General features: G+C 42.8%; 2 protein-coding genes across 2 annotated transcripts; one reads left to right on the plus strand and one right to left on the minus strand.

The window, feature by feature from the left end:
• Positions 1-15,916: 15,916 nt before the first annotated feature.
• LOC106568197 (scavenger receptor class F member 2-like) lies at positions 15,917-26,079 on the minus strand. The gene is made up of 11 exons (XM_014138324.2): positions 25,753-26,079; positions 25,282-25,331; positions 25,038-25,139; positions 23,952-24,471; positions 23,308-23,526; positions 22,710-22,838; positions 22,510-22,613; positions 22,210-22,324; positions 21,965-22,068; positions 21,533-21,679; positions 15,917-18,779 (listed from the first exon to the last, which is right to left on the minus strand). The coding sequence occupies exons 1-11, from the start codon at positions 25,857-25,859 to the stop codon at positions 17,695-17,697; spliced, it is 2,682 nt and encodes an 893-aa protein (XP_013993799.2). The 5' UTR covers positions 25,860-26,079; the 3' UTR covers positions 15,917-17,694.
• Positions 26,080-26,644: 565 nt separating this feature from the next.
• Positions 26,645-43,708, plus strand: LOC106568196 (proline dehydrogenase 1, mitochondrial-like). The gene is made up of 14 exons (XM_014138323.2): positions 26,645-27,109; positions 27,540-27,748; positions 30,052-30,086; positions 32,422-32,571; positions 32,858-32,922; positions 33,054-33,170; positions 33,743-33,822; positions 33,942-34,023; positions 34,282-34,374; positions 36,548-36,694; positions 41,491-41,666; positions 41,925-42,023; positions 42,417-42,505; positions 42,922-43,708. Exons 1-14 carry the CDS (start codon positions 26,765-26,767, stop codon positions 43,110-43,112), a joined length of 1,878 nt encoding a protein of 625 aa, XP_013993798.1. The 5' UTR covers positions 26,645-26,764; the 3' UTR covers positions 43,113-43,708.
• Positions 43,709-72,089: the final 28,381 nt, after the last annotated feature.

Genomic DNA, 72,089 nt, shown 5'->3' on the forward strand with positions numbered 1-72,089 from the left:
TGACAAAACAGATGGCACTGTGATAGACTGCATCCAGCTTGTTGAGTAGGGTATTGCAGGCTATTTTGTAAATGACATCGTCGAGGATTTGTAGGATGGTCAGTTTTACGAGGGTATGTTTGGCAGCATGAGTGAAGGATGCTTTGTTGCGAAATAGGAAGCCAATTCTAGATTTAACTTTGGATTGGAGATGATTGATGTGAGTCTGGAAGGAGAGTTTACAGTCTAACCAGACACCTGGGTATTTGTTGTTGTCCACAAATTCTAAGTCAGAACCGTCCAGAGAAGTGATGCTGGACAGGCGGGCAGGTGCAGGCAGCGATCGGTTGAAGAGCATGCATTTAGTTTTACTTGTATTTAGGAGCAGTTGGAGACCACGGAAGGAGAGTTGTATGGCATTGAAGCTCGTCTGGAGGGTTGTTAACACAGTGTCCAAAGAAGGGCCAGAAGTATACAGAATGGTGTCGTCTGCTTAGAGGTGGATCAGAGATTCAACAGCAGCAAGAGCGACATCATTGATGTATACAGAGAAAAGAGTTGGCCCAAGAATTGAACCCTGTGGTACCCCCATTGAGACTGCCAGAGGTCCGGACAGCAGGCCCTCCGATTTGACACACTGAACTCTATCAGAGAAGTAGTTGGTGAACCAGGCAACGCAATCGTTTGAGAAACCAAGGCTACTGAGTCTGCCGATGAGGATGTAGTGATTAACAGAGTCAAAAGCTTTGGCCAGGTCAATGAATACGGCAGCACAGTATTGTTTCTTATCGATGGCGGTTATGATGTCGTTTAGGACCTTGAGCGTGGCTGTGGTGCACCCATGACCAGCTCTGAAACCAGATTGCATAGCGGAAAGGGTGCGGTGGGATTCGAAATGGTCGGTAATCTGTTTAACTTGTTGTATAACAAGTATAACTTGTTGACAACAACTCAAACTTCAAAAATGGCACCAATCCACAAGTATCAATGCTCAATCTAATACAGTTGATATCAAAAGTGGGCACTGCCCTTCAGTCAGTCCCAGTAAGAACCAAAAGTTTTCTACCAGAATACGCAATACAAGCTATCAGTTCACAAGGCATTGCTGTCCAACGTTCCCCTCACTGGGAGAAGTGGTCAATGGCAGGGAGGAAGAGACGAGAGGGTTCACTCATCAATCTGACCACGATTAGCAGACCGCCTGCCTTCCTGCCATTGGGACTACAACTCCCATTGTTGGGGCGGAGATAAGACCATCTCGCCATTATATACAGTATCAATTCAAAGGGCTTTATTGGCATGGGAAACCTGTTTACATTGCCAAAGCATGTGAAATAGATAAACAAAAATGAATAGTAAACATTACACTCACAAGTGTCACAGGAATAGAGACATTTCAAACGTCATACATTGTCTTATGTACAATGTTATAACGATGTGCAAATAGTTAAAGTACTAAAGGAGAAAATAAATGTAAATATAGGTTGTATTTACAATGTTTGTTCTTCACTGGTTGCCCTTTTCTTGTGGCAACAGGTTACAAATCTTGCCGCTCTGATGGCACACTGGTATTTCACCCAATAGATATGGGAGTTTATCAAAATTTGACTGTAATCTGAGGGATTGTATCTCTGGTTTGATGCCACGTTCAAAACAACTGGGAAAATACGAGGTCATATCATGACGTCAGAGCTCTAGAAAGAGGTCTGAGTTGGAATATCGAGTTGGAGAACATGTTCAAATCGATTTTTCCAGTAGGAGCTCATTTTTTCCCAGTTTTGAAAGTGTCATTAATGTCTGGTCACAAGTGTGACAACCAGGTCCTGCTCTATGTTGGGAACACAAGATGGAGCCATTTCCTCTGTATGGAGAGTCCATCCAGCATCATTCTATCCATGTCCTGGTATGTAATACTTTATATCCCACATCCAAGGTCGGCAGTAGCGGTGCGTGGGTAAAATCACCGGGAAAGCAAGCAAGCCCCCCACCCTAAAAAAAGCAATATTACAAAATATGTGTCAATTGCATTGTTTTTTCTGTAACCTGTTAGTTCATATGCTTTGGCACCAGGCTCTGTTTTAAGATGAGGCAGGATTCTTTTTTTTGTCTCATGAGCATTGCCTTATTTCTATTACAGCATATTGGATGACTGTCATTCATATTCCATTTACCCAGTTCAATGTAACATCAATAGGTTTAGGGTACTACATGATACTCATATTTTCCCTATACCCATCAAGCCCATCAACCTAGCCTATGAATGTAGGTTTATCATGTAGGTGCACACAGGTCAAGAGAAATTTGACAGTGACACATTCAATACCCCCTTGCGCGTACTTGCCTGCATCTAGCTGATCTAGGGTGTAATCATTAGTCCAACAGTTGCAAATGACAGTTTCTATTGGACAAATCCAGGTATGCTTATCCCTGTTCCGTTTAATTCTGTTTAATAAATGTTTTACAACATTCCTGTACAAAAGACTGAAGACAGCCTTTTAACAAAGTGACTTTTTAACATTTTACATTTTAGTCATTTAGCAGACGCTCTTATCCCGATTGACTTACAGTAGTGAATGCATACATTTCATACATTTTTTCCCCCCGTACTGGTCCCCTGTGGGAATCGAACCCACAACACCATGCTCTACCAACTGAGCCACACGGGACTATGTTTTCCATGTCTTAAAAATGTTTTACTTTTGTTAAATCATTTATACACATTTTAAATGGCTTTAACAGAATTTGATGTTTTACATAAAAAAGTAATTTTATTTCTGGTTGTTTTTATTGGTTTTAAAAACATGTATTTTTAACACACTTTTTTGCAATACTGAAATGCTGTGTTTTATGCTTTTATGCCGTTTTTATGTGTATAAAATGATGTGCAAAAATATATGAGCTGTTTTAAAGGAAATGTAACAATAAAACTTAAAAAAAATAAAAATAAATAACATCTGTCCTGTGAAATCCACAAAACATATTGCATGTAACACAGTTACATGTAACACAGGCTTCCGAGTGGCGCAGCGGTCATATCCCTGCATCTCAATGCTTGAGGAATCACTACAAACACCCTGGTTCAAATCCAGGCTGTATCACAACCAGCTGTGATTGAGAGTCCTATAGGGCGGCGCACAATTTGCCCAGGTATGGCCGGTGTAGGCCATCATTGTAAATAAGAATTTGTTCTTAACTGACTTGCCTAGTTAAATAAAGGTTAAAAATGACCTACAGCATGGTCAAGCAAGGTAATGTTTCAGACTACTAAACAACTATTGATTTAGAACCATGGAGAGTTACAGCAAGTCACAAAGAAAACAGGAGCTGCCTTCACTATTCCAGCACCATTCAACATTTCAACATCATCTAATCACCTATGTTTAGTCTAATACAGCGACAAATAAAAGATACCAAAAACGATTTAGTCCAATCAACGTAAGCTAACTATGATGTGTCTGTCCATGGTACTGATTTGTGTGTAGAAAAAACATGTTGACTCACCCTACTTGTAAAGAAACACCAATGCCAACTTCCTCATTCATGTTGCCTAAACGGTCTATAACTCTGTCATCAGTACACAATTGTAGTTTTTGTTGTCCTAGGCAACTTGCTAAAATGCTTGCTTGCTAGGCTAACTTCCTTTCATGGGCAATGATGCACCAGGCGAGCTAGTTAACGTTAGCATGCTACATCTGGTTACATATTGAACTTCCATCCTCTCTGGCCATGGGCACAGTGTATTAATTTATGGTTGGATTAGAATTGTCATTATAATCATTGGCCAGTAACGAGAATTAAGTAAAACCTCATGTCCAAATCCCTATCTCCATCCATGGCTAATTTAGGAAAGGGATAATTTTAGCTAGCTAGTTAGCCACCGGAGAACAACAACACAACAAGATGCAACAATTCAAGTTTTTTTCTGTCAATAACGTTTGGCTTCTGATCTGATGTGATTGGTCTGAAGCCAAATCCAAACAGGCTTCCCTTGACACTTTTTGGTGCGCCAGGACCATTCACAGCTGAGCTCACCCCCTTAAGATCAATGTCTAATTTCTGACACAAAGAAAAGCAACAGTTGGAGAGAAAAAAATGCAGGTGGATGATGGCGGTGCTTAGGGTAACACAAAAAGGAAAATAAATGGCTACAGTTGACAGAGTTTTAGTTATTTAATACAATACATCTTTTAGGACAGGGGCATTTTGCCAAGCTAAAATGTGTGTGTAATCGGGGGATGATACTTAGCCCAGTAGAAGATTATACCATAGGATTTCACAGAAGTGTCCCTATTTTTTATCTCACTTGAACATAAATTCTCCTTCTTCTTTGACCTTTTCCTTACTCTCCATTATGTACAGTTAAACTAAACTCATAGTCTTTAAAATGAAATTCAAGAGCAAATGGTTTTCAATAGTTTGTAATAATTAGATTTTTTGGAAGAAATTCATTGGAATATATCTGATTAAATATCGATTACACACACACACACAGATACACACACACACACGCACATTAAACATTTCATAAGAATAACTTAACACAATGGCATTTTCCCAGATTTTTTATTGACACAGAGGTCGCAAATTAATCCCACCCCAGTTAAATTTGAGCATAGCTCGTGAGCCCACCTGACACTGCTCGCTCTGTATTCAGTCCCCACTGGTAACAGAGAGGAGCCCTTTACAGAACAAGCATTCTGCATCCCCTTCTTTTAGGGTGTTTGTTGTGGTTTTTGAACCTGGAGGAACCTTTTTTTAGTGTCACAGATTTCTTCAGCGTTACAGGTTTCTTTCTCCCTTTGCTTTCTTCTTTCTCTAGTAGTTTTTTTTTACTTGTCCTCTTGTGGGGTGAAGCTGTCAGGACTGTAGCCGGCTCAACCTTTCTTTTCCTCGCCTCGTATATCCTTGACAACCCCAATATGACCCCTGTTTGTTGTTGTAGAACTGGTACTTTAAACAAAAACAAATAAACAACAACAATAACTCATGAGTATTGGTTCAATAAACACATTTATAATCACTCTATATGCTACTATATATTTCCTAAAATGTGTGCTGACGTTTCTTTTTCTTACCAACATTTGGAGAAAGGTCACTGGAGACCTGTGGGTGTTGGGTAGGCTGTGGGGTGGAAGTTGTGGCGGAGGTTGATTCACCAGGTCACATTCGAAAGAGCCGGTGAAGACTGGTAATCCACCCAAATGGCTGTGGCCTGGGGTGTTGACCTGCTTGTCTCGATGGCGCCTCTGGGTTTTGGGTGGCACTTTAAAAGCAGGGGCAGCTGCCTTAATGCCCTACCCATTTTCAATAATATTCAGGGAACCACTAAGCGCCTCTTCGCCATAGCCACCACAATCAGATCATTTCTTGAAAACTCACATCTGAAAAGAAAGTATTTTAGGAATGGTGGAGAACTGAACCCTAATCCAACACCTATTCTGACCCTAACCTAATCCTAACCCCTATTCTGACCCTAACCTTCTGATACTAACCTAACCCTAACCCCTATTCTGACCATAACCCTAACCCCTATTCTAACTGACCCCTAATTCTAACCCTGCAAACTGGGGGTTAGCTAGCTATGCTAGCAGACATTAGCTTATGCTGACTAGCTGGCTAGCATTTATTTCAACTCAGACTTTCTGTTATTGAGGTTGTCAGCTAGCTAACTGGGGGCTAGCTAGCTATGCTAACTAGCTGGCTAGCATTTATTTATCTTCAGACTTTCTCCTAGTGAGGTTGCTAGGTAGCTAACTGGGCTAGCCAGTGCCTAAATTGTATATAGATTTTTCTATTGTGTTATTTGACTGTGTGTTTGTTTATCCCATGTGTAACTCTGTGTTGTTTGTGTCGTATTGCTTTGCTTTATCTTTGCCAGGTCACAGTTGAAAAGGAGAACTTGTTCTCAACTGGCCTACCTTGTTAAATAAAGGTGAAATTAAAATATTAAAAATTACAGCTAGAAACATGATCAACCATAAAGGGGCCCCATTGGAGGGGGGGCATCTTGCCCTCAACATACTAACCTAACATAGAACTACTTTACTCAAAAACAATAAAAAATGTTTCTTTCTAATCTAGTGGATGATTTATCTTAAGGCTTCCCTATATATATATATATATATATATATATATATATATATATATATATATACAGTTGAAGTCGGAAGTTTACATATACCTTTACATTTAAACTCAGTTTTTCATAATTCCTGACATTGATCTACTGGTAAAAATTCCCTGTCTTAGGTCAGTTAGGATCACCACTTTATTTTAGGAATGTGAAATGTCAGAATAATAGTAGAGAGAATGATTTATTTCAGCTTTTATTACTTTCATCACATTCCCAGTGGGTCAGAAGTTTACATACACTCAATTAGTATTTGATAGCATTGCCTTTAAATTGTTTAACTTGGGGTAGCCTTCCACAAGCTTCCCACAATAAGTTAGGTGAATTTTGGCCCATTCCTCCTGACAGAGCTGGTGTAATGAAGTCAGGCTTGTAAGCCTCCTTGCTCGCACATGCTTTTTCAGTTCTGCCCACAAATTTTCTATGGGATTGAGATTAGGTCTTTGTGATGGCCACTCCAATACCTTGACTTTGTTGTCCTTAAGCCATTTTGCCACAACTTTGGAAGTATGCTTGGGGTCATTGTTCATTTGGAAGACCCATTTGCGACCAAGCTTTAACTTCCTGACTGATGTCTTGAGATGTTGCTTCAATATATCCACATAATATTCCTGCCTCATGACGCCATCTATTTTGTTAAGTGCACCAGTCCCTCTTGCATCAAAGCACCCCCACAACATGATGCTGCCACCCCCGTGCTTCACGGTTGGGATGGTGTTCTTCGGCTTGCAAGCCTCCCCCTTTTTCCTCCAAACATAATGATGGTCATTATGGCCAAACAGTTCTATTTTTGTTTCATTAGACCAGAGCACATTTCTCCAAAAAGTACGATCTTTGTCCCCTGTGCAGTTGCAAACCGTAGTCTGGCTTTTGTGGTGGTTTTGGAGCAGTGGCTTCTTCCTTGCTGAGCGGCCTTTCAGGTTATTTCGATATAGGACTCGTTTTACTGTGAATATAATAGATACATTTGTACTTGCTTCCTCCAGCATCTTCACAAGGTCCTTTGCTGTTGTTCTGGGATTGATTTTCACTTTTCGCACCAAAGTACGTTCATCTCTAGGAGACAGAACGCGTCTCCTTCCTGAGCGATATGATGGCCGCGTGGTCCCATGGTGTTTATACTTGTGTACTATTGTTTTTACAGATGAATGTGGTACCTTCAGGCATTTGGAAATTGCTCCCAAGGATGAACCAGACTTGTGGAGGTCTACATTTATCTCTAGGTTTCTTCCTAGGTTTTGGCCTTTCTAGAGAGTTTTTCCTAGCCACCGTGCTTCTACACCTGCATTGCTTGCTGTTTGGGGTTTTAGGCTGGGTTTCTGTACAGCACTTTGAGATATCAGCTGATGTAAGAAGGGCTATATAAATAAATTTGATTTGATTTGAAATTTGAATTAGCCTATCAGAAGCTTCTAAAGCCATGACATAATTTTCTGGAATTTTCCAAGCTGTTAAAAGGCACAGTCAACTTAGTGTATGTAAACTTCTGACCCACTGGAATTGTGATACAGTGAATTATAAGTGAAATAATCTTTCTGTAAACAATTGTTGGAAAAATTACTTGTGTCATGCACAAAGTAGATGTCCTAACTGACTTGCCAAAACTATAGTTTGTTAACAAGAAATTTGTGGAGTGGTTGAAAAACACATTTTAATGACTCCAACCTAAGTGTATGCAAACAGTACCAGTCCAAAGTTTGGACACCTAATCATTCAAGGGTTTTTCTATATTTTTACTATTTTCTACATTGCAGAATAATATTGAAGACATCAAAACATGTAATAACACATATGGAATCACGTAGTAACCTAAAATACTATACTATTGTAAAGTGGTTGTTCCACTGGATATCATAAGGTGAATGCACCAATTTGTAAGTCGCTCTGGATAAGAGCGTCTGCTAAATGACTTAAATGTAAAATGTAAATGTAAAAAACATTATACAAATCAAAATATATTATATATTTGAGATTATTCAAAGTAGCCACCCTTGCCTTTGTTACGTTCTGACCATAGTAAGATGTTATTTTCTATGGTAGAGTAGGTCAGGGCGTGACAGGGGGTGTTTTGTGTTTTTTTTCTCTCTCTATGTTTTCTATATCTATGTTAAGTTCTAGTTTTCTATTTCTGTTTTATTTTTGGGGGTTGATCTCCAATTGGAGGCAGCTGGTCCTCGTTGTCTCTAATTGGAGATCATATTTAAGTAGGGGTTTTTCTTCCTGGGTTTTGTGGGTTATTATATTTTGAGTAGTGTTTGTTACTCTCTGCGACACGGTATGTTCTTTTGTCAATTCAGTTATATTTATGTATTGCAAAGTTTCACGGATTAAATAAAATGTGGAACTACAACCACGCTGCACTTTGGTCTGCTCCTTTCGACAGCCGTGACAGCCTTGATGACAGCTTTGCACAGTTGACATTCTCTCAAACAGCTTCATGAGGTAGTCACCTGGAATGCATTTCAATTAACAGGTGTGCATTAGAAGGAAAGAAATTCCACAAATTAATGTGTTTGAGCCAATCAGTTGTGTTGTGACAAGGTAGGCGTGGTATACAGAAGATAGCCCTATTTGGTAAAAGACCCAGACTTAACCAGCATGGCTACCACAGCATTCTGCAGCGATATGCTATGTCCCATCTGGTTTGCACTTAGTGGGACTATCATTTGTTTTTCAACAGGACAGTGACCCAACACACCTCCAGGCTGTGTAAGAGCTATTTTACCAAGAAGGAGAGTGATGGATTGCTGCATCAGATGACCTGGCCTCCACAATCACCTGACCTCAACCCAATTGAGATGGTTTGGGATGAGTTGGACTGCAGAGTGAAGGAAAAGCAGCCAGCAAGTGCTCAGCATATGTGGGAACTCCTTCAAGACTGTTGGAAAAACATTCCAGGTGAAGCTGGTTGAGAGAATGCAACACTGTCATCAAGACAAAAGGTGTCTACTTAGAAGAATCTGAAATATACACTTGTCATCGTCGTGTGTGTAGGTGGCAAGGAAGTCAGGGGCAGGAGACACCAAGTTGGTATAACTGGAGTAGTTTAATAAATAAACAAACATGAACTCCAAAAACCAACGTACATAAAATAACATGGGTAAAAATACCCTGAGCTTACCAATACAAAAAAATACACGAAAATCAATAACAAAAACTACACGAAAATCAATAACAAACAATCTCAGACAAGGACATGAGGGAAAACAGAGGGTTAAATACACAACATGTAATGAATGGGATTGGAAACAGGTGTGTAGGAAAACAAGACAAAACCAATTGAACATGAAAAAGGGATCAGTGATGGCTAGAAGTCCGGTGACGTCGATGCCGAGCACCACCCGAACAAGGAGGGGCATCGACTTCGGAAGAAGTCATGACAGTACCCCCCCTCCCCCTGACGTCGACCTCGGGGACGACGAGGTGCAGGGTGATCCGGATGGAGACGATGGAACTCTCGCAGCAGGGAAGGATCTAACACATCCTCCACCGGAACCCAGCATCTCTCCTCCGGACTGTACCCCTCCCAGTCCACGAGGTACTGAAGGCCCCTCGCCCGACGTCTCGAATCCAGGATGGATCGAACGGAGTACGCCGGGGCCCCCTCAATGTCCAGAGGGGGCGGAGGAACCTCCCGCACCTCAGCCTCCTGGAGCGGGCCAGCCACCACTGGCCTGAGGAGAGACATATAGAACGAGGGGTTAATGCAGTAATGTGGGGGAAGCTTTAACCTATAACATACCTCGTTCACTCTCCTCAGTACTTTAAACGGCCCCACAAACCGCGGATTCAGCTTCCGGCAGGGCAGGTTTCTGGTCGAGAGCCAGACCCTGTCCCCTGGTGCGAACACCGGGGCCTCACTGCGGTGACGGTCTGCGCCAACTTTCTGGCGTCGTACGGCGCGCTGAAGGTGGACGTGAGCGGCGTCCCAGGTCTCTTCCGCGCGCCGGAACCAGTGGTCCACCGCAGGAGCCTCGGTCTGACTCTGATGCCAAGGGGCCAGAACCGGTTGATACCCCAACACGTACTGAAAAGGAGAGAGGTTAGTGGAGGAGTGGCGGAGCGAGTGCCCAGGGCACGAACGCCGCCCACTCCCCCGGCCGGTTCTGGCAATAAGACCTCAGAAACCTTCCCACATCCTGGTTAACTCTCTCCACCTGCCCGTCACTCTCAGGGTGAAAACCCGAGGTAAGGCTGACCGAGACTCCCAGACGCTCCATGAACGCCTTCCAGACCCTTGACGTGAACTGGGGACCCCGATCAGACACTATATCCTCAGGCACCCTGTACTGCCGAAAGACGTGTGTAAACAGAGCCTCTGCAGTTTGTAGGGCCGTAGGGAGACTGGGCAAAGGGAGGAGATGACAGGACTTAGAAAAACGATCCACAACGACCAGGATAGTGGTGTTACCTTGTGAAGGTGGAAGATCGGTTATGATATCCACCGACAAGTGCGACCACGGCCATTGTGGAACGGGTAAGGGTTGTAACTTACCTCTGGGTAGGTGTCTAGGAGCCTTGCACTGGGCACACACCGAGCAGGAGGAAACAAAAACCCTCACGTCCTTAGCTAAGGTGGGCCACCAGTACCTCCCACTAAGACAGCGCATCGTCCGACCAATCCCAGGATGACCAGAGGAGGGTAACGTGTGAGCCCAGTAGATCAGTCGGTCGCAGACAGCAGACGGAACGTACAGACGCCCAGCTGGACACTGAGGGGGAACGGGCTCTGCACGTGACGCCCGCTCAATGTCCGCGTTCAGCTCCCACACTACCGGTGCCACCAAACAAGAGGCTGGGATTATGGGAGTGGGATCCATGGACCGCTCCTCTGTGTCATACAGCCGGGACAGTGCGTCTGCCTTAACGTTCTGGGAACCTGGTCTGTAAGAGAGGGTAAACACAAAACAGGTGAGAAACATGGCTCACCTTGCCTGGCGAGGATTCAGTCTCCTCGCCTCCCAGATGTACTCCAAATTGCGGTGGTCAGTCCAGATGAGAAAAGGGTGTTTAGCCCCCTCAAGCCAATGTCTCCACACCTTCAAAGCCTTGACGACAGCCAACTCCCGGTCCCCCACATCATAATTTTGCTCCGCCGGGCTGAGCTTCTTAGAGAAGAAGGCACAGGGGCGGAGCTTAGGTGGCGTACCCGAGCGCTGATAGAGCACAGCTCCTATCCCAGCCTCAGACGCGTCCACCTCCACTATGAATTGCAAAGACGGATCCGGATGAGCCAACACAGGAACCGAGGTAAACAGAGCCTTCAGTTTCCTAAAAGCCCTGTCCGCCCCAGTCGACCACTGCAAGCGCACCGGACCCCCCTTCAGCAGTGAGGTAATGGGAGCAGCTACCTGACCAAAACCCCGGATAAACCTCCGGTAGTAATTGGCAAACCCTAAGAATCGCTGCAACTCCTTTACCGTGGTGGGAGTCAGCCAATTACGCACGGATGCAATGCGGTCACTCTCCATCTCCACTCCTGACGTGGATTGGCGATACCCTAAGAAGGAGACGGACTGTTGAAATAACAGGCATTTCTCAGCCTTGACATACAGGCGACCAAGCACTCTGCGCACCAGGGACACATGCTCGGCGCATGTAGAGGAGTAGATCAGAATGTCATCGATATACACCACTACACCCTGCCCGTGCAGGTCCCTGAAAATCTCATCTACAAAAGACTGGAAGACTGATGGAGCATTCTTCAACCCGTATGGCATGACGAGGTACTCATAATGCCCTGAGGTGGTACTAAATGCTGTCTTCCACTCGTCTCCTCTCGGATACGCACCAGGTTGTACGCACTCCTGAGATCCAGTTTAGTGAAGAAGTGTGCCCCGGTCTGTGGCGATCAGAGGTAGCGGGTAACTGTACCCCACCGTAATTTTATTGAGACCTCGATAATCAATGCACGGGCGCAGACCTCCATCCTTCTTCACAAAAAAAACTTGAGGAGACGGGTGAAAAGGAGGGCTGAATGTACCCCTGACGCAGGGATTCAGAGACATATGTCTCCATAGCCACCGTCTCCGCTTGGGATAGGGGATACACGTGACTCCTGGGAAGTGCAGCGTCTACCATGAGATTTATCGCACAATCCCCCTGTCGATGGGGTGGTAATTGAGTCGCCTTCTTTTTACAGCCAAATCGACATATTCGGGGGGAATGCGCACGGTGGAGACCTGGTCTGGACTTTCCACCGTAGTAGCACCAACGGAAACCCCTACACACCTACCTGAACACTCTCGCGACCACCCCGTGAGAGCCCTCTGTGGCCAAGAAAATGTGGGGTTATGACAAATTAACCAAGGTAGACCCAGCACCACGGGATACGCAGGAGTGTCCATAATTTAAAGACATATTGTTTTCTTGTGACCCCCCTGCATCACCATACTCAAAGGAGCTGTGGCCTTCCTGATTAACCCTGACCCTAATGGTCGACTATCTAAGGTGTGAACGGGGAAAGGCACATCCACGGGTACAATGGGGATCCCTAAACTATGAGCAAATGCTTGATCAATGAAATTCCCAGCCGCGCCTGAATCTACTAGCGCCTTATGCTGTGAACGCGGGAAAAAAATAATAATAATCAGGAAAAGTAACAGACAAACATAAGTGCAACAGAGGGCTCTGTATGAGAATGGTGCCTACTCACCTGGGGTGGCGCCAGAGCGCCCTGCCTGTTACCTCGATTCCCAGAGGAACCTACCCGGCACCGACCAGTGTGACCTCTGCGGCCACAGATGGTGCGCGAGCGGGAACCCCCTCCGGTCTCCCTGTGCACCCCCTCTCCCAGTTCCCTAGGTATAGGAGAGGGAGTGCGGGAGGATGGAACCACCAGACCTCGATCTGGACGTCCGCGAGCAGCCAGCAGGTTGTCCATCCGGATGGACAGATCCACCAGCTGGTCGAAGGTGAGGGTGGTGTCTCTGCAGGCCAGCTCCCGACGGACGTCCTCACGCAGACTACAACGGTAATGGTCGATCAGGGCCCTGTGATTCCATCCCGCACCGGCTGCCAGGGTCCTAAACTCCAGGGCAAAATCCTGGACGCTCCTCGTCAACTGCCTCAGATGGTAGAGGCGCTCACCCACCGCTCTGCCCTCGGGTGGATGGTCAAAGACTGCCTGAAAACGGCAGGTGAACTCCTCATAATGGTCCAACGCCGCATCATCTCCTCCACACACAGCGCTGGCCCACTCCAGGGCTTTCCCGGTGAGGCACGAGACGAGGGCGAAACTCTTCTCACGGTCAGATGGAACTGGGTGGACCGTGGCCAGGAAAAGGTCTAATTGTAGTAGGAAACCCCAGCAGGTGGCAGCACTTCCGTCGTACCCCTGAGGCATGGATAGACGGATGCCACCGAGTTCAGGTTGAGAAGGGGCGCTCAGGATAGACCCCGGTTGCGCTGGTGGAGGCGCTGGAAAATCTCTGTCTCTCCCAGCGGTCCATATTCTGGACAACGCGATCCATAGCGGCGCATAGATGGTGAAGCTTCTCCTCATTCTCCTGGATGCGCTCCTCCACCTCCATGTCCGGGGTACCCTCTCCTGCTGACTTCATATTTTGGCCTGAGATTCTGTCATTGTCGTGTGTGTAGGTGGCAAGGAAGTCAGGCACAGGAGAAACCAATTTGGTATAACTGGAGTAGTTTAATAAATAATAAACTAACATGAACTCCAAAAACCAATGTACATGAAATAACATGGGTAAAAAAAAAACTTAGCTCACCAATACAAAAAATACACAAAAATCAATAACTAGCAAAACAATCTCAGACAAGGAGATGAGGGAAAACAGAGGGTTAAATACACAACATGTAATGAATGGGATTGGAAACAGGTGTGTAGGAAAACAAGACAAAACCAATGGAACATGAAAAATGGATCAGTGATGGCTAGAAGACCGGTGACGTCGATCGCCGAGCACCACCCGAACAAGGAGGGGCATCGACTTCGGAAGAAGTTGTGACAACACTACTGTTCAAAAGTTTGGGGTCACTTAGAAATGTTCTTGTTTTCCATGAAAATATACATGAAATGAGTTGCAAAATGAATAGGAAATATAGTCAAGATGTTGACAAGGTTATAGATAATTTAAATAATAATGATTGTGTCCTTCAAACTTTGCTTTCGTCAAAGAATCCTCCATTTGCAGCAATTACAGCCTTGCAGACCTTTGGCATTCTAGTTGTCAATTTATTGAGGTAATCTGAAGAGATTTCACCCCATGCTTTCTGAAGCAGCTCCCACAAATTGGATTGGCTTGATGGGCATTTCGGTGACTGTGCTGGGCATTCCATTATAGACAGAATACCAGCTGACTGCTTCTTCCCTAAATAGTTATTGCATAGTTTGGAGCTGTGCTTTGGGTCATTGTCCTGTTGTAGGAGGAAATTGGCTACAATTAAGCGCCGTCCACAGGGTATGGCAAGGCATTGCAAAATGGAGTGATTGGCTTCCTTCTTCAAGATCCCTTTTACCCTGTACAAATCTCCCACTTTACCACTACCAAATCACCCCCAGACCATCACATTGCCTCCACCATGGTTGACAGATGGCGTCAAGCACTCTTCTAGCATCTTTTAATTTTTTCTGTGTCTTTTCGAATGTTCTTCTTTGTGATCCGAACACCTCAAACTTAGATTTGTCTGTCCATAACACTTTTTTTTCCAATCTTCCTCTGTCCAGTGTCTGTGTTCTTTTGCCCATCTTAATCTTTTCTTTTTATTAGCTGGTTTGAGATATGGCTTTTTCTTTGCAACTCTGCCTAGAAGGCCAGCACCCCGGAGTCGCCTCTTCACTGTTGACGTTAAGACTGGTGTTTTGCGGGTACTATTTAATGAAGCTGCCAGTTGAGGACTTGTGAGGCGTCTGTTTCTCAATCTAGACACTCTAATGTACTTGTCCTCTTTCTTGCTCAGTTCTGTACCGGGGCCTCCCACTCCTCTTTCTATTCTGGTTAGAGACAGTTTGCGCTGTTCTGTGAAGGGAGTAGTACACAGCGTTGTATGAGATCTTCAGTTTCTTGGCAATTTCTCGCATGGAATAGCCTTCATTTCTCAGAACAAGAATAGATTGACGAGTTTCAGAAGAAAGTTCTTTGTTTCTGGCCATTTTGAGCCTGTAATTGAACCCACAAATGCTGATGCTCCAGATACTCAACTACTATAAAGAAGGCCAGTTTTATTGCTTCTTTAATAAGCACACAGTTTTCAGCTGTGCTAACATAATTGCAAAAGGGTTTTCTAATGATCAATTAGCCTTTTAAAATAATAAACTTGGATTAGCTAACACAACGTGCCATTGGAACACAGGAGCGATGGTTGCTGATAATTAGCCTCTGCATGCCTATGTAGATATTCCATTAAAAAATCAGCCTTTTCCAGCTCCAATAGTCATTTAGAACATTAACAATGTCTACACTGTATTTCTGATCAATTTGATGTTATTTTAATGGACAATTCTTTTTGCTTTTATTTTAAAAAGAAGGACATTTCTAAGTGACCACAAACTTTTGAACGGTAGTGTATTTTGATTTGTTTAACACCTTTTTGGTGTGTTATTGTTGTGTGTTATTTCATAGTTTTGATGTCTTCACTATTATTCTACAATGTAGAAAATAGTAAAGATTAGAAAAACCCTTGAATGAGTAGGTGTGTACAAACTTTTGACTGGTACTGTATGTATGTGTGTGTGTGTGTGTGTGTGTGTGTGTGTGTGTGTTAAAAATAGATATAATTTAATTGGATTATATCTACAGCTGTTTCTAAATGATAAAGTTTTTTCATAAATTTACCTCAAAATTGTTTTGATGGAATTACTTTTTATCAAGATTAGTAGCAGCCAGAGGAACTGTTTAAAAAGAATGGAATCAAGAGGGAATAAGCATGATTTCCAGGATCCTACAATCAGGATTTTTTGAAAACCTGGGAATTTGGGGAAAGTTACCAAATTTTTGAAACCCTAGTTACATCATAAAACTCTGATCCTGTCTGTTCATTCTGGGTCGTTGTATGGCTGTGTTTGTTTCCAATCATGAAATTTCATGATGTCTGCATTTTCCATTCCTGTTTCAGCAAACAGTAAATGAAAAGAACATGTTGTAGCTTACACAGAAGGTCCACAATGTCCCATTCATATCACAGTGAGTATAGACTAGACACTTATAAACAGGTAATCATGCCCATAGAAAAGTCCTGCCAATTGCTTGCGGTGTGATATACAGTCCTTTTGGAGCCATGGCCCATATCCAAAGAATATTCATTTATGCTAAATTTCAGAAAAATACAATTATCAATGAATGATCCTATACCGTCTTGGCATTCAAAATACATTAAGACAACAATTTCAACCATATTTAGGTAACAACTTATGTTTGTTACTGTGGTCTAGTTTTCCAATTAGGCCATTCTGACATTTAGGTGTTTTTTCACTCTAGGTTTTCTGCTTTGCTTAACTCCAGCGATGTAATGGCTACCAGATGTTAATGCTTTCATATGGTGTCTCTATGGTAGCCACTGTCTCCCAATAGTATTCTGGGACATGGTTGAGTTGGCAGTTGCTTCTCAATGCTTGGCATTACGTTATAGACCAAGCTCCAGGGAGATGTTTAAACAGGCAGTCAAAACATAATTCTAGTCCTCATCCCACCACTAGGCCCCATACCTTTTCCACAGTAAAACTTCTAGAATTAAATAATGATGCAATAGCGCCTATGCATGCAGCCATGTCTTCATGTCTTGAAAGCATCAATGTGTTCAATATGATCTACCTTTCACAATAAGGCAGCTGGTCATCTGCCAATCTTACTGTGTGACTTATGTTAAATAACTTATTTTCAGGACCTTGTTGCTCTTAAATGGGTCTTTGCTTTGTCTGAGAGTCCTGAGAGCAAATGAGAGATGTTCCTGTCTAAGCAGGTCACAGCATGGATTCAGGATGACCGGCACCAACAGTCTGTAATCAATTAAACACCATATGATCTTCTGTAGCCTTTACAGCTGCATCAAAGTCTACCATTCCCCCCAGAAACTGCACACACAACTGCAGCACATGTGTCAGACAGCCCCAGGGTCCTCAACACAGACCCCAAACTGTTCTACCATCAACACAACACACCTCTTGTTTGTCTGAGGCCCTGATGTGGCTTCACAGTTCTGGGCAGTGGGATCGGCTTTCCAACTTAAAACATTTAGGAGATACAAAATCCAGGTTTTTGGGGTGTTTGGCTTATTCAATATGAACAAATTAGAAAATGTTGGGTACAATAATGACGATTGATCAAGGTAAATAAGTATTCAGACCTCGTAGCACTCACTGTTATACAATACATTGATTTGAGAATAGCTATGGTGAAGGAAAATAAAAAGTTAAAATATAAAGAATACTGCACTATATCATAACATTTCTCAAGATGAAAAACACCCACAGAAGGGAAAATATTCCATCGACATTCGATTTGGTGCTAAACAAAATGAAACAAATGTGTCCCAAAATATATTTCAGACATCTCAACATGTGTGTTGTTTTCTCAGAATTTAAAATCATCAACACTGACCACACTTACTTGCAGCCTGAGGTGGCGTCACTGCAACCTTGGAGTAATAGTCTTTGTTTTTGCGTCTATATTTCCTTCCTTGTTTTTTTTTCGAGGAGGCTTTGTCATTGGGGCCTTCTTTACTGTGGAGTCTCCCTTCTCTGAACTGCTTTCAGAGTGGGTAGAGTCCTGTTTCTCTGGGATTTTGGCTTCTTTAGATGGCGTATCTGGCAGAGGCTTCTGTGAACTAGCGGATGTGGGAAGCAGAGCCTTTGCTCCAGGCTGGGTGCCCGTGGTCTTTTGGGGCGAGGTGGGCTTCTTTCTATGGGCCTGGAGGTGAGACAGGCTCTCCTCACAGCAGCCGGTCTCACTCCTGTTCAGGCTCTGAGTCTTCTCCTTCAGCTGAGCAGCTAAGAGAGAGGCTGCCTCCGAGTGTATGTTCAGTTGGTTAACTTCCCTGTTTAGGGATAAACTGGGGCTGTTCTCTGCGGACTCTCTGGGGATTTCAGGCTTCCGGTCAGCATGGAAGTTGCCCATTTTCCTGAGGACACTCTGCACTGCCCCGTTGATGTGCTCTATCTGCAACATACCTGATCTGTTTTTAGTTGGCTTCTTCTCCCCTTGGAAGCCAGCCCCATCTGTACATGCAGACTCTGCGGCATCGGGAGCTTGCTGCTTGCTGGCTTTCTTCCTGGAACTCATTTTCTCCTCAGCCACAGTCTTTTCCTGACTTATATTATTCTGTTTCGGCCCAGGAGATGCATGGACCCAGGATAGCTTTGGCTTTGTGGAGGGGTCTGGTGGTCGAGGTTTAACCCTCTCAGCAGCTATAGGCTTTCCATTATCTTTGACGGTGTTTGACCCTACACTGTTCTCCTTGCTGGACTGCTGGGGTGGCTGCGGAGCATGGGCCCGGAGGCGGATGCTGCTGGCTGACTCTGTGCCACTGCAGGAGCCCTCATTCTCTGAGGACCTGTGGAGTGGCAGCTCACTGGTGTTAACTGAGACCTGCATAGTCATGTCCATGTTCTCCGGCAATGTGTCTACCTCAGAGATATCATCATAATCAGCCAGTACTCTAGTCTCTGTTGTGTTGATTCTGTTCCCTTTATTTTTGTTCTGTTCTCCAGGTTCTAGAGAGGGAAGAGAGAGAGTTAAAACGACAATCATGTTATTTTCAAATAAATAAACGATAAGCAGAATCAGACTCCCCTTTCAAACCTGAGATGTTGAGGAAATAAATAGTAATGCTCTGGTAAGTGCTGTATTTCCTGTTGATGTTTTAATTGGATGACATGGTAGCAGATTAGTAAGTGTATTTGGGGTAGATCAGCTTTAATAGTGCTGATAGATTGTGGCTTCCATCAATGTAATTGTCTGTATCATTTCCAATCCCCCTTATATATATATTTTGAAATACATATACACACACATACATACATATATACACATATATACACACAGTACCAGTCAAATGTTTGGACACACCTACTCATTGAAGAGTTTTTCTTTATTTGAACTATTTTCTAATATTGTAGAATAATAGTGAAGACATCTCAACTATGAAATAACACATATGGAATCATGTATGAACCCCCAAAAAAGTGTTAAACAAATCAAAATATATTTTATATTTGAGATTCTTCAAAGTAGCCACACCTTGCCTTGATGACAGCTTTGTACACGCTTGGCATTCTCTCAACCAGCTTCATGAGGAATGCTTTTCCAAAGTCTTGAAGGAGTTCCCACATATGCTGAGCACTTGTTGGCTGCTTTTCCTTCACTCTGCGGACCAACTCATCCCAAACCATTGGGTTGAGGTCGGGTGATTGTGGAGGCCAGGTCATCTGATCCAGCACCGTCACTCTCCTTCTTGGTCAAATAGCACTTACACAGCCTGGAGGTGTGTTTTGAGTCACTGTCCTGTTGAAAAACAAATGATAGTCCCACTAAGTGCAAACCAGATGGGATGGTGTCCCACCGCCATGCTGGTGCCTTGAATTCTAAATAAATGTCAAACAGTGTCACCAGCAAAGCACCCCTACACCTCCTCCTCCATGCTTCACGGTGGGAACCCCACATGCAGAGATCATACGTTCACCTACTCTGTGTCTCACAAAGACACGGCGGATGGAACCAAAATGTATTTTGCTCATGTTTCTTGTCCCAAGCAAGTCTCTTCTTCTTATTGGTGTCCTTTAGCAGTGGTTTCTTCGCAGCAATTCAACCATGAATGTCACGCCCTGACCATAGAAAGCCCTCGGGTTCTCTATGGTCTAATAGGTCAGAGCGTGACTAGGGGGGTTTCTAGATAGTATATTTCTATGTTGGTGTATGTGTATGGTTCCCAATTGGAGGCAGCTGATAATCGTTGCCTCTAATTGGGGATTACACTTAGTGTGTTCCTTTTCCCACCTGCGATGTGGGATATTGTTTTGTATGTGTGCGCCACGTATTTCACATCGTTATATCTTTGTTGTCTTCAGAGGTTTCACTATTATTAAAATGTGGAACTCTACTCACGCTGCGCCTTGGTCCAATTATTTATATGACGATCGTGACAGAATATCCCACCATTACAGGACCAAGCAACGTGCCCAGGAGGTGAAGGAGAGTTGGACATGGGAAGAGATACTGGGTGGATGCGAGACCCTTCCTTGGCGGGAGTCGCCGAGGAGTAAAGGAGGACAGCAACGACGCCGGGGTCCGCGGCCACAAATAGCCCAAGGGCAACCCCAAGTTTTTTTTGGGGGGGGGCACAAGGGGCGGTCGGCCGAGCCGAGGAGAGAGCCAGAGACCGTCTGGGAGTCGAAGTAGTTTGAGGAGGGATATCGGAGAGAGATGTTGGCTAGGAGTATGCTGCAGCGCAGGCGTTTTGAGGAGCGTGTCATCAGTCCGGTGCAAACTGTGCCGGCTCCACACACCACGTCTACAGTGTGCCTCCCCAGCCCGGTACGTCCTGTGCCGGCTCCCCGCTCTCGCCCTGAGAGCGTGTCATCAGTCCAGTGCAACCTGTGCCGGCTCCACGCACCAGACTTCCAGTGCGCCTTCCCAGCCCGGTAAGTCCTGTGCCGGCTCCCTGCACTCGTCCACCAGTGCGTGTGTACAGTCCGGAGTCTCCAGTGACGGTCTACAGCCCGGAACCTCCAGTGACGGTTCACAGTCCAGAGCTTCCAGTGACGGTCCACAGTCCGGAGCCTCCAGTGACGGTCCACTGCCCGGAGCCTCCAGTGAAGGTCCACGGCTCGGAGCTTCCTGTGCCAGTGCCATGGCCAGAGCCTTCCACTGTGCCGGTGTCCAGTCCCGCTCCATGGCCGGAGCCTTCCTCTGCGCCGGTGCTCAGTCCAGGCACGGCGTCCAGTCCCGCTCCATGGCCGGAGCCTTCCTCTGCGCCGGTGCTCAGTCCAGGCACGGCGTCCAGTCCCGCTCCATGGCCGGAGCCTTCCTCTGCGCCGGTGCTCAGTCCAGGCACGGCGTCCAGTCCCGCTCCATGGCCTGAGCCTTCCTCTGCGCCGGTGCCCAGTCCATGGCCGGATCCACGGTCTGAGCGGGTGCTACGTCCCGCACCAGAGCCGCCACCGATGCTAGTTGCCCACCCTTTTTTGGTTACTACATGATTCCTACATGATTCTATTTTGTAGTAAAAGTAGTAGTACTACTTGCACAAACTCATTTGCTAGTAGAAAATAGTAAAAATAAAGAAAAACCCTTAAATGAGTAGGTGTGTCCAAACTTTTGACTGGTACTGTATATATTATTATTTTCTCCTAACCCTACCACCACTCCCCTAATTGGAGTAAACTAATGGACAACAACAGAGGGGGTTTTAATGCAGCATGCAGTATCATCCAAGAGTGACAGGGAAGATTTAGTTTGTGACACTGACCGTCAGGGACAGCATAGACATGTCCATCCCCTGTGGTCTCTACGGAAGAGGAGGCTCGGGACGACCCGCAGGTGGTGGGTTGCTCTACAGCGGAGGGGGGCTCGATGAAACTACAGTTGAAAGTATTCTCAGGGTCATGGTGGGACACTGTGGAGAACAGAAACAGAGCTTCTAACCTTTAGAACCTACATTCACTAAAGATTTGAACTTATCTGTTGACAATGATAAGACACTGAGTTCACTGTCACAGCCATTCAGAGAGAAAGCAAAGCAAAATACCAAGGATAAAGGATGCTACTTTTAATATATTGGAATTTGGCTGGTTTATCATCAGTCGTGAGAACCCGGTGAAAACACACATTAACATGGATGTTAAACATTGAACAACAAGTATGACAGAAATGCAAATGAGTTTGTGCAAGTAGTACGTACCATCAACTTTGGGTAGCTTCTGCCGTCTCAGTGGGATGCAAGGAAGCTTAGAGCTGATTCGTGTAAACCCTCCACAGAGTCTTCTTTTGGATTTTTTCTCAGGGCTAAAAGCAAACACCAGACAAACAAAACAAGCAGTAAAGTCTGAGTTTAAATCCAACCAATCTGACAATATCTCATGATGTACTGTTCCCAATACAAACAACAATGAATCTGTGTTTTCATTTTCCATCCACTTGACTTACTCGTTCTGTTTGTTCTGTCTACAGATACAGCAGCAACACAACAAGGAGAGGAGCAGGAGGAGGAGACAGGTGACCAGCACCCCTGCTGCCATCACACCCATCCTCTGGTTAGGCTCTGTTCAAAGAGCAGAGGTCACTAATCTGTCACCATTGCCACAGAATAAACATATTTTCAAAAATAAATATTGTCCCTAAGTGTTTTTATGGCGGATACATACGTTACCAATAAGCTTTCTGGAAAAAGCATAGATGTATATTACTCATCACATAAGATACGTATGTTTTAGGAAAGGTTCTTACGTAGGTTACATGCTCCAGTCACTGTGTTGCAGTTGTTGTCATGGCAGGAACAGATCTGGGCACAGTTAACCCCATACTGACCCTCTGAACAGCTCACATTACAGCTGCATAGGGAAGAAAGGCAAACGACATGGCTGAAAACTTTGTTGGGCAATATGCTCTTTGCATTATTTTTGCATGTTGAAATGTTTTGCACTCACTAGGCACCAGAGAAGCCAGGGTCACAGAGACACTCTCCTGTAGCGAAGTGACACATCCCATTGAAGCAGCTGTTGCAGTTACTGACACAGTTCTCTCCATAGGTTCCATTCAGGCACTTGAGCTCACATCTGTAAAGACAAAAATGGTTGAAAAAACTCAGAGGTGATATAATTCCCTTCTCATAATTTCTCTACAATCATCTACATTTGATTATTCAAATCAAATCAAATGTTATTGGTCACATACACATGGTTAGTAGATGTTATTGCGAGTGTAGCGAAATGCTTGTGCTTCTAGTTCCGACAGTGCAGTAATATCTAACAACTAATCTAACAATTACACAACAACTACCTAATACACACAAATCTAAGTAAATGGATTGAATAACAATACATACATATAAATATATGGATGAGCAATGACAGAGTGGCACACTTGTAGGCAAAGTGCAATAGATGGTATAAAAATACAGTATATACATATGAGATGAGTAATGCAACGAATGTAAACATTATTAATGTGGCATTATTAAAGTGACTAGTGATCTATTTATTAAAGATGTTGAATGTGACAGGAAGCTCATAATCATATTCCTACCGATCACCCATCCAACCAGGGTTGCAGTGGGGACAATAGCCGTCGATGCGGTTGCAGAAGTGTCCATCTTTGCAGGGTGAGCACACGTCCTCGCAGTTTTCACCAAAGAACCCAGGAGCACACATCTGGTCACACCTGGTGCCATTCCAACCACGTTCACATGCAACGCAACGTCCCTCTGCCACCTTGCAGGGCTGTTGGCCTTTACAGTGACCACACCTGGAAGAACAGTAAGACCAAGTCCTCAGTAACATTATAAACAACATGAATAGCATGGACCAACTTAATTCATAACAGTCATACTCATGCTAAACTAGTGTTTCCAAATGGTTGGTTCCCTTATAGCATCTGCCACAGGCTTTCAGCCAAGGCTAGTTCCTTTGTTGCTAGAAACTGGATTGCGGCTATAGGTATTGGTTTTGGTTGCCAACAGCTTTAGGTGGCCAAAAAACTGTAGGTGGGTCACAGCTCAAAACAGTTTGTCAATCACATTCAATTTGACAGCTTCACCACATGTCTACCACAATAGGCACAGTACAGCAGACTGAACGAGAAAAGAGAAAAGACATGTTTGTCGTATCCAGCTAATTAACCTCTGTGGTTCCAACTAAGTTATCTTTGTCCAACACAGCTGTGTCACAAACCTGTTTCTGCAATTCTGTCCGTAGAACCCAGCTGGACACGGCTCCCTGCAAAACTTCCCTCTAAATCCTGGCCTGCAGGTGCACGATCCATCCGCCTGGTTACAGCGTCCATGGATACACTGGCACATGCGCTCGCAATGAGTACCCCACAAACGCTGTCGACACTTGCAGCGCCCGGTGAGCTGGTCACACGGAGAACCGTTGCAGGCACACTGAGCAGCACAGTTCCTCTCATACCAGCCGGGGTTGCAGTGGCACTGGCCCGTTCCCACATCACACACAGAGTTGATGCTGCAGTGACAGTTGTTGGAGCACTGGGAGCCCCAGAAGCCTGCGTAGCACGTACAAGCGCCTGTCTCCTGGTTGCATTGGCCCTTCTGGCAATCGCAGGCTCTCTCACAGTTTGGCCCCCAGCGATTAGGGTTACAGGTGCAGGCCCCAGTGACATCCTCGCAACTCCCGTTGGGATGGCAGTCACACTTACCCCTACAGTCAGGTCCCCAGAACTGGGACGGACATTCTACAGGGAGGATGAAAGGCAAATATGTGTCAATAATGAGATCATTTGTGTACTAAGTTCTCTCTGGACGTAGGCTATGTAGTTCTGAGTAGTAGGCTACCTGGACTGGCTGTATGTGAAAATGACTAGTGTTAACACATTAACACTACCTTTCACAGGAATTGATGCTTTAAATAAATGTCAAAATTACATTTAAAAGGGGCAATCTGCAGTTGCTACATCCATTTTTGGACTTACAAATTAATGACATGTACCCATTGATTCTTGAAGAATATAACTTATTAATGCCTCAGGAGCTTAGTTCAGCTGTTGTACCCCATCAGAACCCAAAATATAAGCTTGTTTTACTTCAATGTTTGTAAACAGAGTAAATGTAAACAAACATTATATAGCCTCAAAACCAGGTTAAAATGTTACTTTTTGGATTGTCAGTCCATGTATCCATAGCTCTGTCTATGAATTGGAGTGTTCACATTTCTCCAGCCCCATCCCTAAGCTTTTTGTTATTGTTTCAACTACTGATTACCGCTTTAATGATAGCTGTGAGGTAGTAACAGGATACTTACTCGTGTCACAAGTGGCTCCAAAATAACCAGAACGACAGCGGCATTCGTTGGGTCGCACACAAACTTCATTCTCTTTGCAGGTGAAGTTACTCTCACAAATTGCTGAAAGAAAACCATTGGGCGAGTTAGTTCACATTAAATGGTTATGCTTTTAGAAATGAAAGAGGAAATGGTTGTGAAGTCTACTCCCAATGATCTGATTCAGGTTTGTTAATTCCTATAAAAGAGGCGTTCAACTACTCACGTATTAAGCACTCATCTCCTTGCTGTGCGAAGCCACTACAGCATTGGAGCCTGTCGGATATGGGAGGGAGAAACAAGTTATCTGTATTTGATTCATATAACCTAACGTCATTTAACTATTTCTATCCAAACTAATATTATGATCACATTGCAATCATGACAGATAGTCTAATAAATCTAAATATTAAACATGATCCTAATCACGTTGAGATGCAAATCGGACACAGCATTCAAAGTGCAGGGAATTACTGGCACAAAGAAAAAATGAGGCATTTGACCAAATAAGCAGTGATCTGAGGAAGGTTACAGTATCTGTGTGTAGAAAGGGCTTGAGTATTCAGAAAATCTCAAACTATATCTAAAAAAAATGTGAAGCATGTTTATCTACCGTCACTGACTTGAATCAGGCCGCTGTAATAGTTTTGTCCATCAATGTCAAGCCTAAAACTTATTTAACATAATAATCACTTACCCAGCTTCGCATACATTTCTACCTCTGGGATTTAGTTCTTGGCTGTAAATTCCCCAAAATATGAAATTTAGAAGCACAATTACAAAGACATTTCTCGTTGTTTCCATGTCGTGACGAACACCATCCCTCCAATGGCTTTCCCGTGGAAATATGTCTGACTTTCTTCCAAAAAGCACTGAAACGTTTTTTCTATGTTGTCCAAAAAGTTACCCATCCAGAGGGTGGCGGTATGCTCTAGTAAATGAAGTAGCCTACCGGTAGGCTGTTAGCCCAAAGTCTGTGCTTCAATGACAATTTGCAAATTCGGTATGAAGAAGTAATGGGAAAAAGTTGTAAACCTCTCTGGGACCTCCCCAATGCAACTACATCACCAACTCCCCACCCTCCAGTAAAACAGACTACCATATGAAAACCTGGGAAGTTACAGAGTAGATTCAGTACTTAGTCAATGGCTCTCTCTGTTGTTGAAAATAGGAAGTAGCACATTCTCACAGTACACATACACTATGTCTATGGTCGGATTCATGACAACTAGTTCCGCATTTCTTTCCGCCTTGTCGGCATATGTATTGACTTGGGTGAAATGTTATCTCAAACAAAAACCTTTATGACAGAATGGTTGCACAAATCTGGCTCCCAGGCAGTATTGAATTGTAGGATAAATAAACCCATTGATTGCTGTACTTTCTTTCAGGCAGGCGATACCATTAAGTCAAACACACTAGCACACCTTGCCAACAATTGTTTACACAACAACGGTGGGAACTGGGGAGGGGGCAAGGGGAAACGGGTTTTACTGAAGTGGGCTTTCCTCACGACGCGGGGTTCCTGCCAGATGCGTCAGAGTAGGCGTGCCTACTAAAATACGTAACTTGGGTTATAAACGCTGTGCAGCAACTAATTCTGGCTTTCAGTCTAGCCAGGAACGAGAAGTGGTGGATCCACGCGCCCTTAAACGCAATAAAACTAGTTTTAACTAATTTAAAAATTAAAGTAAATAACATTTAAAAAAATGTTCAATAAAGTAGTACCAGCTCTAGTCAAGTCAAGTTCCGACAAGATCAAGAGAATATGCTTGTCTCAGGGGAGATTTCGCTCCACGGTCGCATCCACGCAAGGTGATGAGGTTGAAGGAGGGAAAGAGAAGCAAGTTGATGAGTGCACTGTGGTGAAAGCTGTTCAAGCGGACATCATCATCCAATCAAAAAATACCACCGATGCTCAAACACAGAAGATCGAAATCGACTTTGACAATACTCATGAAGCTTACAAAAGCAAAGATAACATTGAGCTGCTTAGAAGTCTGTTGGTCTTCAAGCTTTGCACATTCGACTTCCTCGTTGACAAGAACAAGATGGTAGGGACATTATTTTGATGAGATTGTTTTTGCTACATTCCTTTGATTCGTTTTTACAGGTGTGGTTAGTAGGCTAACTGTCATATATCAGATAACGTAATGGACATTTCTGACTATCAAAAGGGCTATTATTCAACATACTTGCAGAAGAACAGCTTACATTAATTTCACAGCCTAACATTTCCAGGTGCACAAGTAGTTTAGGCCTATTATCATTAGCCTGGCTGACTGTCTGCACAGCCGCTGTGACTGAGGCAGGTGTTAACAAAACTATCTTATCATACCATTTGTATTGAATCTTGTGACTGAAATGAAAGTCGAAGGTGGTGGTTTTCGTAGATCAGCTCCTGGGTAGAACAAATTATAAGGAACACTACTCTAACTGGCGAGTTTTGGGTCTAACTCAGTTGTTTATTTGCTCTGTCCATAGTTGATGGACCTTAGCAAGAAGGTATTTGGCCAGTGGTTGTTTGAGAGGCTGATGAAGATGACGTTCTATGGACAGTTTGTGGCCGGGGAGGACCACAACTCAATCAAGCCTCTGATCCATAAGAACCAGGCCTTTGGCGTGGGGTCAGTCCTGGATTACAGTGTGGAGGAGGACCTGACCCAGGAGGAGGCAGAGAAGAAGGAGATGGAGTAAGTCGTCTCTGCCATCCTAGTCTGCTGTAGTAGTCTGTATCTCATTAGTCACAACCCCAGCTACAGTAACTCTAATAGAGGATATAGCACTCTTTCAGTATCCACACACTACAAATACAAGCTTTCACATTTTATAGATTCATAACTTATTATGAATCATTGATTATTTGTAGCAATGTGATATAGCGTGAGATGCCTATACTTTTACCTCAGTAGTCACAATGTAAACATTTTCTGCAATTGACCTATGGCAAAAGGCTACAGTCAAAATAATACTAGGTGATCCAATACTATTGGGGAACAAGTCATATGGTCAGTTCCATATGTTGCACTTTTCTCAGATTGTAGGCTCTGCTCTCCCTGTTATGTCTGTATCTCCCCTATCAAACACACTCTCTCCCTCTAAAACACACAGGCCTACTTATGTTTCATATTCATAAAAACCTGTGTTTACAACTTCTCAGCATAAAACATGCCCATCCCATTTTTCATGGTCTCAAATGGATTGTAAACAATGCATCACTTTCAGCATCTGACATTTCCCAGCACTACCTGGCCACAATTGGTTAGTTTAGACATACCCCTCGAGGCTCTCTCCTGATTTGTTAGCTGAAGAAGCATGTTTATTCCAGTCCCTTTGAGAATGCAGTCACATGCGGTGGATTGTGACAAGCCAGCCCTGTTGTTACTTGATGCACCCTTTCAAAAGAGGCCCAGGGCGTGTTATGTTTTCATGTGTTTTGAGAAACAGCCTTCCCTTGTTTGGTTAGGGATTTTCTTATAGCCTGACTATGCACACATTCAAGCTGAACTAATAGGCTGAATAATGAAGAGGGTGGGGTGGTAGATGGGAATGATAGTGAAAAGGTTAGTGACACCATTAAAGACCAACTTGCTAACAGTCTGACCCTACCTCATTTCTGTGGAACTCTCCACACCAGGAGATGAGACTAATTAGGACTTTTGGAGCCAGCCTACATTGGTGGAGTAACACACAACATCCTCTTCTCTCTTGTTAATAATTGGATGTACCAGAGAGGAAGAGGACTCATTGTGAATTAATCATTGTGAGAGTGTACCAGAGTTGAAATCAACCTTTTATTTTTTAATCAAGGTTGGCAAAGTACATGCTTTAAATGAGTTTCTGAATTCTATTACTTTCATACTTCTAGACTCAACTAACTGATGTTAAAACTTTCTTGCAAATTGTGCAGTTAGCCTGTGCAAATATGTTCCCCTTGATAACATTAAGCCATGGCAATCACTGAAACAACCAACAGCACGGAAAGATGCCAGCAGCATACCACCCTGTATCTCACTGCTAGCTTGCCTCTGAAGTTAAGCAGGGTTCATCATGGTCAGTCCCTGGATGGGAGACCAAATGCTGCTTGAGGTGGTGTTGTAGGGCCAGCAGAAGGCACTCTTTTCTCTGGTCTAAAAAAATATGCCATTTCCCCAGGGCTGTGATTTGGGACATTGCCCGGTGTAAGGTTCTGTCTTAAACAGGTGCCCTGGCTCTCTGTGGTCACTGAAGATCCCATTGCGCTTGTCGTGAGTGTATGGGGTGTTAGCCCCGGTGTCCTTCCCAATCTGGCCCTCCAACCATCATGGCCAGCTAATCATCCCCAGCTTTTAATTGGCTCATTCATCCCCCCTCCTCTCCAATGTAACTATTTCCCTGGTTGTTGCTGTGAATGAGAATGTGTTCTCAGTCAACGTAACTGGTAAAATAAGGGTAATAAAAAAAAAATACAGAAATGCGCTAATGAGAGATCAATTTCCTTCATGTTATTCAAGCTTCTGTATTAGGTTCGGTTCTGGAATGGATCTTTCTGGATTAACCTAGGCTACTGTATGTGGGATGCACTGAGGTTTTGAAACAGTCAACAGTCTCAGTGATCAGAAGTCCACGACGGCACAAGAGATCAACTAGCAGGACATCTGCACTTCTACATAATGTTAACACCCTCCCCCCAATCCCGCTGTCGTGCGTACTATATATATATATATATATATATATCTATAGTACAGTCAACATACTGGCACACACTCTGTGGTTGTGAAACGCTGAGCTGGAACTGATTTTAACAGCTTCTGGGGGGGCTGCTGCCACAAATTGTGATAATCTTTAGTGCATGACCTTGATTTATGAAATGATGAGTCATAATCCAGTTCATTACTGGGACCCCATCTACTTACTTCAACATTATTTCCAATGTCTTATTTGGTACTAAACACCTGAACACTTGATATAAGTATCTCTCAATTGTTATGTTATTTCGATGTTTCCTCTCTTTCAGTGCCTGTGTGTCTGAAGCTGAGAAAGAAAGTCCAGGTGTGTATTTGTTGACTGAAACGGATTAACAATTCAAAATGAGTTTTCAGTTTGATTTACAATTAATTTATTTGGTTATGATTGTGAGTTTTGTTGTAATTGATTGGTTATTTATGCACTTCATAATTTATTGCAGTGCCAGCTACAGAATTCTTTGTAACGCAGGAGCATGACCACAGTAATGTTACATCAGTAATGAAACATTTATGTAAAGTATCAGGCCATCTGGTTGGTGGAGGTGGGGGGCGGAACCCCTTTCATACGGGGCACATAACCGTGCGTGTGGAAGCAGTGGGGGCGCATTGCCAAAATATCTGTCGGTTCAGCAATGTTCCTGAATGCTAACTTTCTGGGTCTATGCCAGCGGTCATTTAAGGGTTAATATAGAGCTCTTACATGATGTTTGTTACGTGAGACTGCATGGTTGAGGGAGCAGGTTCGATCTGGATTTAGTCTGGAGGGGTTAATGAGGGCAAGTATGTAGGGTTGGTTGGTATCCAGATTTTCATACTCATACTGTTTTTGTACCATACTGGGGTATACAGTATTACTTAATGTGCTCACCAGGGGTGCGTGCGTGTGCGTGCGTGTGCCTGCGCCAGTCAAAGGTTTGGAAACACCTACTCATTCCAGGGCTTTTCTTTATTTGTACTGTTTTCTACATTGTAGAATAATAGTGAGGACAACAAAACTATGAAATAACACACATGGAATCATGTACTAACCAAAAAAGTGTTAAACAAATGAAAATATATTTTATATTTGAGGTTCTTCAAAGTAGCCACTCTTTGCCTTGATGACAGCTTTGCACACTCTTGGCATTCTCTCAACCAGCTTCATAAGGTAGTCACCTGGAATGCATTTCAATTAACAGGTGAGCCTTGTTAAAAGTTAATTTGTGGAATTTCTTTCCTTAATGCATTTGAGCCAATCAATTGTGTTGTGACAAGGTAGGGGTAGTATACAGAATATAGCCCTATTTGGTAAAATACCAAATCCATATTATGCAAGAACAGCTCAAATAAGCAAAGAGAAACGACAGTCCATCATTACTTTAAGACATGAAGGTCAGTCAATCTGGAAAATTTCAAGAACTTTGAAAGTTTCTTCAAGTACAGTCGCAAAAACCATCAAGCGTTAGGATGAAACTGCCGCTTATGAGGACCGCCACAGGAAAGGAAGACCCAGAGTTACCTCTGCTGCAGAGGATAAGTTCATTAGAGTTAACTGCACCTCAGATTGCAGCCCAAATAAATGCTTCACAGAGTTCAAGTAACAGACACATCTCAACATCAACTGTTCAGAGGAGACTGCGTGAATCAGGCCTTCATGGTCGAGTTGCTGCAAAGAAACCACTACTAAAGGACACCAATATGAAGAAGAGACTTGCTTGGGACAAGAAACATGAGCAATGGACATTAGGCTGGTGGAAATCTGTCCTTTGGTCTGATTAGTCCGAATTTTAGATTTTTGGTTCCAAACGCTGTGTCTTTGTGAGACACATAGTGGGTGAACGGATGATCTCCGCATATGTGGTTCCCACCGTGAAGGATGGAGGTGTGATGGTGCTTCGCTGGTGTCACTGTCTGTGGTTTATTTAGAATTCAAGGCGCACTTAACCTGCATGGCTACCACAGCATTCTGCAGCGATATGCCATCCCATCTGGTTTGGGACTATCATTTGTTTTTCAACAGGACAATGACCCAACACACCTCCAGGCTGTGTAAGAGCTATTTGACCAAGAAGGAGTGTGATGGATTGCTGCATCAGATGACCTGGCCTCCACAATCACCTGACCTCAACCCAATTGAGATGGTTTGGGAATGCCAAGAGTGTGCAATTTTGTCATCAAGGCAAAGGGTGGCTACGTAAACAAATAGAAAAATCCCCAAAATATTTATAACACTTTTTTGGTTACTACATGATTCCATATGTGTTATTTCTTAGTTGATGTCTTCGCTATTATTCTACAATGTAGAAAATAGTTAAAATTAAGAAAAACCCTTGAGTGAGCAGGTGTGTCCAAACTTTATATGTGTATATATATATATATTGGTCTGCAGATGTGTTGTCTTACCAAGAGGCGCATGCCTGTGTAATATATTTGGTACACGTAGAAGTATTCTGCTGTCACAATTGTTCATTTTATGAAAAACAGATCTCCAGGTATCTATGCCAATTTAGATCTAGATTGTTTAGGTGATGGTGGTGAGGGTCATTCCTTTGGGAAGGCTTCTCTTGTCTTTCCCTCCCAGTGTTCTGTGTGGGTATACTCGAGTCTAGAGGATAGTCTTGTTACATTAGACAACGTCTCATGTTGTTTTCTGACTTTAGGTGTTGATCACCGTGAGAAGAAGTACAAGGCCCACCGTCAGTTTGGGGACCGTCGTGGGGGCGTGGTCAGTGCCAGGACATACTTCTATGCTGATGAGGCCAAGTGTGACAACCAGATGGAGACCTTCCTCAACTGCATAAAAGCCTCAGGTGAGAACACAATCAAATGCAGTGAGTTCAATGAATTACGTTTGTCCCCCCAATTTTTTTTGGGAGATGTTATATTATTGTAATGAAACAGGCAGGGGCCTGTAAACTTGAAACCCGAAGTCCGGCACGCTATCGACTGTGCCGCAAAAGCATGCTCAAGCGGCAGAGTCGATTTCCGCGCTTATAAACCCAGGGTCGTCACATTATGCTTGATATGATTATTATGATACATTTATCAATTGTGTTATTGCTGCACTAAATGTTATGTTGTATCTCTGACTCTCAGGGGGGGCCTCTGTAGATGGATTTTCTGCCATTAAGATGACTGCCCTGGGCCGCCCACAGTTCCTGGTGAGTTAGACACCCTCTGTCTGTTAGACTCTCTCTTTTAGCCCTTGATTTAACATTGGTAGTGATCGTGACAGAGTGCAGCTTTTTTAGATTGTTTGTTGGTGTTATGACCGGTTTCCTCCCCTCTCCAGCTCCAGTTCTCAGAGGTGCTGGTGAAATGGAGGAGGTTCTTCAACCTGCTGGCAGCACAGCAGGGGAAGTCTGGCATGGATGCACTGGAGCAGAAACTGGAACTGGAACAGCTGAAGGTGCGTGTCACCTAGAGCAACACTCAATGTGGAGATGTGACCGAGTTCAAGCAGTTTCCCAGCTAAAAATCACCCAAACCGGCTCTCTGCTACTAAGAAGACTCCCTAGATCTAACATATTTCATATCTGTGAGAGCCTTATGGTTCCTTTAAGAAAAAAACACCTGTGAAAACACCATACCAAAATGATGAAACATTTATTAATTGTTTTTCCTCATACTAATTTCCTTGATCTATCTATAATGTTTCATCATTAATAGTTATTGATATTCATTAAAAAAAATCCTATTTTGGTCTTTTATTAGGATCCCCATTTATCTGTTGCGCAAGCAGCAGCTACTCTTCCTGGGGTTCACACAAAACATGAACCATGACATAATACAGAATATTAAAAGACAAAAACAGCTCAAGGACAGAACTACATATTGTACATTTTTAATGCTGTTAGGTCAGTGCTGTTAGGTGTTGCTTTATCTATTTTTTTCAACCAGGTTTGCTGTTCATTTGAGCATATGATATGGGAGTTCCATCAATAATGGCTCTATATAATACTGTACTTCTGTTTGCTACAGGAGAGTTTGACTAAGCTGGGGGTTGGAAATAAAGATGACATTGAGAACTGGTTTACTGGAGAGAAACTGGGCTCATCAGGGTAAGAGGCTGAACCTGGAATGCATCATGAGCACACAAACAATCAACTATTCAATAGATAGGATGTGCGTACAGGACTGGATTTGACTTTGAATATGTCATTTACATCATGTCCCCCAGAACGATAGACCTTCTGGACTGGAACAGCTTGATTAATGACAGAACATCGATCTCAAACCTGCTTGTCATTCCCAATGTTGAGGTGAGCTAGCCACATATTACACATGCACACGCACACACATAAATTGACATATCCTTGTAATATTTAACATACAGGTATAGTACTGTAGGATATCTACCTGAATGTGTTTGTACACAGAAACTCATGAAGTGCATTATGTACCTGCACAAATCCATCCATCCATGCAGTGTACATACAGTATATGCATACATACATAAATGCATTTTGTAGTTTAGGTCAGGGTTGACTCTAAATGAAATGTGTCTTCTGATTTTCTAGACTGGTCAGCTGGAGCCTCTGTTGAGGAAGTTCACTGTTGAAGAGGAGAAACAGATGAAGAGGATGCTGCAGAGAGTGGATGTTCTGGCCAAGGTAGGGGGATATTTCGAGTGCAACATAGGCACTGTTAACTAGCATGGCTTTAAAATTTAACAACAGTATATTAACCCAGCTATTCACATATTCATTTTTATTTAAAAAAATAATTTCACCTTTATTTAACCAGGTAGGCCAGTTGAGAACAAGTTCTCATTTACAACTGCAACCTGGCCAAGATAAAGCAAAGCAAAGTGACAAAAAACAACAACACAGAGTTACACGTGGGATAAACAAAAGTACAGTCAATAACACAATAGAAAAATCTATATACAGTGTGTGCAAATGGAGTAAGGAGGTAAGGCAATAAATAGGCCATAGTAGCGAAGTAATTACAATTTAGCAAATTAACACTGGAGTGATAGATGTGCAGATGATGATGTGCAAGTAGAAATACTGGTGTGCAAAATTAGCAAAAATAAATAAAAACAATATGGTGATGAGGTAGGTGGTTGGATGTGCTATTTACAGATGGGCTGTGTACAGCTGCAGCGATTGGTAAGCTGCTCAGATAGCTGATGCTTAAAGTTAGTGAGTGAGATATGTCTCCAACTTCAGCGATTTTTGCAATTCGTTCCAGTCATTGGCAGCAGAGAACTGGAAGGAAAGGCGGCCAGAGGAAGTGTTGGCTTTGGGGATGACCAATACCTGCTGGAGCTCGTGCTATGGGTGGGTGTTGCTATGGTGACCAGTGAGCTGAGATAAGGCGGCGCTTTATCTAGCAAAGGCTTATAGATGACCTGGAGCCAGTGGTTTGGCGACGAATATGTAGCGAGGGCCAGCCGACGAGAACATACAGGTCGTAGTGGTAGGTGGTATATGGGGCTTTGGTGACAAAACGGATGGCACTGTGATAGCCTGCATCCAGTTTGCTGAGTAGAGTGTTGGAGGCAATTTTGTAAATGACATCTCCGAAGTCGAGGATCGGTAAAATAGTCATTTTTACGAGGGTATGTTTGGCAGCATGAGTGAAGGAGGCTTTGTTGCGAAATAGGAAGTCGATTCTAGATTTTATTTTGGATTGGAGATGCTTAATGTGCTTCTTCTTGAGCCACTCCTTTGTTGCCTTGGCCGTGTGTTTTGGGTCATTGTCATGCTGGAATACCCATCTACGACCCATTTTCAATGCCCTGGCTGAGGGAAGGAGGTTCTCACCCAAGATTTGCAATTTGAGTCCTAAGTCAATGGATACTGTAATGGCATTCAATAGAAAACTACAAAAATTAAAGAATCCCATTTCCTGGATGGATTTTTCTCAGGTTTTCGCCTGCCATATCAGTTCTGTTATACTCACAGACATTATTTGAAGTGTTTTCTATCCAAATCTACCAATTATTTGCATATCCTAGCTTCTGGGCCTGAGTAGCAGGCAGATTACTTTGGGCATGCTTTTCATCCAGCGATGAAAATAGTGCCCCCTACCCTAATGAAGTTAATGTGTCCGGAAGGAGAGTTTACAGTCTAGCCAGACCCCTAGGTATTTGTCGTTGTCCACATATTCACATATTCATATTCTAATTGAATCATGGGATGTAGTATATATCAGATTTTGCAAGAATCTTCTCTTACTCTCAGCCCTGCCTCAGTGAGCAGGCCATATGGGAGTTTATTGGAAATTAACCTTTTGGCAATAGTTTTGTTTGTTCTTATTACAAATGTTCTCATTTACTACAGCAGTGTGTCATCATTTTTTGGGAAAGGTTGTGTTTGAATTGAAGTTGCACTGCTCCAACAGGACCAAGAGTCTACTATGACGTGTTGAATCCAAAGTCTAGTTGCTCTTAAGTGAGTCTCTATAGATACAAGTAATACCTTGGTCCCTTGAGATTGCATTAGCATGGGTGGACTACATGGCAACACAAGATTGCCAAAGACCTCAACATGCTATGACTGTGATATGTGTTGTCTCACCTAGCTATCTTAAGATGAATGCAGTAATTGTAAGTTGCTCTGGAAAGCACAGTCTGCTAAATGACTAAAATGTCAAATTTAACATGCTCTTAAATAGAAGACTTAGACTCATACATTTCTATAGCCTAGGTAGGAGCAAGATCACTGAAGGGTTTCAGATGATCAACAACATTTTCTGCTCACTTTTCTGGAGCTGACCGGGTGTTGATGCTAACTGACAAAAGTTAACAAAAAGCTTTTGTCCTTCCCTCTATCCCAGCATGCGGTGGAGAACGGGGTGAGGCTGATGGTGGATGCTGAGCAGACGTACTTCCAGCCGGCCATCAGCAGACTGACCCTGGAGATGCAGAGGATCTTCAACAGAGAGAAGCCCATCATCTTCAACACCTACCAGTGCTATCTTAAGGTGAGGCCAACCGTATTATCTTCCAAGAAAACTCTCCTCGGTTATCGTCACAGCCGTGTATATCCCCCCCGCAAGCGGATACCAAGACAGCCATCAAGGAACTTCACTGGACGTTATGCAAACTTGAAATCATATATCCTGAGGCTGCATTTATTGTAGCTGGGGATTTTAACAAAGCTAATCTGAGAACAAGGCTACCTAAATTCTATCAGCATATTGATTGCAGGGTAGCCTCAGACAATAACATTGACGTATACGCTGTATAGGAGATGTTGTACCCACTGTGACTATAAAAACCTTCCCTAACCAGAAACCGTGGATTGATGGCAGCATTCGCGCAAAACTGAAAGCACGTATCACCGCATTTAATCATGGCAATGTGACTGGAAACATGACCCAATACAAAGTGTAGTTATCCCCTCCGTAAGGTGATCAAACAAGCAAAGCGTCAGTATAGAGACAAAGTGGAGCCGCAATTCAACGGCTCAAACACAAGACGTATGTGGCAGGGTTGACGGACAATCAGTCAAACCAGCCCCATCGTTGACATCGAAGTCTTGATCCCAGACAAATTAAACAACTTCTTTGCGCGCTTTGAGGACAATACGGTGCCACCGACACGGCCGTGGCCGACGTGAGTAAAACATTTAAACGTGTTAACCCTCACAGGGCTGCCGGTCCAGACCGCATCCCTAGCCGTGTCCTCAGAGCATGCGCTGACCAGCTGGCTGGTGTGTTTACGGACATATTCAATCAATCCCTATCCCAGTCTGCTGTCCCCACATGCTTCATCTACATTAATATATTGACCCCTTATTCGTGCTGCCCCTTTCCCAGATGGCCACCATTGTTCCTGTTCCCAAGAAAGCTACGGTAACTGAACTAAATGACTATTGCCCCGTAGCACTCACTTCTGTCATCATGAAGTGCTTTGAGAGACTAGTCAAGGATCATATCACCTCCACCCTACCTGACTCCCTAGACCCACTCCAATTTGCTTACCGCCCCAATATGTCCACAGACGATGCAATCGCCATCACACTGCACACTGCTCTATCCCATCTAGACAAGAGGAATACCTATGTAAGAATGCTGTTCATTGAATACAGCTCAGCATTCAGTACCTCCAAACTCATCATTAAGCTTGAGACCCTGGGTCTCGACCCTGCTCTGTGCAACTGGGTCCTGGACTTCCTGACGGGACGCCCCCAGGTGGTGAAGGTGATCCACAACACTGGGGCCCCACAGGGGTGCATGCTCAGCCCCCTCCTGTACTCCCTGTTCACCCATGACTGCGTAGCCATGCACATCTCCAACTCAATGATCAAGTTTGCAGACGACACTACAGTGGTAGGCTTGATTACCAACAATGACAAGACAGCCTACTGTGAGAAGGTGAGGGCCCTCGGAGTGTGGTGTCAGGAGAATAACCTCTCACTCAATGTCAGCAAACAAAAGTCATGATCGTGGACTTCAGGAAACAGCAAAGGGAGCACCCCCATATCCACGTCGACAGGACAGCTGTCCCGGCGTGAAGGTGGAAAGTTAAGTTCCTCGGTGTACATATCACCGACAAAATTAAATCGTCCATGCACACAGACAGTGTGGTGAAGAAGGCGCAATAGCGCAAATGCACTGCCCACAACCGCAGGGCTCTCCAAATGGTGGCGCGGTCTGCACAATCCATCACTGGGGGCAAATTCCTTCCCTCCAGGACACCTACAACATCCGATGTCACAGGAAGGCAAAAAAGATCATAAAAGACAATAACCAGAGAGGCGGCTGCCTACCTACAGACTTGATATCATTGGCCACTTTAATAAATGGAACACTACCGTAATTTCCTGACTATTAAGCGCACCTGAATATAAGCCGCACCCACTGAATTAAAACATTTTTTTTTATTTTGAACATAAATAAGCCGCACATGTCTATAAGCCGCAGGTGCCTACCGGTACATTGAAACAATTGAAATTTACACAGGCTTTAACGAAACACGGCTTGTAACAAAAATAAATAGGCTTTAACGAAACACGGCTTGTAACAAAAATAAAAAATTAGCAGTAAGCTTTAGTTGTCTTTTTTGCACTGAGTCAATTCCTCACGCTGCTGTTTCCAACGTCTTATCATCGACTCATTAAGACCAAGCTCCCGTGCAGCAGCTCTATTTCCTTTTCCAACAGCCTGATCAATCGCCTTCAACTTGAAAGCTGCATCATATGCATTTATCCGTGTCTTTGCCATAATGAGGGTGACAAAATGACTACCGTAATCAGAATGATGGGAAGTTTGAGAGCGCTCGATTTAATCTAAACAGTAAACAAAAAAGTTGTTTGACCTTAACCCGTTCAGGAATTTCATTGGCCTTATGAAAGCTTCATGCCGCCAAAAAACTGAGCACATCACAGAACAAACTGAGCACGTCACAGAATGTGTTTTTTTGGAATAAAAAAATTGAAAGCGGGAAAAATCCATATATTAGCCGCGTCATTGTTTAAGCCGCGATGTTCAAAGCGTGGGAAAAAAGTTGCGGCTTATAGTCCGGAATTTACGGTAGTCACTTAATAATGCCACTTTAAGAATGTTTTCATATCTCACATTACTCATCTCATATGTGTATACTGTATCCTTCCCTATCTATTGCATCTTAGTCGCTCTGTCACTGCTCATCCATATATTTTATACTTATATATTCTCATTCCTTTACTAGATTGTGTGTATTAGGTTTTGTTGTGGAATTGTTAGATATTACCTGTTAGATACTGCTGCACTGTCGGATCTACAGTGGGGGAAAAAAGTATTTGATCCCCTGCTGATTTTGTACGTTTGCCCACTGACAAAGAAATTATCAGTCTATATTTTAATGGTAGGTTTATTTGAACAGTGAGAGACAGAATAACAGCAAAAATATTGAGAAAAACGCATGTCAAAAATGTTATAAATTTATTTGCATTTTAATGAGGGAAATAAGTATTTGACCCCCTCTCAATCAGAAAGATTTCTGGCTCCCAGGTGTCTTTTATACAGGTAACGAGCTGAGATTAGGAGCACACTCTTAAAGGGTGTGCTCCTAACCGCAGCTTGTTACCTGTATAAAAGACACCTGTCCACAGAAGCAATCAATCAATCAGATTCCAAACTCTCCACCATGGCCAAGACCAAAGAGCTCTTCAAGGGTGTCAGGGACAAGATTGTAGACCTACACAAGGCTGGAATGGGCTACAAGACCATCACCAAGCAGCTTGGTGAGAAGGTGACAACAGTTGGTGCGATTATTCGCAAATGGAAGAAACACAAAAGAACTGTCAATATCCCTCGGCCTGGGGCTCCATGCAAGATCTCACCTCGTGGAGTTGCAATGAGCATGAGAACGTTGAGGATTCAGCCCAGAACTACACGGGAGGATCTTGTCAGTGATCTCAAGGCAGCTGGGACCATAGTCACCAAGAAAACAATTGGTAACACACTACGCCATGAAGGACTGAAATCCTGCAGCGCCCGCATGGTCCCCCTGCTCAAGAATACATATACATGCCCGTCTGAAGTTTGCCAATGAACATCTGAATAATTCAGAGGACAACTGGTGAAAATGTTGTGGTCAGATGAGACCGAAATGGAGCTCTTTGGCATCAACTCAACTCGCCGTGTTTGGAGGAGGAGGAATGCTGCCTATGACCCCAAGAACACCATCTCCACTGTCAAACATGGAGGTGGAAACATTATGCTTTGGGGGTGTTTTTCTGCTAAGGGGACAGGACAACTTCACCGCATCATTTGACGGGGCCATGTACTGTCAAATCTTGGGTGAGAACCTCCTTCCCTCAGCCAGGGCATTGAAAATGGGTCGTGGATGGGTATTCCAGCATGACAATGACCCAAAACACACGGCCAAGGCAACAAAGGAGTGGCTCAAGAAGAAGCACATTAAGGTTTTGGAGTGGCCTAGCCAGTCTCCAGACCTTAATCCCATAGACAATCTGTGGAGGGAGCTGAAGGTTCGAGTTGCCAAACGTCAGCCTCGAAACCTTAATGACTTGGAGAAGATCTGCAAAGAGGAGTGGGACAAAATCCCTCCTGAGATGTGTGCAAACTTGGTGGACAACTACAAGAAACGTCTGACCTCTGTGATTGCCAACAAGGGTTTTGCCACCAAGTACTAAGTCATGTTTTGCAGAGGGGTCAAATACTTATTTCCCTCATTAAAATGCAAATCAATTTATAACATTTTTGACAAGCGTTTTTCTGGATTTTTGTTGTTGTTATTCTGTCTCTCACTGTTCATATAAACCTACCATTAAAATTATAGACTGATCATTTCTTTGTAAGTGGGCAAACGTACAAAATCAGCAGGGGATCAAATACTTTTTTCCCCCACTGTAGAAGTATAAGCATTTCGCTACACTCGCAATAACATCTGCTAACCATGTGTATGTGACCAATAAAATGTGATTTGATTTGTGTGTAGAGCTTGGGACTTGTTATTGGGACTACATGTACTATCTCATATATGTTTGTAGGGAGGATCCCTGTTATGTATAGACTTGTCATACGCTTAGAGTGAAACAGGTTTTGTAAGCCTCCCATATTTGACTCATAAAAGCCCAACCTAGTTTATAAACCTTCCATAGCCATGTTTGTTTTTTGACATAAACCTGAAATGAAACTATTTAAACACGATTGTGTTACTTATCTACCCTTTGTAACAGGTGTTATGGACAGCCTGGTTCATAAATGTCAAGATTTGTGGTGTTAACCACAGCGTTATATAATTGTGTTACCCTTTACTACCTGTAAAGGAAGCCTATGACAATGTGTCTGTGGACGTGGAGCTGTCCCGGCGTGAAGGTTGGTACTTTGGGGCCAAGCTGGTCCGCGGGGCCTACATGTACCAGGAGAGGAGCAGGGCGGAGGAGATCGGCTACGAAGACCCCATTAACCCAGACTACGAGGCCACCAACCGAATGTACCACAAGTAAGACCCCCTTCTGTGCTTTGGGGTGTAGTTTCCCCTAGGTACAGATCTAGGATCAGCTTCCCCGACCCCCAATCCATTCGTGTGGAAAATACAAAACTGACCTAAGATCATCTTCACCCTACCCCCATTGGTGTAATGCGTGACTTTAGAAAATTGGTATTTACATAGTTGAATTTGGATGCATTATGTGATGAAGTTATCATATCAGCTGAATGGAATAGCCAAAGTTCCTTGTCTTTCCTTGATTCTCCAAAGATGTTTAGAGTTTGTGTTGGAAGAGATCGACCACAACAGGAAGGCTAATGTCATGGTGGCGTCACACAACGAGGACACTGTGAAATTCACTCTGGAGAAGTAAGACCAGCCTCTGGGCTTTATTCAAATCAAGAGGTGGTTAGACTAGTTACTAGACTTTTTCTACAGACATTTTGCACCACAAAGCACCAAACCAGTAGTAAAACCACTTCACAGAAACCAAATGTATTCTATCAATGGGCATGTAGCAAGTGGTTAAGAGCGTTCGGCCAGTAACCGAAAGGTCACTGGTTCGAATCCCCGAGTCGACTAGGTAAAAAATCTTTCTGTACCCTTGAGCAAGGCACTTAACCCTAATTGCTCCTGTAAGTCGCTCTGGATAAGATTGTCTGCTAAATGACTAAAACGTAAATGCATACATCAGTGATGTTTATTTTTGCACAGTGTTATGTTTTTTTAAATATTTACATTCCGTCTGTGTTGTCTCTGCAGGATGAACCAGATGGGTCTGTCACCCACTGAGAACAAGGTCTATTTTGGACAGCTGCTCGGAATGTGTGACCAGATCAGCTTCCCACTAGGTACTGTAATCTCAACACCTTCAGAACTGTAGATAGGTGTTGCATAATAATAATAATGGGTTTATTGGAGTTCAAGATTTATTGATTGTCATTTTGGTCAGAAATCTTGTGCGAAACAAACAACAACCTCAGGGTCTCACTCCGTCATCAGTCACCTGATACCATACCATAGCTATCTTTAGTGTGTAGATCAATAGGGGTTCACACAGTTCTTACACATTTTGTTATTATATAATTTAGCTTTTTATTTATTTAGAAAATTAGTTTAGAGACTAACTTTTAGACAAAAATACCTTCCATACCTGTACATGTAATTAGGTTCCAATGTTTTTCTGTGCTTGTGTGAAACACATTGCCAGTGGTTGTTGCTTCTCCAGTCACATAACATCTCCCACTCTCTCTGTGTCTGAGAACAGGCCAGGCTGGATTCCCAGTGTACAAATACGTCCCCTACGGCCCAGTCAACGAGGTCATCCCCTACCTGTCTCGCCGTGCCCTGGAGAACAGGGGCTTCATGAAGGGATCCCAGAGGGAGCGCAGCCTGCTGTGGAAGGAACTCAAACGCAGGCTGCTCAATGGACAGATCCTCTACAAGCCTGTGTACTAACTGAGCTGACTGACTGTCTGGCACACCAGCACTCTGCCCCTGTAATACATTCCAATGTCTTAACCAAACCTGCCCTGCGCACAATGGGGTGAATACTAACTTCCACTTAAGTTGAATTTTCACTTAGTCATGCTCTGATGTCAATGGGAGCCTAAAGTGAAACATTGACTGAAGTGGACGTTAGCATTCACCCCCATGGCTTTAGAATGTACTGTAGGTAGGCTTGTCTAGAACTAAGATACTCTCCTAATACCAAAAGGCCCTCTGACTGGCTCTGCCTTTTGATCTATTGCTGCCAAAGGTGTCCTTATTTTATATAAGAATATCTTATCCACTGTGGTTTAGCAGCTTATTCAGTGGCTTATTGGCCATTTTTAAAGTTGAGCTTTATTCTTAAGCTAGCATGGAAACTGTTTGATTTGTTAACACTGCTTATAGAGTCATATCAATATAACTAGTTGTCGTCAGGATTTTTCTGAATTTATTATGGCTCCTATTTAATGTGTCCAGTGTCTTTGTTCCCTCCATGTTCAGGAACGGTATGTTTTGTAAAGATTTAGTTATTTATCATTTCATTAAACTGCTTTGAAACCCTTGTTTGTTAGCATGTAATGTTTAAAGTTGTCCTTTATATCTATGTTTTACTGAACAGTGGATGATTGGCCATTTGTAAACACTTTGTACAGGGTTCTAGCTTTGCTGATTTTAAAACCAATATTTTCATTATTTAAATAGAAATATATAAAACTGATGTACACAAGGTCGTACAGGAGGATGATATTACTGTCTTATTTTACAAATCATGTCAACGAGAAAAGCACTGTGTATGTCAGTTTTATTCTTGAGCTATGCAATGTGTGTTGCTGATAATTAGTTAAAGTTTATCAAAATGTTATTTTTATGAAAATAGCCCTTTTTTTGTTAAGGGGGTGGATCAGCTTTAATATTGCAGGTTGTGGCTTCCATCATTGTAAATGTCTGCATCATTTCCAATCCACGATATATTTTCTTGTAAATTGATAGAGTACCAATCAAAAGTTTGATACACGTTTTTCTTAATTTTTACAATTTTCTACATTGTAGAATAATAGTGGAGACATCAAAACTATGAAATAACACATTGAATCATATAGTAACCAAAAAATGGTTTATATTTTAGGTTCTTCAACATAGCCATCCTTTGCTTTGATGACAGCTTTGCACACTCTTGGCATTCTCTCAACCAGCTTCAGCTGGAAAGCTTTTCCAACTGTCTTGAAGGAGTTCCCACATATGCTGAACACTTGCTGGCTGCTTTTCCTTCACTCTGCGGTCCAACTCATCCAAACCATCTCCATTTGGGTTGAGGTTGGGTGATTGTGGAGGCCAGGTCATCTGATCCAGCACTCCATCACTCTCCTTACACAGCCTGGAGGTATGTTGGCTCATTGTCCTGTTGAAAAACAAATGATAGTCCCACTAAGTGCAAACCAGATGGGATGGCGTATCGCTGCAGAATGCTGTGGTAGCCATGCTGGTTAAGTCTGCCTTGAATTCTAAATAAATCACTGACAGTGTCACCAGCAAAGCACCATCACACCTCCTCCTCCATGCTTCACAGTGGGAACCACACATGCAGAGATCAAACGTTCATCTACTCTGCATCTCATAAAGACAGCGGTTGGAACCAAAATTCTCAAATTTGGTCTCATCAGACCAGAGTTAACTGGGTTTTCCTTTCCTGTGGCGGTCCTCATGAGAGCCAGTTTCATTATAGCACTTGATAGTTACTGCACTTGAAGAAACATTCAAAGTTCTTGAAATGTTCTGTATTGACTGGCCTTCATGTCTTAAAGTAATGATGGACTGTCGTTTCTCGTTGCTTATTTGAGCAAAGACTTCGTCTTTTACCATATGGACTTGGTATTTTACCAAATAGGGCTATCTTCTGTATACCAGCCCTACCTTGTCACAACACAACTTTTTGGCTCGAAATGCATTAAGAAGGAAAGAAATTCAACAAATTAACTTTTAACAAGGCACACCTGTTAATTGAAATGCATTCCAGGTGACTACCTCATGAAGCTGTTTGAGAGAATTCCAACAATGTGCAAAGCTGTCAAGGCAAAGGGTGGCAACTTTGAAGAATCTGAAATATAAATATATTTTGATTAGTTTAACACTTTTTTTAGATACTACATGATTCCATATGTGTTATTTCATGGTTTTGATGTCTTTACTATTATTCTGCAATTTAGAAAATAGTAAAAATTATGAAAAACCCGTGAGTGAGTAGGTGTATCCAAACTTTTGACTGGTACTGTATGTAAAATATATATATATTTTAAAATATATTTTCCTTTCTTATTTTCCCCTAACTCTACCACCCCTAAGCTAATTGGGGTAAACCAATGGGCAACATGCTATATACATTTTACGGACACAGTATATTTTACAATAGTTATCTTTTGTTTGTTTTTAGTCCCATCCTTCAGCCCCACTCAACCCCTCCTCTCTATCTCTGAACACCAAGTTTGGATTTCTATTTGCCATATATTTTTCAACTGTGCTGTGATGTTTCACAAAAGTTCTGAACCTTTTTGTTCTCATAGATTCTACATATTGTAAATTATAGATAATCGTTTTTGCTAAGACAATTATACTATTGATCATTTGACAATTACTTTTTAAATCACCTGCTAAGTAGCCCTTTTTAGAAAGGAGAACGTCTAATCTTTTAGGGTATTGATGAGAAATGGACCTCCTGTATTCTCAAATGATAAGTGCTTTGTTAAGTTGTAAATTCAGTAAATTTGTTGCCTCAACTGTCATACAGTTGAAGTCGGAAATTTACATACACCTTAGCCAAATACATCTATACTCAGTTTTTCACAATTCCTGACATTTAATCCTAGTAATAATGCCCTGTTTTAGGTCAGTTAGGATCACCACTTTATTTTAAGAATGTGAAATGTCAGAATAATATTAGAGAGAACAATTTATTTCAGCTTTTATTCCTTTCATCACATTCCCAGTGGGTCAGAAGTTTACATACACTCAATTAGTATTTGGTAGCATTGCCTTTAAATTGTTTAACTTGGGTCAAACATTTCAGGTAGCCTTCCACAATAAGTTGGTTGAATTTTGGCCCATTCCTCCTGACAGAGCTGGTGTAACTGAGTCAGGTTTGTAGGTCTCCTTGCTCGCACACACTTTTTCAGTTCTGCTCACAAATTTTCTGTGGGATTGAGGTCAGGGCATTGTGATGGCCACTCCAATACCTTGACTTTGTTGTCCTTAAGCCATTTTGCCATTACAGTCATTTAGCAGACACTCTTATCCAGAGCAACTTACAGTAGTGAATTTCATGCATTGTTTTGATAAATTTTTTGTGTACTGGCCCCCTTGTGGGAATCAAACCCACAACTCTGGCGTTGCACACACCATGCTGGCATTGCAAACACCATGCTCTACCAACTGAGCCACAGGGAAGTATGCTTGGGGTCATTGTCCATTTGGAAGACCCATTTGCGACCAAGCTTTAACTTCCTGACTGATGTCTTGAGATGTTGCTTCAATATATCCACATAATTTTCCTGCCTCATGATGCCATCTATTTTGTGACGTACACCAGTCCCTCCTGCAGCAAAGCACCCCCACAACATGATGCTGCCACCCCTGTACTTCATGGTTGGGATGGTGTTCTTCGGCTTGCAAGCCTCCCCCTAATTTCCTCCAAACATAACGATGGTCATTATTGCCAAACAGTTCTATTTTTGTTTCATCAGACCAGAGGACATTTCTCCAAAAAGTATGATCTTTGTCCTATGTGCAGTTGCAAACCGTAGTCTGGCTTTTTTTTATGGCGGTTTTAGAGCAGTGGCGTCTTCCTTGCTGAGTGGCCTTTCAGGTTATGTCGATATAGGACTCGTTTTACTGTGGATATAGATACCTTTGTACCTGTTTCCTCCAGCATCTTCACAAGGTCCTTTGCTGTTGTTGTGGGATTGATTTGCACTTTTCGCACCAAAGTACGTTCATCTCTGTCCAGTGACTGGAACACATTCTGTAATACTTTCACATCGATGTCGCTGAAGCATTACACAGACGTGTCCAACCTGAGGTGTCCAACCTGGTCACCTGGAGTTGAACTGAGAACAGAAATCGACCCTGGCATTTCTACAATATCACACCGGCCCATTTTCTTTCTTGAGGCCCTCACACCGGCCCTCTAGACCAACCGGGCAATTTTTTCCTTGAGACCCCCATTATTAGCCAGATAATGATAATTTTGCACGAAAAAAACAAGTTAGACATGCCCACTGGGCTGAAAATGGACCAGCCCTGGCATGTTGAATGAGGTAACAATGAGTAAGGCCTACACATACACAGATCTTTGTGGTCTTTCCCGCTCATTGTCTTCTGTTGATGAGCATGTGCCCATGCAGCCACTTATTGGAGATTGTTATGTAAGTTTGGAAGTTAAAATAAGTCTGCTTATGTGTGTAACTGGTTACTGGAACCAATTACTTCCTGTCTGGCCCTAGTTATATGTTAGCCCATTCCACAAAAATGTCCAGTCCATCAGGAACATTGATTTATTTGGGATTTATTTACGATGTTCTGGCCAGTCAATAGCTATGCCATTTCAAAGCAATCTGTAGACAGTGTTAGCCATGTGACTGTAAAATGATGATGCCTCTTCTAAAAAAATTATTGAGTAAGCGGCCATGGCCAACATTTTGGTTAGTTTCAATTGTGAATTAGGTCCACAAGAATCATCCTTTCATGATTTAAATAACATCTGACATTTCATTTGTGTTGCTCTCTAGAGCTAGTCTTGACTAGAGACCTTGTTATCTCTCTATTCCAGACGTGATTCTAGCCTTCAGACATCTCCTTGACAACAAAGCCATGACAACAAACAGGGCAATCACGATCTGTCTCTGCCAATCAAACACAGACAGCAGCAGCTGGTAGAGACAGTACACAGAGCCATTATTTCACTGCTGTGCAGCATTACTAAATGTTCCATGGCATTCTAATGTACCCCAACCATCGTACCACACATGCACCTGCACAGCTTTGTCATAATAGCTTCAGTGTGGTGCATGGGGGCATAACAATTCAAATCAGGTCCAGTTAGATATCATCATGGAGCGACCTTTAATGTGTAAGTTGTCCTTTGTAAGTCATCACACTCAGTCACCCATGGAGAAGTGATTGCATGCACCAGTGGTTCAAGTAATTTCTCTATACTAAATCTATATTCGGTGAAGATTAGGAGTTGGTGGATTTCTGGGGACAACTGATGAAGACAGAATGAGGATGTCTGACAGGGCCGTCTGAGAGTGATGTATGTGGGCTGAAATGGGTTTCAGTATTTATTACACAACATTGTAGTGTACAGTGTATCATGTATGTCAGCGTGGAACATGTTCTCTAGCTTTGTAGTTAACATGATGGTGCACAGTGTGAGAGCAGCTATAATAGAAATCAAGCATACAAAACACGCATACATGCACGCATGCACACAGACAGTTCTATGGCAGATTACAAAGAGACTCACAGATGGCAGTGAGAAAAAAAGTGTTATGCAGAGAGAGGAGTGTTGGAACACTTTTTTATTGTATTCTCCTCTGACAAACTTTCTCTAACTACAGCAGATTACTGGCAGACAGTATTCACAATCCCTTCATAATGAGCATATTCTTTATTGAAGTCCAACTATAGGTGAATTGTGATGATGTAAATCATGACAAGTCCTGACTTTTTTTGGAACATTGCCGGTAGTCCATGTGCACAATGGTAAAGTGTTATGCAACCACAAGATGTCAGTCAAGTCAAACCCAGCAGCTTGCAAAGAGAGAGAGAGAGAGCGAGCAGTGTAATGTAATGTGAGCCAATCTGAGCTCTGCTCCCTGAGACATGTGACTGACAGGATATGACTGACAAGATCAAATCAAATTTTATTGGTCACATACACATGGTTAGCAGATGTATATGCGAGTGTAGAGAAATGCTTGGGTTAACTGCCTTGTTCAGGGGCAGAACGACAGATTTGTACCTTGTCAGCTTAGGGATTTGATCTTGCAACCTTTTGGTTACTAGTCCAACGCGCTAACCACTAGGCTACCCTGCCGCCCCAGGATCTTAAGCTTAATGATGAGTTTCGAGGGTACTATGGTGTTGAATGCTGAGCTGTATTCAATGAACAGCATTCTTACATAGGTATTCCTCTTGTCAAGATGGGATAGGGCAGTGTGCAGTGTGATGGCGATTGCATCGTCTGTGGACCTATTGGGGCGGTAAGCAAATTGGAGTAGGTCTAGGGTATCAGGTAGGGTGGAGGTGATCTGATCCTTGACTAGTCTCTCAAAGCACTTCATGATGACAGAAGTGAGTGCTACGGGGCGATAGTCATTTAGCTTTCTTGGGAACTGGAACAAAGGTGGCCATATTGAAGCATGTGGGGACAGCAGACTGGAATAGGGATTGATTGAATATGTCTGTAAACACACCAGCCAGCTGGTCTGAGTGTGCTCTAAAGACGTGGCTAGGGATGCGGTCTGGGCCGGCAGCCTTGCGAGGGTTAACAAGTTTAAATGTTTTACTCACGTCGGCCACGGAGAAGGAGAGCCCACAGTCTTTGTTAGCAGGCCGTATCGGTGGCACTGTATTGTCCTCAAAGCGCGCAAAGAAGTTGTTTAATTTGTCTGGGATCAAGACGTCAATGTCCGCAACGGGGCTGGTTTTCTTTTGGTAATCCATGATTGTCTGTCGACCCTGCCACATACGTCTCGTGTTTGAGCCATTGAATTGCGACTCTACTTTGTCTCTATACTGCTTGTTTGATTGTCTTGCGGAGGGAATAATTACACTGTTTGTTTATAGTCATGTTTCCAGTCGCCTTGCCATGATTAAATGCGATGGTTCGCGCTTTCAGTTTTACGCGAATGCTGCCATCAGTCCACGATTTCTGGTTAAGGAAGGTTTTAGTAGTCACAGTGGGTACAACATCTCCAATGCACTTCCTAATAAACTCACTCACCGAGTCAGCGTATACGTCGATGTTATTGTCTGAGGCTACCTGGAACATATCCCAGTCCACATGATCGAAGCAATCTTGAAGCATGGAATCCGATTGGTCAGACCTGCGTTGGATAGACTTAAGCACGGGCGCTTCCTGATTGAGTTTCTGCCAATAGGAGGGGAGCAACAAGATGGAGTCATGGTCAGATTTTCCGAATGGAGGGCGGGGGAGGGCCTTGTATGCATCATGGAAGTTAGAGTAGCAGTGGTCCAGTGTTTTGCTCGAGCGGGTACTACAATCAATGTGCTAGTAGAATTTAGTTAGCCTGGTTCTCAAATTAGCTTTGTTAAAATCCCCAACAACAATAAATGCAGCCTCAGGATATATGGTTTCCAGTGAAGTTCTTTCAGGGCCGTCGAGGTATCTGCTTGGGGGGGATATATGTGACTATAATCGTAGAGAATTCTCTTGGGAGTTAACCTCTTACATCTAGACGTTCCGCTAGCGGAACACCTGCTCCAATATCCAATGATAGGCGTGGCGCGAATTACAAATTCCTCAAAAAACCCAAAACTTCAATTTTTCAAACATATGACCATTTTACACCATTTTAAAGACAAGACTCTCCTTTATCTAACCACACTGTCCGGTTTCAAAAAGGCTTTACAGCGAAAGGAAAACATTAGATTATGTCAGCAGAGTACCCAGCCAGAAATAATCAGACACCCATTTTTCAAGCTAGCATAGAATGTCACATAAACCCAAATCACAGCTAAATGCAGCACTAACCTTTGATGATCTTCATCAGATGAAGGACATTATGTTATACAATACATGCATGTTTTGTTCAATCAAGTTCATATTTATATCCAAAAACCAGCTTTTTACATTAGCATGTGACGTTCAGAACTAGCAAACTTCCGGTGAATTTACTAAATTACTCATGATAAACGTTGACAAAATACATAACAATTATTTTAAGAATTATAGATACAGAACTCCTTTGTGCAATCGAGGTGTCCGATTTTAAAATAGCTTTTCGGTGAAAGCACATTTTGCAATATTCTGAGAAGATAGCCCAGCCATCACGGCTAGCTATTTAGACACCCACCAAGTTTAGCCCTGACCAAACTCCGATTTACTATTAGAAAAGTTTGATTACCTTTGGTGTTCTTCGTCAGAATGCACTCCCAGGACTGCTACTTCAATAACAAATGTTGGTTTGGTTCAAAATAATCCATAGTTATATCCAAATAGCGGCGTTTTGTTCGTGCGTTCAAGACACTATCCAAGGGTGACGAAGGGTTACGCGCCCGACGCGTTTCGTGACAAACAAATTCTAAATATTCCATTACCGTACTTCGAAGCATGTCAACCGCTGTTTAAAATAAATTTGTGCCATTTTTCTCGTAAAAAAGCGATAATATTCCGACCGGGAGTGGTGGTTTTCGTTCAAAGATAGAGAAAGTAAACATGGAGTTGACTCGTGCACGAGCCTGAGTCTCATAGTACTGTGACCGGCCACTATCCAAACGCGCTAATGTTTTTCAGTCAGGGCCTGCAAAGCCACGATTCAGCTTTTTGCCGCCTTCTGAGAGCCCATGGGAGCCGTAGGAAGTGTCACGTAACAGCAGAGATCCCCTGTTTTGGATAGAGATAATCAAGAAGGCCAAGAAATGGTCAGACAGGGTACTTCCTGTACAGAATCTTCTCAGGTTTTGGCCTGCCAAATGAGTTCTGTTATACCCACAGACACCATTCAAACAGTTTTAGAAACTTTGGAGTGTTTTCTATCCAAAGCTAATAATTATATGCATATTCTAGTTTCTGGGCAGGAGTAATAATCAGATTAAATCGGGTCCGTTTTTTATCCGGCCGTGAAAATACTGCCCCCTATCCATAACAGGTTAATGCGGTCGGCATCTGATTGTAAGGAATTCTAGGTAAGGTGAACAAAAGGACTTGAGTTCCTGTATGTTGTTATGATTACACCATGAGTCATTAATCATGAGGCATACACCCCCCGCCCTTCTTCTTACCAGAGAGATGTTTGTTTCTGTCAGAAACAGAGAATGTTACAATCTCTGATGTCTCTCTGGAAGGCAACTCGTGCCCTAATTTCGTCCACCTTGTTGTCTAGAGACTGGACATTGGCGAGTAATATACTCAAAAGCGGTGGATGGTGTGCTTGCCTTCTAAGTCTGTCCAGGAGGCCACTCCGTCTGCCTCCCCTGCGGCGACGATGTTGTTTTGGGTCGGCCTCTGGGATTAGATCCAATGTCCAGGTTGGAGATCTGAACAAAGGATCCGCTTTGAGAAAGTCATATTCCTGGTCGTAGTGTTGGTAAGTTGACATCACTCTTATATCCAATAGTTCTTCCTGGCTGTTTCTGGGCTAACAATGTAAGAAATAATACATGAAAAAACAAATTACTGCATAGTTTCCTAAGGACTTGAAGCGAGGCAACCATCTCTGTTGGCGCCATCTTGCATTATTGTGTGACTGACAAGATGTGGAAGTGTCCTGAACAGCAACAACTGGCTTCAGTCAATCCAGGGGATAATGTTTAGGGTAGCATGATGACACAGAGTGTGTGGGTGTATGTTTGTATGTGTGTGTGTTATCGTGTCATGTGTGTGTGTGCATGAGTGTGTGTGTGTGTGTGTGTGTGTGTGTGTGTGTGTGTGTGTGTGTGTGTGTGTGTGTGTGTGTGTGTGTGTGTGTGTGTGTGTGTGTGTGTGTGTGTGTGTGTGTGTGTGTGTGCTTGTGAAACGCTGTACACCTCATAAACACTACAGGCAGAGCTCTCATTTCAGTCCCATCGTGATCCCAATGGCGAATAGCATTATACCCGCTATAAGTTTCCTATGGCCGGAGCACAGTGGGAAAATGTGATACTTTAATTAATCTAAATTGTATGAAATGGATTCTGATACTGAGCAGGTCATGGAAACAGCTGTCCCTGAATAATAGTACTGGACTGGCCTTTGCGAACACTGGAAAAGAAGGCTTTGAAACCTCATAACAGTCCTAGTTGCACCCCCCTTTGCCCTCAGAATAGCCTCAATTCATCGGGGCATGGACTCTACAAGGTGTTGAAAGCGTTCCGCATGGATGCTGGCCCATGTTGACTCCAATTCTTCCCTCAGTTGTGTCAAGTTGGCTGGATGTCCTTTGGGTGGTGGACCATTCTTAATATACACAGGAAACTGTTGAGCATCAAAGACCCAGCAACATTGTAGTTCTTGACACAAACCGGTGCGCCTGGCACCTACTACTTTACCCCGTTCAAAGGCACTTAAAAATGTTGTCTTGCCCATTCACCCTCTGAATGGCACATGTACACAATCCATGTCTCAAGGCTTAAAAATCATTATTTAACCTGTCTCCTCCCCTTCATCTAGACTGATTGAAGTTGGTTTAACAAGTGACATCAATAAGGGATCATAGCTTTCACCTGGATTCACCTGGTCAATCTATGTAATGGAAAGGGCAGGTATTCTTAAAGTTTTGTATACTCAGTGTATGTCTGATGACACAGTTTAACTGTCTGGAGGGGGATAATTGACTCCTCAGATAATTGCCTGTTGAATTATGTATTTTGGCACCATGAGGCATTCATAGGGCCCAGCTACATTTCCAAACCTTCTACAGTTAGAGGGAACATTAAAGAGAGAAATTAACTCCTTTACAGCTATACTTTATGACCTATTTGGTGCTACTGTATGGCTCAGCCTAATGGTGCTATGGCTCTGCCTAATGGTGCTATGGCTCAGCCTAATGGTGCTATGGCTCAACGTAATTGCTCTGCAATGGGGTGGAGAATTGCTTTAGTATTGCCTTGTTTGGCTCCAAACAAAGCAATTTACAAGTGATAATTATTCACACAATTTATCTCATTAAGTTAAGGAAAGGCGTGCAGAGAATGTGAAATTTGTGCGATGCATTCAACGTCTTTAACATATTTTATTTATTTATACCCAAGACTTGTTCCAACACCTTCCTGTTGCTTGCTGATTGTTTGGAAGTGGGACCACAGCTAGCTGCACCAGCTCTCTGTGTGAAGCTTGTTCTAAGTTGCACTTCCTGGCTGATTCTGATTCTGTAGGAGATGGAGAGTGGAGTTTAATTCCACATCACTTCTCCAATTAATCTACAGAGGCTTTAATTAGCCTGTCTATCTCATGACAGATGTAGGTGTGCAGTGCTCTTGAACTTGGCTCTGTAGCTAAGTGTCTTAACTCAGACTGGGCTCATTTGTTTTCAGCAGGAAAGCTGAAAGCTGTGTCGTGTCTCTGAGCTCTGTTATGTCCGGATCAAGATCAACTTAAATATGCAGTTGTTGAACTTGAATTTAGCAGTCACTCACTTCCTGGTTTGAGTTAAATAGGGAGTGGGTGTGTCAGTAAGGGCAGAAGCATAGAGATAGAGGACTTCAGTGCCAAAAGCCTATTTTAGCAGGGCAGTGCCATTGAGGACTTTCAACATTTTGAAGTAGATAACTAGGTGGGACTTCCTATGGGTTAGGGAAGGATCACATAATTGCATCCAGGTCAACAGGAGGGATCAGCCAATTCATTATACTCGTGAGCAAATAATCCATAACTGAATTTTCATTCAATGTGTTTTTCTGTACATTTACCTTAAGCCATCCCTTTAAATACGGTGCAATTTTGTGCCCTCAGAAAGTATTCACACTCCTTGACTTTTTCCACATTTTGTTTTGTTACAGCCTGAATTTAAAATGGATTAAAGTGAGATTTTTTTGTCACTGGCCTACTTTGATAATGGCAGAGTTGGAATTATGTTTTTCAAAATTCCACCCAAAAACTATCTTTTGGTATTTGTTTCATAAGTCGATTGTTGACATACTCCCAAAATGTTTTGCTTGTCAGCCACAGTAGTGGGTAAAATCACCGGGGAAGCCAATCCAGAAAAAAAACATATTACATCCTATGTGTTGTGATAATAGCATTGTTTGCGCTATAACCTGTTAGTTCATATGTCTTGACACTGTGATATATAGGCCTAAGGCCAAGACAATAAGTGGACACAGTGGCAGAATAAATTCAACCACACATTTGTTTCATTACAAAACCGGATAGGAACATCTGTCCGGTGAAGTCCACAAAACATATTGCATGTAACACAGTTACATTACTGCCTCCACTATTCCAGCACCTTTTCAACTTCAACATTTCAACATCATCTAATCACCTATGCTTAGTCTAATACAGTGATAACTAAAAGATGCCAAACACGATTTTGTCTACCTATGATGTGGCTGTCCATGGTGCTGATGTGTGTGTGTGTGTGTGTGTGTGTGTGTGTGTGTGTGTGTGTGTGTGTGTGTGTGTGTGTGTGTGTGTGTGTGTGTGTGTGTGTGTGTGTGTGTGTGTGTGTGTGTGTGTGTGTGTGTGTATATAGTGTGTGTTGTGTATAGTGTGTGTATAGTGTGTGTGTGTGCAAGCTTGCAAGTAAAAATATGTTGACTCAACCTACTTGTAGAGAAACGCCATTGCCATCCTCCTCCTTCATGTTGCCTAAACAGTCTATGACTATGTCATACAGTACACACGTTTAGTTTTTGTTGTCCAAGGCAACCTGGCTAAAATACTTGCTTGCTAGCCTAACTTCCGACGACAGGCCAGCTAATTAACATTAGCATACTACATCTAGCTACATGTTGAACTTCCATCCTCTCAGGCCAGGGTCACAATATATGAGTATATGGTTGGATGAAAATCGCCGTTATAATTACTGGCCAGTATGGAGAATTAAGTAAAACCACAAGTTAGCTAGTTAACCACCAGAGGACACTGGTTAGATCTTATCTGTCGAAAATATTTCAGTTTGTCTCTGTAGATGGTTTGTCCTCTGACAAATCAACTGTACATTTTGATGTTCCTCAAGGCTCCGTTTTAGGACCACTATTGTTTTTACTATATATTTTACCTCTTGGTGATGTCATTCAGAAACATAATGTTATCTTTCACTGCTATGAGGATGACACAAAGCTATACATTTCGTGGAAACATGGTGAAACCCCAAAATTGCCCTTCCAGGAAGCCTGTGTTTCAGACATAAGGAAGTGGATGGCGGCAAATGTTCTACTTTTAAACTTGGACAAAACAGAGATGCTAGTTCTAGGTCCCAAGAAACAAGAGATCTTCTGTTGAATCTGACAATTAATCTTGATGGTTGTACAGTCGTTTCAAATAAAACTGTGAAGGACCTCGGCGTTACTCTGGACCCTGATTTCTCTTTTGACGAACATATCAAGACTGTTTCAAGGACAGCTTTTTTCTATCTACATAACATTGCAAAAATCTGAAACTTTGTGTCCAAAAATTATGCAAAAAAACGCATCCATGCTTTTGTCACTTCTAGGTTAGACTACTGCAATGCTCTACTTTCTGGCTACCCAGATAAAGCAACACATAAACTTCAGTTAGTGCTAAACACAGCTGCTAGAATCTTGACTGGAACCAAACATTTTTATCATATTACTCCAGTGCTAGCCTCTGGTTTCCTATAAAGGCTAGGGCTGATTTCAAGCTTTTACTGCTAACCTACAAAGCATGACATGGGCTTGCTCCTACCTATCTTTCCGATTTGGTCCTGCCGTACATACCTACATGTACGGTACGGTCACAAGACGCAGGCCTCCTTACTGTCCCTAGAATTTCTAAGCAAACAGCTGGAGGCAGGGCTTTCCCCTATAGAGCTCCATTTTTATGGAATGGTCTGCCTATCCATGTGAGAGACGCAGACTCGGTCTCGACCTTAAAGTCTTTATTGAAGACTCATCACTTTAGTAGGTCCTATGTTTGAGTGTAGTCTGGCCCAGGAGTGTGAAGGTGAACGGAAAGGCACTGGAGCAACGAACCACCCTTACTGTCTCTGCCTGGATGGTTCCCCTCTCTCCACGGGGATTCTCTGCCTCTAAACCTATTACAGGGGCTGAGTCACTGGCTTACCGGTGCTCTTCCATGCCGTCCCTAGGAGGGGTGCACCACTTGAGTGGGTTGAGTCACTGACATGATCTTCCTGTCCGGGTTGGCACCCCCCTTGGTTTCGTGTCGTGGGGGAGATCTTCGTGGGCTATACTCGGCCTTGTCTCAGGATAGTAAGTTGGTGGTTGAAGATATCCCTCTAGGGGTGTGGGGCTGTGCTTTGGCAAAGTGGGTGGGGTTATACCCTGCCTGTTTGGCCCTGCCCGGGGGTATCGTCGGACGGGGACACAGTGTCTCCCGACCCCTCCTGTCTCAGCCTCCAGTATTTATGCTGCAATAGTTTATGTGTCGGGGGGCTAGGGTCAGTCTGTTATATCTGGAGTATTTCTCCTGTCTTATCCGGTGTCCTGTGTCAATTTAAGTATCTCTCTCTCTCTCTCTCTCTCTCTTTCTCTCTCTCTCTCTCTCTCTCTCTGAGGACCTGAGCCTTAGGATCATGCCTCAGAGCTACCTGGCCTGATGACTCTTTGCTGTCCCCAGTCCACCTGGCCGTGCTGCTGCTCCAGTTTCAACTGTTCTGCCTGCGGCTATGGAACCCTGACCTATTCAATGGACGTGCTACCTTGTCCCGGACCTGCTGTTTTCAACTCTCTAGAGGCAGCAGGAGTGGTAGAGATACTCTGAATGATTGGCTATGAAAAGCCAACTGACATTTACTCCTGGTGCTGATCTGTTGCACCCTCTACAACCACTGGGATTTATTTTTATTTGACCCTGCTGGTCATCTATGAACATTTGAACATCTTGGACATGTTCTGTTATAATCTCTACCCGGCACAACCAGAAGAGGACTGGCCATCCCTCATAGACGGGTTCCTCTCTAGGTTTCTTCCTGGGTTCTGGCCTTTCTATAGAGTTTTTCGTAGCCACCATGCTTCTACGCTTGCATTGCTTGCTGTTTGGGGTTTTAGGCTGGGTTTTTGTACAGCACTTTGTGACATCAGCTTTATAAATACATTTGATTGAAATTTGATTAACACAACACAATGAGATTCGTTTTTTTCTGTCAATAATGACGTTTGGCTTGTGATGTGATTGGTCTGAAGCCACATCCAAACTCGCTTCCCTTGACACTTTTTTTAGGTAGGCCAGGACCATTACCCGATTAAATTCACAACGTTTATATTTTTGTTCAGTATAATTTGGCTTAACAGCCAATGTGTATTATTTAAAATTACTATTAAAATAGTAGTCACTTATAGGAATGGATAATTGTTTACAAGTTGCTAGCTATACTATAAAGCCATCTTCTGTTGTTTGGTAACTTCCTGTGTGACGTGTCCATCTCGCAACATAGCCTTCAACCCCAAGGGAGCGTTGCGTTTCCACTTTGCTGTGGACCTGCCCATTGAAATGCATGACATCTGGTGCAACGTAATGGAGTACTTATGGGCTTCTGAGTGGCGCAGCGGTTTAAGGCATTGCATCTCAGTGCTAGAGGCATCACTACATGCCCTGGTTTGATTCCAGGCTGTATCGCAACCGGCTGTGATTGGGAGTCCCGTAGGGCGGAGCACAATCAGCTCAGTGTTGTTAGGGTTTGACCGGGGTAGGCCGTCATTGTAAAAAAAAAAAATCTTAACTGACTTGCCTATTTAAATAAAGGTTAAATTAAAAAAATGGGAAATATGAATGAGGCTTTAGCCTGGCTGTTGTGACCCACGTGGATCACAGCGCAGGGAGAGCTGTGACAGACAGTTATGAAAGGAAGATTCTGTAAATGCAGTAGGCTGTACGCTGAGGGGTTTGAGAGCTTTCCTTGTTAGCATCTGAAAATCCAACTGTTGTAATGGAAGGGGGTGACGCTTGGGGGCTGTGTGTGGCTATACATGTCAGTGTTTGAGTGAGAAAGGAGAGCCAACCAGTAAAAGCACAGCCCCCGTTCATTATTGATGCATTGTTGCGACAACATCAAAAAGTAATTCCAGATTCTGAAGTCAGGAGGACTTAGAGAGGAAGGTGCTAAGCAGACTAGTATTCAATAGGAACCAAACAAAACCAAATGGAATCAAAAAGAACAAAATTACATTTGTGCAATATAAACCCTTGTTTTTGTAGCAAAACGCAACTGTTTGCTACGGTTTGGACTAATAATAACACCCCAGGTTGGGGTCCAAAATGTTTAGCAACTAGGAAACTGCTTGTAGACTGAACAAAAATATAAACACAACATGTAAAGTTTTGGTCCCATGTTTCATGACCTGAAATAAAAGATCCAAGAAATGTTCCATTCTCACAAAAGCTTATTTCTCTCACATTGTGTGAACAAATTTGTTTACATCCCTGTTAGTGAGCCTTTCTCCTTTGCCAACATCCATCCACCTGACAAATGTGGAATATCAAGAAGCTGATTAAACAGCATGATCATTACACAGGCGCACGTTGTCCTGGGGACAATAAAAGGCCACTCTAAAATGTGCAGTTTTGTCACACAACACAGTGGCACAGATGTCTCAAGTTTTGAGGGAGCGTGCAATTGGCATACTGACTGCAGGAATGTCCACCAGATCTGTTGCAAGAGAAATTTCTCTACCAAAAACCACATCCAACGTTGTTTTCAAGAATTTGACAATACGTCCAACCGGCCTCACAACCGCAGCCACGTGTATGGCGTTGTGTAGGCGAGCAGTTTGCGGGGGGGGGGGACAGTAACCAGGCCTCTCTCCCACAGAGAGGAGAGAGGAAGCTGCTGGATGGTCACCCTTCATATCCTGCTGTAAATATCTAGAGGAAAAGTTTCCATCCTATACATTGTGTAGACAATGTGACAAATTACAAATTATGATAGTATTTTTGTTAAGATAGGAATGTGATTTTAGTTTTCTAAGATATTTGTTTTGAGAATACTTTGCACATTAAGTAGCCACGCCCCCGAGTGAGGGGAGAGAGCTTGTCAGTGTGATGGAACCACCCTTTTTGACCAGAGTGCTTAAAAGGACTGGGTAAGAATTAACATATCAGACCAGGAAACGTTAGGCGAGAGCATGTCTTAAACTCTCTTGGGTAGGGGGCAGTATTTTGACGTCCGGATGAAAAGCATGCCCAAAGTAAACTGTCTGTTACTCAGGCCCAGAAGCTAGGATATGCATATAATTGGTAGATGTGGATAGGAAACACTCTAAAGTTTCTAAAATTGTTACAATAATGTCTGTGAGTATAACAGAACTGATATGGCAGGCGAAACCCCGAGGACAAACCACCCCCCCCAAACAAATTCAGCCTACCACTATTTTCAATGGATATCACTTTTATTATAAGGCAAAGTGTCACGACTCCCGCCGAAGTCGGCCCCTCTCCTTGTTCGGGCGGCGTTCGGCGGTCGACGTCACCGGCTTACTAGTTGCCACCGATCAATTTTTCACTGTTTGTTTGGTTTTGTCTTTATTGTGTACACCTGTTTTTGATTTTCCCTAATTATGTTCATTATTTAAACCTCTGCATTTCCTGCTTGTCTTGTCGGTGATTGTTTCCTGTTTTGTGTGGTTGGAGGTGTTTCTCCGCACTATGTATTTTCCTATGAGAAGATTTATTGATTTTTCAAGTAAACACGTTTGTTTACATTGATCCCTGTGTCCTGCGCCTGACTCCTCTACTTCTCTAAAAGAAATCCATTACACAAAGTCCGTCCAGATTGCAGTTCCTAGGGCTTCCACTAGATGTCAACAGTCTTTAGAAAGAGTTTCAGGCTGGTTTTTGGAAAAATGAGCCAGAAATTGTAGTTTTTCTAGGTGGCTCCCATTTTGGCTGTTGTGTTTCCAAGTGCATGGAAGAGAGCGCGTTCTTTGGTATTTTTCTCCGGTAAAGACAATAACGATTCTCCGTCTTAAATTCTATTGTTTATTTACGTATTAGGGTACCTAAGGTTTGATTATAAACGTTGTTTGACTTGTTTGGAAAAGTTTATTAGTAACGTTTGGGATTCATTTTGTATGCATTTTGATGGAGGGAAACTGGGTGGATTATTGACTGAAGTGCGCCAGCTAAACTGAGTTTTTATGGATATAAAGAAGGACATTATCGAACAAAAGGACCATTTTTGATGTAACTGGGACCTTTTGGAGTGCCAACAGAAGAAGATCATCAAAGGTAAGGCATTTTTTATATCGCTATTTCTGACTTTCGTGTCGCACCTGCCTGGTTGAAATATGTTTTTCATGTGTTTGTATGCGGGGCGCTGTCCTCAGATAATCGCATGGTGTGCTTTCGCCGTAAAGCCTTTTTGAAATCTGACACAGAGGCTGGATTAACAAGAAATTAAGATTTATTTTGATGTATTACACTTGTGATTTTATGAAAGTTAAATATTTATAATACTGTAGTTTGAATTTCGTGCTCTGCAATTTCACCGGATGTTGGCCCTGCGCATAAGAAGTTAAATGGTTGAAACTTTCAATTTCAACACGAGGTGCAGAAAATAACCTCACCAATGAGACCAGAAAAGTGTGGAGCGTTAGCTACATGTAGGAAATGGTTGAAACGTTGAACCAACACGAGGTGAAGAAGTAAAACTCATGTTCCTTTAGACTAGAAAGACGTGAGACCATGGTCCACCCGTTGAAATGGTTAGAAACTCTGAAACTCTCAACACGAGGTGAAGAAAATTTACTTACCAGACCAGGACCCCGCCAGTCTGCAACTGTGCGTGTAAAGTGAGTTTGGAACTTTGACTATTTACCCGAGGAAGAAAGGAGAAAATCCTCACAGACAATCACGAGTACAGCTAAGTAGCTGCTCTGAGGAGACAGCCCTTTGGAGACCGGACAACTAAGAAGAAGGACATTGTAACCTCTGGTGGACAATCAGAGCGTGTACAAGTGACCCACAGTAAAGGCCAACAAAACCCCCTTTCAAGAAGGTTTGGTTTCAGCAGAGATAGATGACGAAAGAGGGCATTCAAACTCATAAATACATTAATTTATTACTCCCAACGGGTGGTGGTTCGTGTGCAAAGTAAATGGTTACTGTGAGCGTAGTTTCCAAATATATGATAAGTGTCTCTTTCCCTTTGTCTCTCTCTCCCCCCTCTAATGTTATGTTTTAACAAACCGTCATATCTTGTCAGTTCACTAGGGACTTTTGTCCCATTGAAGTGTGTATGTGTATTCTGTGTTATTATTTAGTTAGTTAGTAAATAAATGATTAAACCAATTTGTGTAGTACTGAATAATCAGCAAGACTGGGGTTCTTGCGGATCCAAAAGGTTACAACTGTTCAGAATGAGACCGATATGAGGTAATGATTAATAAGTGACTGTTATCGATATATAACTTATATTTCTACAGTTTAATTCGGGAGATGGTAACTCGTTAAACAACTTCTTGCGTGGTGCCCCAAATTCCTAATGGGTTTATTGTTACATGATTAATTTAATCGGGTAACAATTAAACATAGTTAGTGGATTAAATAAATAACAGTCATCAGATTAATGAAAGTCAGTCACAACACAAGTTTGTGAACAGAGTGCCCCATGGTGGCGGTGGGGTTATGGTATGGACAGGCGTAAGTTATGGACAACGAACACAATAGCATTTTATCAATGGCAATGTGTATGCACAGAGATACCGTGACAAGATACTGAGGCCCATTGTCGTGCCATTTATCCACCGCTATCACCTCATGTTTCAGCATGATAATGCACAGCCCCATGTCACAAGGATCTGTACACAGTTCTTGGAAGTTGAAAATGTCCCAGTTCTTCCATGGCCTCATCAGACATATCACCCATTGAGCATGTTTGGGATGCTCTGGATCAACATGTACGACAGCGTGTTCCAGTTCCTGCTAATATCCAGCAGCTTCGCACAGCCATCGAAGATGAGTTTGACAACATTCTACAGGGCTTAGTCAACAGCCTGATCAACTCTATGGGAAGGAGATGTGTTGTGCTGCATGATGCAAATGGTGGTGACACCAGATACTGACTGGTTTTCTGATCTACGCACCTTCCTTTTTTTAAGGTATCTGTGATAAACAGATGCATATCTATATTCCCAGTCATGTTAAATCAATACATTAGGGCCTACTGAATTGATTTCAATTGACTGATTTCCTTATATGAACTGTAACTCAGTAAAATCTTTGAAATTGTTGCATGTCGCATTTATTTTTGTTCGGTATAGTTTAAAAGCCTAGTTTTCTTGCTCCATACAAGTGAGAACTTTCTTAAATGCTGGTAAGGGAAATTGTGTTGATCATCAAGATACATTTCCTTTGTGTGGACAATTGACTTACAATAACTAAAGTGTGGAAGGCTATTTCTAAGTCCTCCTTATATATATATATATATATATATATATATTTTTTTTTAATTGTTAGGTGATTTTTTTTCCTTACGGATTATTACACAGATTTACAACTGAAATGCAAAATTCAAGCCTTATTTTATTTATCGCGGCTTGAATAATTGGATCTTATTTTGAGATTTAGGGACTGAACTGAGCATGTACATTCATTGGAGGACATATAGATTGCTGCTTAACTAAAACATGATATTGATTTGGCATTTTCAGTTGTGGTTCAGAGATTTAGCCTATAATTTGATTTGGGAGATTTTTGGTTTGATTCTGTATGCCAGCTGATTTGTTTGTGAATACACATAATTGAATACACATCATTCTTCTCTGTATTGCAGTGTGACATTGTGTACACCCATTTATCACAAACATCTATAAAGCTCTATTACATACTTAATGTGCATCATTATAGCAAGATGATCAATGCAATCGCAGATTACATTTATTTTTACACTAAAGTGGAGAGAAAATAGGGGACAAAATCTTTATTGGCGTAACCAGATACAAAGCACACTGCTAATCCTCCTTCTGTAGGAAGACTGATCACAGCCTTTGTCCTGGTGTCAGGAAGAGCCAATCGATGGATGGGAGTAGGTTAGGTCTGTGTCTGTATGAAAGAGAGCCACATGCACTCACAGCGTTTCCTCATCAGAGGGACATGTTATGTGGGGGGCAGAAGGCTGCCTGGAAGGAGGGACATCGAGCGCCATTCTCCCCAGACTCATTATTTGTCCTGTGTTTTCCCATAGCAGTTTAGACAATACATTTTCTTGGCTGGAAAAGGCAGACGATGAATTAGAAAGTTTAACATAGGCAGTATCCTGTAGATCAAATAAAATAAAATTGTATTGACACTTTGCCTGTTTGATGGTTCGTCTGAGGGTACAGCGGGATTTCTTATAAGCGTCCGGATTAGTGTCCTTGAAAGTGGCAGCTCTAGCCTTTAGCTTGGTGGGATGCTGCCTGTAATCCATGGCTTCAGGTTGCGATATGTATGTACGGTCAGTGTGGGGACGATGTTGTCGATGCACTTATTGATGAAGCCGGTGACTGAGGTGGTATACTCAATGCCATTGGATGAATCCCGGAACATATTCCAGTCTGTGCTAGCAAAACAGTCCTGCAGCGTAGCATCCACGTCATCTGACCACTTCCGTATTGAGAGAGTCACTGGTACTTCCTGCTTTAGTTTTTGCTTGTAAGCAGGAATCAGGAGGATAGAATTATGGCCAGATTTTCCAAACGGATGGTGAGGGAGAGCTTTGTATGCATCTCTGTGTGCGGAGTAAAGGTGGTCCAGAGTTTCTTTTCCCTTTGGTTGCACATGTGACATGCTGGTAGAAATTAGATAAAACGGATTTAAGTTTGCCTGCATGAAAGTCCCTGGCCACAGGAAGCGCCGCTTCTGGATGAGCATTTTCTAATTTTCTTATGGCCTTATATAGCTCATTGAGTGCGGTCTTAGTGCCAGCATCAGTTTGTGGTGGTAAATAGACAGTCTTTCGAAAAATATAGATAGTGTGGTCTACAGCTTATCATGAGGTACTCTACCTCAGGTGAGCAATACCTCGAGAATTCCCTAATTTTAGACATCGCGCACCAGCTCTTATTGACAAATAGACACACACCAACACCCCTTGTCTACCGGACATACAGTGAGGGAAAAAAGTATTTGATCCCCTGCTGATTTTGTACGTTTGCACACCGACAAAGAAATGATCAGTCTATAACTTTAATGGTAGGTTTATTTGAACAGTGAGAGACAGAATAACAACAAAAAAATCCAGAAAAACGCATGTCAAAAATGTTATAAAATGATTTGTATTTTAATGAGGGAAATAAGTATTTGACCCCTCTGCAAAACATGACTTAGTACTTGGTGGCAAAACCCTTTTTGTCAATCACAGAGGTCAGACGTTTCTTGTAGTTGGCCACCAGGTTTGCACACATCTCAGGAGGGATTTTGTCCCACTCCTCTTTGCAGATCTTCTCCAAGTCATTAAGGTTTCGAGGCTGACGTTTGGCAACTCGAACCTTCAGCTCCCTCCACAGATTTTATATGGGATTAAGGTCTGGAGACTGGCTAGGCCACTCCAGGACCTTAACCTGTGCTTCTTCTTGAGCCACTCCTTTGTTGCCTTGGCCGTGTGTTTTGGGTCATTGTCATGCTGGAATACCCATCCACAACCCATTTCCAATGCCCTGGCTGAGGGAAGGAGGTTCTCACCCAAGATTTGACAGTACATGGCCGCGTCCATCGTCCCTTTGATGCGGTGAAGTTGTCCTGTCCCCTTAGCAGAAAAACACCCCCAAAGAATAATGTTTCCACCTCCATGTTTGACGGTGGGATGGTGTTCTTGGGGTCATAGGCAGCATTCCTTCTCCTCCAAACACGGCGAGTTGAGTTGATGCCAAAGAGCTCCATTTTGGTCTCATCTGACCACAACACTTTCACCAGTTGTCCTCTGAATCATTCAGATGTTCATTGGCAAACTTCAGACGGGCATGTATACATGCTTTCTTGAGCAGGGGGACCTAGCGGGCGCTGCAGGATTTCAGTCCTTCACGGCATAGTGTGTTACCAATTGTTTTCTTGGTGACTATGGTCCCAGCTGCCTTGAGATCATTGACAAGATCCTCCCGTGTAGTTCTGGGCTGATTCCTCACCGTTCTCATGATCATTGCAACTCCACGAGGTGAGATCTTGCATGGAGCCCCAGGCCGAGGGAGATTGACAGTTATTTTGTGTTTCTTCCATTTGCAAATAATTGCACCAAATGTTGTCACCTTATCACCAAGCTGCTTGGCGATGGTCTTGTAGCTCATTCCAGCCTTGTGTAGGTCTACAATCTTGTCCCTGACATCCTTGGAGAGCTCTTTGGTCTTGGCCATGGTGGAGAGTTTGGAATCTGATTGATTGATTGCTTCTGTGGATAGGTGTCTTTTTTACAGGTAACAAGCTGCGGTTAGGAGCACTCCCTTTAAGAGTGTGCTCTTAATCTCAGCTCGTTACCTGTATAAAAGACACCTGGGAGCCAGATATCTTTCTGATTGAGAGGGGGTCAAATACTTATTTCCCTCATTAAAATGCAAATCAATTTATAACATTTTTGACATGCATTTTTCTGGATTTTTTTGTTGTTATTCTGTCTCTCACTGTTCAAATGAACTTACCATTAAAATGACTGATCATTTCTTTGTCAGTGGGCAAACGTACAAAATCAGCAGGGGATCAATACTTTTTTCCCTCACTGTAGCTGTTCTTACATTTTAGTCATTTAGCAGACGCTCTTATCCAGAGCGACTTACATTTCATTTCATGCATTTTTTGTACTGGCCCCCCATGGGAATCAAACCCACAACCCTGGCGTTGCACACACAATGCTAGCATTGCAAACACCATGCTCTACCAACTGAGCCACAGGGAAAGCTGTTCTGTCCTGCCGATGCACGGAAATCCAAGCCAAATGCATATTATCCGTGTTGTCGTTCAGCCACGACTCGGTGAAACATAAGATATTACAGTTTTTAATGTCCCGTTGGTAGGATAGTTTAGAACGGAGATCATTCAGTTTATTCTCCAGTGATTGCACATTGACCAATAGAACAGATGGTAGAGGCGGGTTACACACTCGCCAATGAATTTTCACAAGGCACCCCGATCACCGCCCCTGTACCTCTGTCTTTTCTTCACGAGAATGCCAGGGATTTGGGCTTGATCTCGGAGAAACAGTATATAATTCGCGTTGGACTCATTAAAGAAGAAATCTTTGTCCAGTTCAAGGTGCGTAATCACTGTTCTGATATCCAGAAGCTCTTTTCGGTCATAAGAGGCCGTAGCAGCAGCATTATGTACAAAATAAGTTACAAACAATGCGAAAAAAACACACAAAATAGCACAGTTGGTTAGGAGCCCGTAAATCGTCAGCCATCCCCTCCGGCACCATTCTTTAGAATAGCATGATGTTGGCTATAAAATTGCAAATTATTCTCTCTGTCTCATGGCAAAATTGGGGGGGGGGCTCACAAAACGGTGGTACGCCATGATGATATCTTGCACCAAATTAATTACATTGTCCTGAGACTGGATCTATTGGTGCTATCCACCACTGCCCTGTACTCTACTGTAGAGATGGACTGGATCATGAGTCCGTCCCAGGCACCTATTTTATTTGCTCAGCAGAGGAGTTCCGGATAAATCTGTGTACCAGTAAAGAATATAAATACCATACCAGACCAATCAAGAATCATATTCATATAGTCTTCCCTAAATATGGAGAAATACAGTCTCATAAGATAAGGCAAATATCTTAAGGGCAAGAAATTACACGTCAGCATGCCATATGACATAGTGAATAGGTATGCCATAAAAAAATCAAGATAACTATCTCAACAAAAACATTTCTTGAATAAGACCCTTATTATCTACAGTAGTAGCTGAATAATATTGTGTGAGAATCACAAACCTAAATAAATGAATGCAAATCATCTGTTGGAGCTTTATCTGGAAATAAAATAATCTAATATTTTGAATAGCTCAACGGAGATGGAGATGGTGCATTACTTAGGATACCAATGGAAACACTCCCATGTTTGTATGAGAATAATAGATGCTATTTTACATTTCTTCTATTTACAGAAAATATTTAAATAGCATCTGTCCTTCTCATACTAGGTACCGGAAATTGTGTAGGGTATCTACTGGGAATATTCGCGTTTCTACGGATTGCCAAAATCAGAGAGTTGGTCATGAGGGAGCTGAACCACAGGGAGTATGGCTCTTTGCACATTGTCTTAAACTATCAGAAAAATATAACAGTACCTAACCAGTCTGGAGAACAAATGATCTGTGAAAAATCCTTGAGTTTTGCTAGGTATTTGCTACGTGGGTGATTACCTTTCTCTTCCAATCTCTGGTGCCGTTCTTCACTGATGGCTGAATGCGCTGTCTCAGTGTTTGTTGTGACTGCTACACCGACACCAAGTGTTCTGGTGAAGCAGGTTTACCTGTGTCATCATCATCAACCACGAATAGACCACATACCCAGGGATAGTCTAGAGACCAGAGCTGCTATGTATGGCTCTGGTCTAAACCAGTTTCATGACTGATATTTGAGCTTGCACATGCAAGTGACTAGATAAAGCATAGTTCTCAGTTTCTCTCTAAAAACATTAACTTTAGTTGCAAAGACAGATTAGAATAGAACTTTTGATATCTGTATTTTTGACAGTAACATTAAAGTGAAGGAAGGATTCATAGGAGAGAATATTTATACTAATTAGGCAAAATGTCGAGATGAAGAATAAGGAGTTGATATTCTTTGACAGTTCCCTCTGATGATCACAACATGAAAGCCAGTAGATTTTGTGCATGACACAAGACATTTTTGCAACAATTGTTTACAGACAGATTATTTTACTTATAATTCACTGTATCACAATTCCAGTGGGTCAGAAGTTTACATACACTAAATTGACTGTGCTTTAAACAGCTTGAAAAATTCCAGAAAATTATGTCATGGCTTTAGAAGCTTCTGATAGGCTAATTGACATCATTTGAGTCAATTGGAGGTGTACCTGTGGATGTATTTCAAGGCCTACCTTGAAACTCAGTGCCTCTTTGATTGATATCATGGGAAAATCTAAAGAAATCAGCCAAGACCTCAGAAAAAAAATGTAGACCTCCACAAGTCTGGTTCATCCTTGGGAGCAATTTCCAAACGCCTGAAGGTACCACATTCATCTGTACAAACAATAGTACGCAAGTATAAACACCATGGGACCACGCAGCCGTCATACCGCTCAGGAAGGAGACGCATTCTGTCTCCTAGAGATGAATGTTCTTTGGTGCGAAAAGTGCAAATCAATCCCAGAACAACAGCAAAGGACCTGGTGAAGATGCTGGAGGAAACAGGTACAAAAGCATATTTTGCCACAGTAAAACAAGTCTTATATCGACATAACCTGAAAGGCAGCTCAGCAAGGAAGACGCCACTGCTCCAAAACTGCCATAAAAAAGCCAGACTACGGTTTGCAACTGCACATGGGGACAAAGATCATACTTTTTAGAGAAATGTCCTCTGGTCTGATGAAACAAAAATAGAACTGTTTGGCCATAATGACCACCGTTATGTTTGGAGGAGAAAGGGGAGGGGTGGCTTGCAAGCCGAAGAACACCATTCGAACCGTGAAGCACGGGGGTGGCAGCATCATGTTGTGGGGGTGCTTTGCTGCAGGATGGACTGGTGCACTTCCCAAAATTGATGGCATCATGAGGAAGAAAAATTATGTGGATATATTGAAGCAACATCTCAAGACATCAGTCAGGAAGTTTAAGCTTGGTTGCAAATGGGTCTTCCAAATGGACAATGACCCCAAGCAAACTTCCAAAGTTGTGGCAAAATGGCTTAAGGACAACAAAGTCAAGGTATTGGAGTGGCCATCACAAAGCCCTGACCTCAATCCCATAGAAATTCGTGGGCGGAACTGACAAAGTGTGTGCGAGCAAGGAGGCCTACAAACCTGACTCAGTTACACCAGCTCTGTCAGGAGGAATGGGTCAAAATTCCCCCAACTTATTGTGGGAAGCTTGTGGAAGGCTTCCCGAAACATTTGACCCAAGTTAAAACATTTAAAGGCAATGCTACCAAATACTAATTGAGTGTATGTAAACTTCTGACCCATTGGGAATGTGATGAAAGAAATAAAAGCTGAAATAAATCATTCTCTCTACTATTATTCTGACATTTCATATTCTTGAAATAAAGTGGTGATCCTAACTGACCTAAGACAGGGAATTTTTACTAAGATTAAATGTCAGGAATTGTGTAAAACTGAGTTAAATGTACTTGGCGAAGGTGTATGTAACTTCCGACTTCAACTGTTGCTCCTCCCACCAGCCTCCTCTGTAATACACTCTATTGGCACATTTCCATACAGGATTTAAAGGCTCAGACTTTTCTGTTTGCATCTACGTGGGCCGGCACCTGTGTCTCACTGGCCATGGTCCGGCGGACCGGTTCTCACTTTGGGCCAAAGCCATGTCACCGGTACTTTTCAGCTTTCATTTAAATAACATTGGTTAGCTGTAAACTTTAACACCTGTTGATTCTCCTCACTGACAGCCCTAGCATTAGAAACACAACTTCCCTAGTACAGCATAAGGGTCTATGCCCTAGTGTAACACTGGTGTTACCAGTCGAAAGTAGCATATGAGTGTATGTATCCAACATTCCATGCCCTGGAATTCTTACCAGACCAGCAGTTAGGGTGTGAACTGTGAAGGTGGCAATGAGCCGCCTTTCCTACAACAGAACAGACAGGGAAATAATGCCCTGCGTGATGATGAACACCACTCAGTAAACCCGTCAGAGCCGTTCTGAAGAGAAGAGGAAGCATGCAGCAATTACATTTGGATTAAGCAGATTAATGTGTATCAAGGCCCTCCGGGACACACATCAATTTGCCAAGCAGGAGAAGGCTTTAGAGCATGAGCAGAAGGGATGCAATGATTTTAGCATGTCTAACCGCCTGGAATTGGAGGAGGGATTAGATGAATATCAATTACAGCTGGGATCAAATGTTTGTGTTGTGTGAAGATACTCACCAGCCAAGCTGCTACTGAGACAGACACTGACTGCTGAGAGAACACTGACACACTATTTAGAGGTGTGCAACTACTAAAATGGCCTGACAGTGGATTTGGTATTACAAAGGCTCTTTGCCAGACAGTTAGTGGTTTACTGGAGAGGTACCTACTCCATTGATATTTCTGAACGTGTCATTGTCACTGTTAAAGGGATAATCCACCCCAAAACACTAATTCCTATGATTAAGAGTGTTAAACAGTGTTAAATAACACAAATATGCGAAAACAATATTTTTTGGTGGACAAATATTTAATTTTGTTGTTATAATTTTTATTTATTTATTTATTTTTATTTCACCTTTATTTAACCAGGTAGGCAAGTTGAGAACAAGTTCTCATTTACAATTGCGACCTGGCCAAGATAAAGCAAAGCAGTTCGACAACATACAAAAACACAGAGTTACACATGGAGTAAAACAACATACAATCAATGATGCAGTAAAAAAAAACAAATTTAAAAAAAAAAAAAAAAAATTATAATAATAATAATAAGGTTGGTAGTAATCTCTCATGGACAGATTCTCGTGGACAGATGAAACAACGAGAATCTATCAAGGCTCACATATAATTATGTGATTACGAGCAGCAGCAGTTCGTGGTTTGGGGTTTTTATCATTGATTATTTGCACGAATCAGGATTGGGCAAAGGCAGTGCTTAAACTGGTGCAGTGATTTCAAGCCTGTGTGCGGATGATATACAGTTTCCACAAGATTCCACAGCCACAAAGTCAACATTTACTGATTCAGAAAAATGTATGAAAGCTAAAATGTGCTCATTATAAACATTGGTGAAATTAACGGAAGGTAGGAGTTTGGCAGAGAGAATCTGTTTGCGAGGGAGGAAACTTCGCTTCTTTTCTTTGCAAAAAGGTAATCGCAATTGTTAATGCCATACCCCCCAGAAGTAAAACAGGAAATGACATACTTTCGCGAGAGAATTTTACTAACCGAGACTAGGTTGGTAGCAACGTGAAAATCGTTGTGGAAATCTGTTGCAGCTCAAGTTG

Source organism: Salmo salar, chromosome ssa13, assembly GCF_905237065.1.
Source record: "Salmo salar chromosome ssa13, Ssal_v3.1, whole genome shotgun sequence".
Classification (NCBI taxonomy): domain Eukaryota; kingdom Metazoa; phylum Chordata; class Actinopteri; order Salmoniformes; family Salmonidae; genus Salmo; species Salmo salar.

Excerpts from the sequence above, each read along its gene's own strand:
- LOC106568197 (XM_014138324.2), bottom strand. The coding sequence starts at position 25,859 with ATGGAAACAACGAGAAATGTCTTTGTAATTGTGCTTCTAAATTTCATA. Across the intron at positions 23,527-23,951 it reads GGACAGAATTGCAGAAACAG|GTGTGGTCACTGTAAAGGCC; the intron begins GTTTGTGACACA and ends CTGTTCTTCCAG. Across the intron at positions 22,614-22,709 it reads CCTGGCTTCTCTGGTGCCTA|CTGTAATGTGAGCTGTTCAG; the intron begins GTGAGTGCAAAA and ends TTCCCTATGCAG.
- LOC106568196 (XM_014138323.2), top strand. The coding sequence starts at position 26,765 with ATGTTCAATAAAGTAGTACCAGCTCTAGTCAAGTCAAGTTCCGACAAG. Across the intron at positions 27,749-30,051 it reads GCAGAGAAGAAGGAGATGGA|TGCCTGTGTGTCTGAAGCTG; the intron begins GTAAGTCGTCTC and ends CCTCTCTTTCAG. Across the intron at positions 32,572-32,857 it reads CAACTGCATAAAAGCCTCAG|GGGGGGCCTCTGTAGATGGA; the intron begins GTGAGAACACAA and ends TCTGACTCTCAG.